The sequence below is a fragment of the Haliotis cracherodii genome, unplaced genomic scaffold, assembly GCF_022045235.1.
Source record: "Haliotis cracherodii isolate W230 unplaced genomic scaffold, xgHalCrac1.p SCAF_9, whole genome shotgun sequence".
Lineage (NCBI taxonomy): Eukaryota > Metazoa > Mollusca > Gastropoda > Lepetellida > Haliotidae > Haliotis > Haliotis cracherodii.
The window spans coordinates 36,940,294-37,012,382 of record NW_027266343.1 but is presented as its reverse complement, the minus strand read 5'-3'; positions in this window follow the sequence as shown (position 1 = coordinate 37,012,382).

Genomic DNA, 72,089 nt, shown 5'->3' with positions numbered 1-72,089 from the left:
GGTCTATGCTCAATTATTTGAGATATGATCGTCTTAGCGCTACGGTTGTCTTTGGCCTATGCTCAAGTATTTGAGATATGATCGTCTTAGCGATACGTTACTCTTTTGTTTAATCTTAAGTATTTGAGTTACGATCGTCTTAGCGCTACGGTTGTCTTTGGCCTATGCTCAAGTATTTGCGTTACGATCGTCTTAGCGCTAAGATTGTCTTTGGTCTATGCTCAAGTATTTGAGTTACGACCGTCTTAGAGCTACGATTGTCTTTGGTCTATGCTCAAGTATGAGAGTTACGATCGTCTTAGCGCTACGATTGTCTTTGGGCTATGCTCAAGTATTTGAGTTACGATCGTCTTAGCGCTACGATTGTCTTTGGCCTATGCTCAAGTATTTGAGTTACGATTGTCTTAGCGCTACGATTGTCTTTGGTCTATGCTCAAGTACTTGAGTTACGACCGTCTTAGAGCTACGATTGTCTTTGGTCTATGGTCAAGTATGAGAGTTACGACCGTCTTAGAGCTACGATTGTCTTTGGTCTATGCTCAAGTACTTGAGTTACGACCGTCTTAGAGCTACGATTGTCTTTGGTCTATGCTCAAGTATGGACGCCACGATTGTCTTTGGCCTATGCACAAGTATGGGCGTTACGATCGTCTTAGCGCTACGATTGTCTTTGGCCTATGCTCAAGTATGAGAGTTACAATCGTCTTAGCGCTACGATTGTCTTTGGTCTATGCTCAAGTATGAGAGTTACAATCGTCTTAGCGCTACGATTGTCTTTGGTCTATCCTCAAGTATGGACGCCACGATTGTCTTTGGCCTATGCACAAGTATGGGCGTTACGATCGTCTTAGCTTTGCTTTGCTTTGTGGAACAGGGCCAGGGCCATATGTCGTATATGAAAGAATTCAAGACAATTTGAATCATTCCCATGACCAGCGGCTCCTGGCACGTTTAAGGGACCCAACTCTGCCATTTAAACCATTAGGCCACCCGTTCCAACATGCTATCAGCTTTGAGAAAATCATAGATACTTGATAGCTGCCTCTATCTGACTTGCCTGCACATAGCCAGTAAAATTAAACGACTGATCTCAATCATAAAATTGCCTTTATCACAGTGGATGATGTGGTTACAGTAACCTTCCGGGGCCTCACTTCCCACCCCGTGTCACATATCTCACCCGCTCACTGACAACACGTCTTTTCGGCCTAGGTGTAGTCTCTGGGAGCCGCTCACTTACAATACGTCTTTCCGGCCTAGGTGTAGTCTCTGGGAGCCGCTCACTGACAACACGTCTTTCCGGCCTAGGTGTAGTCTCTGGGAGCCGCTCACTTACAACACGTCTTTCCGGCCTAGGTGTAGTCTCTGGGAGCCGCTCACTTACAACACGTCTTTCCGGCCTAGGTGTAGTCTCTGGGAGCTCGATGCGACAGTAGCGGGTGGTTAAAAAGGCAAGATTTATCACCAGTCAGCTGAATTTTCGTTTGCAAACACACCTGGGACATCCGGAAACTACAGGTTCCAGTGCACTACCTTTGTAGCAGGAAACTGATAAAATAGGGATTGGTAGGCTACAGATTTGGCGGAATATCCCGCTAAGACATAACTGTTCATACTATTGCTGACGGCACGACGCCGTGATATTGCTAGTCCTTTGATGAGTGCGGGCCGTGGTATATACTTAATTACCATTATTGCTAAATATGGGCCACCGTGATAAAGACGTGGTAATACTGACAGGAGGTCACCGTGATAAAGATGTGATATTATTAACTACAGGTCACTCGTGATAAAGATGTGATATCATTAACGACAGGTCACCGTGATAAACATGTGATATTACTGATTACATGTCTCCGTGATAAAGATGTGATATTATTAACGACGTGTCACTCGTGATAAAGATGTGATATCATTAACGACAGGTCACCGTGATAAACATGTGATATTACTGATTACATGTCTCCGTGATAAAGATGTGATATTATTAACGACGGGTCACTCGTGATAAAGATGTGATATCATCAACGACAGGTCACCGTGATAAAGACGTGGTATTACTGATGACATGTCTCCGTGATAAAGATGTGATATTATTAACGACGGGTCACTCGTGAAAAAAAGATGTGATATCATCAACGACAGGTCACCGTGATAAAGACGTGGTATTACTGACTACAGGCATCCACGATAAAGATGTGATATTCTGACTACAGATCGCCGTGATAAAGACGTGGTATTACTGATTACAGGTCACCGTGATAAAAATGTGATATTATTAACGACAGGTCACCGTGATAAAGATGTGATATTACTTATTACAGGCATCCGTGATGAAGATGTGATATTACTGACTACAGGCATCCGTGATGATGATGTGATATTACTGATTACAGGTATCCGTGATAAAGATGTGATATTATTAGCGACAGGTCACCGTGATAGAGATGTGATATTATCAACAACAGGTCACCGTGATAGAGATGTGATATTATCAACGACAGGTCACCGTGATAGAGATGTGGTATTATCAACGACAGGTCACCGTGATAGAGATGTGATATTATCAACGACAGGTCACCGTGATAGAGATGTGATATTATCAACGACAGGTCATCGTGATAAAGATGTGATATTATTAACGACGGGTCAATCGTGATAAAGATGTGATTTTCTGACTACAGGTCACCGTGATAAAGATGTGATATTCTGACTACAGGCATCCGTGATAAAGATGTGATATTACAAACTACAGGTCTCCGTGATAAAGATGTGATATTACTGACTACAGGCATCCGTGATGAAGATGTGATATTCTGACTACAGGCATCCGTGATGAAGATGTGATATTCTGACTACAGGTCTCCGTGATAAAGATGTGATATTCTGACTACAGGCATCCGTGATAAAGATGTGATATTACAAACTACAGGTCACCGTGATAAAGATGTGATATTACTAACTACAGGTCACCGTGATAAAGATGTGATATTACTGACTACAGGTCACCGTGATAAAGATGTGATATTCTGACTACAGGTCACCGTGATAAAGATGTGATATTACTGACTACAGGTCACCGTGGTAAAGATGTAATATTCTGACTACAGGTCACCGTGGTAAAGATGTAATATTCTGACTACAGGTCACCGTGATAAAGATGTGATATTATGACTACAGGCATCCGTGATAAAGATGTGATATTCTGACTACAGGTCACCGTGATAAAGATGTGATATTACTAATTACAGTCATCCGTGATAAAGATGTGACATAACTTACTATAGGGTTCCGTGATATATTTCTATTATTGCTGAATCGCATACAACTCTATTCACTCACTGCACAATCAACGATAGGATCAGTTATTCTTTGACCTATTATTAATGATAACACTTCCTCAATAATCATGTTTCATCTGTGAATGATAACGATGGATATACATCAATTGAAGCTGTGCCACCAAAGACACATTACTAAAACTGACACAACGATTAACAGCTCAGCAAAATAAGGACCAAATAATGATATTAAAAACGCTTTATTAACAAGCCGATATTTAAACTATTCTCCTCTTCCTCCTCCTCCTCCTCCTACTACTACTACCACTACTCCTACTCCTACTCCTACTCCTACTCCTACTCCTACTCCTACTCCTACTACTACTACTACTACTATTACCCCTACTACTACCACCACTACTACTATCACAATTACTACTACTATCACTACTACTACTACCACAACCACTACTACTACTATCACTACTGCTAGTACTACAACTACTAACACTACTACTACTACCACCACTACTACTACTACCACCACTACTACTACTATCCCTACTACTACTACTACTACTACTACTACTAGTACTATCACTACTACTACTACTACTATCACCTGCTGCTAGTACTACATCTACTATCACTACTACTATTACTACTACTACTACTACTACTACTACTACTACTACTACTACTAGTACTATCACTACTACTACTACTACTACTATCACCTGCTGCTAGTACTACATCTACTATCACTACTACTACTATCACTACTAGTACTATCACTACTACTACTATCACCACTACTACTACTACTATTATTACTACTGCTAGTACTACTACTACTATCACTACTACTACTACTACTAATAATAATAACTTGTTTTACGGTCGCGGATATGTCAGGTTTTTTTTATTCCTGTCGAGTCTGTATCTGTTTACTGCTTTCAACAGTTAAAACACATTTATTTTCACCATACTTTTGAAATGATTTTTAGTAATCACAGATTCTTCTAAAATCATGTTATTTATGTTTCGACCTTCGAAATTGTTTCCTTGTTTGTTGTTTAGCGATGCACTCAGCAATATTCCAGATACGACAAACATACATGTAGGTTGCAAGGCGCCATTTCTAACCAGGACGAGGGCGACCACCGAAAACCACGTGTTATGCCTCTCATTAACAAACAAACAAACAAACAAACAAACAAACAAACAAAGATCCATGCCAATGCCAATGCTGTCGCCGTCGCCGTCGTCATTGCAACAGACAGAGTGGTGACAATTACAAACTATGACATTAAATAGCAAACGGCGCATCAAACAAACTGTCTTGTAGAAAACAAATATACACCCACGTTCGATGGTGGCTAAACTAAAACAAAAAAGATGCATTAATATTTATTCGATGGTAATGTATTAGATACTGGTTTCATAGTTATGTTTTGGACCTTACGTTGGAAGTGTTTGATAACGTAATTTTTTGGTCACATCCAATTTTCAAGTGTATGCAAGTCAACGCCGACACAGATGCAATCTGACACCAATGAACTATGTCAGTTAGGACGACAAGCATGAGTTTGTATCCGGGTAATAAATACATTATTGTCAACCTGTTTTGTAAGCTATCATATCTCGTATATCATCCGCTAATCTTCCGTCTCGAAAGAGTGAGTGAGTGAGTTGGGTTTAACGCCGCTTTTAACAGTAGTCCAGTTATATCACGGCGTGTCAGCTTAATGTGGGAGGAAAGCCCGAAGTAATGCAGGTCTCAGACGTTTACCACTTCGGTGAAACCCACGAGCACGGGTATGGTGCAGACAAACCTAGAAACATAATCGGGGCGAACCGGGATTCGAACCCACAAGCATAATTTCTGGCGTGTCCAGAAAGGCAAGGGACGCAACTCTGCACAGCGAATCGCGGATATGAAAGGATGCATGCCTCAGCCGCGTAAGGATGCGCTGGTTCGAATCCTACAGTCTTCCCGGTTATGATTATTGTTATGTCAGCACATACCCGTTCACTTGGTCAGCGCCTGAGAACAGCATCATTTAAGCTGACACACAGTCATGCATCATCGAAAAGGTTAACACGGGGTGTCCCGAACGACAGATTCCGTCAAAATTCTCGTCTATCTCTAGTTACAATGGGATAAACATTTGAAATGGAAAACTTTCTAAAGCTTGTAGGAAGTACTGCCATACAATATATCCTTTTGTTCAGTTTTCACAGTTTGAATCAAGAACGTAATCAAAAGTCACAATATGTTTTCAAACGTAGTTTGGAGTGAGTGAGTGAGTTTGGGTTTACGCCGCTTTTAGCAATATTCCAGTAATATCACGGCGGGGGACACCGGAAATGGGCTTCACACGTTGTACCCATGCGTAGTTTGGAATGGAAGTTCCCAGTTTGAAACTTGTGCCGTGAAGCTCGAGAAAACTTTTTCTGATTGGCTAATGTCGACGTCCCGTTAGTCATTTCATTGCTCGGTCAAAGTTGGCGAAGGGTCACTCTGACCTGTAATTGAGTACCCTTAGATTTGTGTTAAGGGCTAAGATCTGATATGAATGAGATTGAGATGGTAAACTCACCTACTTAGTTCTCCTTCTGTGGTGGTACTGTGGACGGCAGAACGATAATATCAGCTGGACTTTTCAATAAGATGTTTCTCCGAGTGAATGGGAACTCAATCAGAGGATCAGAGTGCACTCAAGAATCATTCTAAGCTCCCTGGGGAGTATACAACCCAAGTTGCCTGTTAGGTGCTAGAAGGTTAACAACCATTTTGCCATTTCACCCAACCGGGTACCCATTCTCTGCTGGCTGAACAGAGGCACTTTTCGAACAAAGTCACTTGCCCCAGGAGACGCCACATGTGTTACATGTGCTTCAGTGTGGGGCAGGACCGAAGCCCTAGAAACTCTCAGGAGCCTAGTTGTCGAAACGCGGTCACCCATCCAAGAACTCTCCGCGACCGACGTAACTTAACTTCGCCTGATTTTTTACCTGTGCACAGGTCAACGTGCCACCAACACGACACTAAAATGTTTCTTTCTAAACCGGTATTACGGGTGGTCCAGTTCTCTCAGGTGCAGCATTTCGCTGTGCAGAACTGTGTCACTTACATGTAGGCATACCAGAAACCTATGTATGATCGTGGGTTCGAATCCTAGACTCCAGATTAACGTTTCCAGGTAGGTTATCACCTTAACTGTTCTATTCAAAACGGCGTTAAACCCAATTTACTCATTCAGTGTTGTAAAATCTCTCAAAGTAGAATTTCAAGACGGAAAGGTCCAAATTACCATTGTGCTAGGAGTCGGCGTCAGAATAGGGAAAGGGTTGTTTCAAAGAAAGTTCTGTCTGATTTCGTGTCATCATAGACAGACCACGTTGCTCATGGCATGTCCTTCTTAATAGAATTGTAACATTGCTAACTGCGGCAGAGAACAACATTCACTCACATTATGTTTACTTAAATATAGCAGATCCGACAGAATCTCTTCAACAATAGTGAGTGAGTGAGTATGGTTTTACGCCGCGTTTAGTAATATTCCAGCAATATCACGGCGGGGGACACCAGAAATGGGCTTCACACATTGTACCCATGTCGGGAATCGAACCCGGGTCTTCGGCGTGACGAGCGAACGCTTTAACCACTAGGCTACCCGACCGCCCCTCTTCAACAATAACTCTCTGGACAAGACGTATGCCGAGCTCCTGCACAGATATAGGCCTACACACTGACATCTTTTTTTTCTTCTTTGCTAAAGGCTAATTTTATACTTTGATCTTAAACTATGCCCACTCTATCATGCCAATTAATGCTTCTATCTGGTCTATTTCGGGAGAATTTGTGAATTTATAACTCAATTATAGCATTAACATATTTTTATACGACAAGAAATCCCTTTAGGGAAGGGGTGCATGCGCCACTCGTCATAGAAACATGATGGAAGAGAGGTTTTAACGGGCAAAGAGTGATACTTTGACACTTTATGAATGCTTTAAAGATGTCATTGATTCGGAGTGGATCTCCATCAGTTGCCTGTGTCTTGTCGTCGGATGATGAAGTAAATGTAAAACAAGTTACCCGCACATCGCAGACAATATGAAGTATTACTTTCCTGTCATGCCCTGCGGTATCAGTGACAGGTAAGATATGAATGCATAGATACGTGTATAGCCATGCATTTATCTTCTTGCACGCTTATTTCATTCTTACTTTCTGGTTCCAGTGCCAAACTTAATGTTTACTTTTATGCTCATATGCCTGTTTACATGCTTGTTTATTTGCTCCCGTACAGCTTACTTTCCTCCGTTGTAACAAATTCCATGTTTATTTTTCTTGTCTGCTAATTTGCAAACATATGTGGTTATTCGTTTGTTGTTTAACGCCGTACCATGACGGCAGTCTGCAACTAATTTGAATCTGGACCCAACAATCCAGTGATTGACGTCATGAACATCGAGCTATTCGATGACTTTCATCAGCCCAGTCAGCGAGCTTGCCCACCCGATCCCGTTGGTCGCCTCGTTCTACAGGCATGGGTTGCTGATGACCAATTCTAACCCGGATCGTCACGGTGGACAAGCATGTGTTGGTGAAGACCAATTCTAACCGCGATCTTCACAGGGGCCTCCTCAGGTGCAGTGAGTGAGTGAGTTTGATTTTACGCCGCTTTTAGCATTATTCCCTCAATATCATGGCGGGGGACATCAGAAATGGGCTTCACACATTGTACCCATGTCGGGAATCGAACCCGGGTCTTCGGCGTGACGGGCGAACGCTTTAACCACTAGGCTACCCGACCGACCCCCTCAGGTGCAGAATTGCCTCTCTACTTTTCTGCCTCATTGACAACTTTCATGACTATTTTTCTGCTTAATTACTCACTTTCATGGTAACTATCCTGCTTATGTTTGGACAAGCATTTTTAAAATAAGATCTCATGTACGTCTGTTGTCATTAGAGCTGACAGACCAAGGATTTTGATCGGGTGGAGCCTGGGATTCGAACCCATGGCCATCAGACACTGGCTGCCGAAGGACCTTCGCACATTGTTCTGTTTTGCCTTAATCACATATCCAACTATTCAAGGGTATCAATCCAGAGAATGTACTTCTGTTTGTCCTTGACTTAAAAAGCCAGCCGAGAAGACACGAACAATGGGTTGCATCTCATCTCTCCCCATTCGTCATCTCGAATCCTCAAACGTCACACACCGCGGTCCCATTTCAACCCCTTCACCTCTCAAACATAAACGCGACGAGCTTCCATCCCCGCGTGTCTCAATCACAAACGTATAAAACATAATAATTATCTACCTCGTTGAGGTATCGTCTCTGGCAGCAAAGTAAAACACATCTACCTCGTTGAGGTATCGTCTCTGGCAGCAAAGTAAAACACATCTACCTCGTTGAGGTATCGTCTCTGGCAGCAAAGTAAAACACATCTACCTCGTTGAGGTATCGTCTCTGGCAGCAAAGTAAAACACAACTACCTCGTTGAGGTATCGTCTCTGGCAGCAAAGTAAAACACAACTACCTCGTTGAGGTATCGTCTCTGGCAGCAAAGTAAAACACATCTACCTCGTTGAGGTATCGTCTCTGGCAGCAAAGTAAAACACATCTACCTCGTTGAGGTATCGTCACTGGCAGCAAAGTAAAACACATCTACCTCGTTGAGGTATCGTCTCTGGCAGCAAAGTAAAACACATCTACCTCGTTGAGGTATCGTCTCTGGCAGCAAAGTAAAACACATCTACCTCGTTGAGGTGTCGTCTCCGCAGCAACGTAAAACACATCTACCTCGTTGAGGTATCGTCTCTGGCAGGAAAGTAAAACACATCTACCTCGTTGAGGTATCGTCTCTGGCAGGAAAGTAAAACACATCTACCTCGTTGAGGTGTCGTCTCTGGCAGCAAAGTAAAACACATCTACCTCGTTGAGGTGTTGTCTCTGGCAGCAAAGTACCACACTAATGGAGTGTTTGTTTGTTGATTAACGCCGCACGCAGCAATATTTCAGCTATATGGTGGTGGTCTGTAAGTAATGGAGTCTGGATCAGACATTCCAACGGTTGACATCAAGGGCATCGATCAACGCAATTGGGATACGATGACATCCATCAACCAAGTCAGCGAACTTGACCACCCGATTCCGTAAATCGCCTCATGGCGTGGGTTGCTGATGACCGTTTCTCACCAGGATCATTCACGGGGGACAAACATGTATTGCTGAAGATCAATTCTAACCCGGATCAATCACGGGGGACAAGCATGTCTTGCTGAAGATCAATTCTAACCAGGATCATTCACGGGAAACAAACATACATTGCTGAAGATCAATTCTAACCCGGATCATTCACGGGGGACAAGCATGTCTTGCTGAAGATCAATTCTAACCCGGATCATTCACGGGGGACAAGCATGTTTTGCTGAAGATTAATTTTAACCCGGATAATTCACGGGGAACAAACATGGGTTGCTTAAGATCAATTCTAACCCGGATCTTCACGTGTTACAAGCATGGGTTGCTGAAGACCAATTCTAAGCCGGATCTTCACGGGTTACAAGTGGACTGTCAAACGTCTGTTAAGGGCATATCGGTCACGTCGAGGAATACAGCATACTGTAAGACAGAGCAAGACGAGTAACGGTTAAACGTAAAACTGAAGGCTATGATTGTGGTTGTGGTTGTGGTTGAACTCAAAACTCGAAGAAATATAAATTCAAGAAGTGGAATGTTTTTTGTGGTTACGGAACTCGTGTGTGGGTTCTCATTGTGGTTGCCCAACCCACAGAATTGTTCATTGCTGTCTTTGTCGACCTCTAGACTTTACATTTGCCTGTTTCAAGAACCGGTTGCGTTTGCTAAACTCATTATTATTCCAAAATGTTTTAAGGTAGTCATGGGAAGAATATTTCCAAATTTGACGCATCAGTGACAAAAAAAGGATGTTTGATGAAATTACCTATTTCGAATTGTACCATGTACACCCGTGTTTTCTGGTGTACAATTGACTTGCCTTTGCATGTGTTTTGTGATGGATGCCATCCGTGGTGCAGAATACGCTCACCTTTTCGCGAACACCTGGTATCATCACTATTGGATTGTGATTCATAAGTGCTCGGGATTTACTCGGAATCGTACAATGGGCTCTGCTTTTGGTGGAAATGTCTTATGAGAATGGAAATGGTTTTGTCGCTTGTATTTTATTTCACAGACGCTGTGTCCCTTCTATCTGCCCAGGCACGTTGGCAGCGGCGGCGGCTTCTACAGTAACGCGGACTAGTTCAAAGGTGTTCGTTTGAATCACCTCGAATGAAGTCGACACACGAATGTCTGGATCAGAGACGCTACAACACACATCATGGAATTCACAAGGGATTAAAACGAGTTGGTTTTTTGTCTGAGATGTTCGCCGTACATGACGTTGCTGAGCTGCATCCACGCCGAATATGACGCCATTGCGACGTTGCATGTACACAGCGCCAAACCCTAAACTAAATGCCTTTACCTCTTGTCGTCGCCCCTCACATCTCGCCTTACCTTGCGACAATTATACACACTGCTCTCGAAATCTCACTGACGTCAGATGCTGCGTGATCTCAGCGCGACTTGGCGGGCGGGAAAGGTTACGTAACTGGCCCCATATCCCTCGTCTTGATCCAGTCTCCTTGGGTCACAGCCACGAAGAATGTAAGGCATCTCTAGGGTGAACAGAGGTGTAAGAGAGTTCATTTACCTATAATAGTACTTTAAACATTAATCGCACCATATGCCCTCCGTCGTGACTATCCTGTGTAACATGCATGTTGTGAGTGAGTGAGTGAGTGAGTGAGTGAGTGAGTGAGTGGGTGAGTGGGTGGGTTTGGGGTTTGGTTGGGTGGGTATGGTTTTACTCAAATTTTAACGAAAAATTCCAAAAAAAATATCATTGCGGGGAACACAAGAAAACTGGCTTCACGTCATTGTACCTATGCGCGGAATCGAACCCGGGCCTCAAGCGTGATGGGCGAACGCTTTAATCGCAAGGTTACCCTACCGCTCCTGCCGACGTAGACGTAGACATCTTCTCTGTGTGATCGCAGTGAGCTACACAGTGAACGAGCAGTATCATTTTACGCCTCTTATTGTTAATATTTCAGCTGCAATATCTGGAACACCATAAATGGGCTTCACACATTGTACCCATGTGGGGAATGGACGGTGTGACGGTATATGACGGTAAATTACCGCATCCTGCTCAGATTATCCAGTGATCGATATTGTGAGTAACGATCCACACCGTCGGGGAAGGATGCCACGCAATTAGTTCGGACCCCCGACCCCTCGATCCCCCGATACCCCGACCCCCTGATCCATTTGACGCCTCTTACGACCAGCATGGGGATCTACACTAACCCGGAAACCCCCAGAGTTTATCCTAAGTATTCAGAATTATGATTATTTCCAAGTAAATGTTCTTTAACACCGCAGACAGTAATATTCCAGCTATATAACATCTACCTGTAATACACTGACGGAAAAAGTAACCGAGCTTCATGCAAAGTTAAATGAAAATAAATTTATTCGGAAATCAAAATTTAATAACAAAGACACCTCTTCAGGCTGAAATCGCCATGTTAATGATCGGCACACAATTTGGATGTTTGCGTGTTTGTTGGGAGCATGGTACTCATACATGTGTTTTGTAATGTGCACGGCACACAATGATTGTTTAGCTATCGTGTGCTCATAAAAAACACTTTTGTTTAATCGTAAATGTCACGGCTTGCTGCAAATCAACGTGGAAACAGGAATGGCGCAAAGCGAAGTTGCCAGACATTTTCACGTTCATTTACAGCGGGACAACACTCTTGGCTTGCCACGTGTGACGTCACGTTAAGACAACCATATTCGGTTGGTGCACTTACGGAATCGATAGCACAACTGACACATTAATAGCTTTGACAATCCTTGATTGAGACCAATTAGTTGCAGAACAGAACACAACCGGTTAAGTTAGCACAACATCCGGCCTTAGCATCCAGCGATACGCCCACTTTTGCTTCCAAGCCACCGTCAGGCACCCCTAGTTTGGTGTACACAGGATTTGAGGATCAGTGGGACAGTATACTGATCATACCATCTTCCCGAGGCAAGAGAGTTAACTGACTTTAAAAGTCAAGTTTCCACCCATGCCGAACTAGGCAGGAATTCCTGGGCTCGATCGTAGCGCCACCAGACGATCTGATCGATAATCAAGATCTATATTGTGACAAAACGAGTCTTACATCGCGAAGTGCATCAAATCACGTGAGCACCTTGATTAAAAACATGAAAAGATTTAGAAAATATCTGTTGACAACGAGTTAGCGGTGCACATGCTTTGCAAATGCGGCAGTCGACCCAAATCTGCATGACACTTTACGAAACGGATTTCGATTTCGGTGCGCGATTTTGATTGGACTATGCATAGACTCGTAAGTCTAGCCAAAATGTAACTCCATAATACCAGCCTAGTTCGGCAAGGGTGGAAACTGGACTTTTATAGTCAGTTAACTCACTTGCCTCGGGAAGATGGGATCATACATGAGTCCAGGTTATGTCTAAACAGCTCTGGTAGTCGTGCAAGGTTCTACAGGCGTCCACGCGAACGTTTTAACGACACTTCCGTTACTCAACATTGTCAGTTTTGGAGTGGAAGAAAAATGGTAGAGGGTGCCATCACAACTCATGGTAGAACGCAATAATTGGTAATGGCAATTTGAATTGCGTACATCTCGTTCGAGATCCTGTTCTACCCTTTTTTCTGTATATATGCAGGGACGTTACGTCACGTTGCGTAGGATAAAACCCGCCCACATGTTGCACGTGTTTTTTGAAACATCATTTCTGTACTGCCATGGCCGACTGTATCTCTTGACCTCCCCCATATAACATGCATGGGATGAGATGGACCGACGCCTACGACAGGACCGGAACCAACCCGTAACGCGAGCTCAGTTGAGCCATTGTTTGTCTTTGGTTGACATTTCGAAGATCATCTCTCTGGCAGTTTTCAATCATCTGGTGTCTTCAATACACTGTGGCTGCCTCGCCCGTATCAACACAAATGGTGGTCACACCCGATATTGACATTGTTAATTGAGTTGTGACACCACCCCTCTTTTAGGGCAGGTCGATCTTTCTTCTGTTACCAGGAATGGTTTTTGTCAATGAATTTGTTATGATAAAACATTGATCAGACCAAATATTATGTTGTTATTTTCAATAACATAACATTTACACCACTATATATGAAGCACAGTTACTTTTCCCCGCTAGTTTATATGGATAAAAAATATCACTGTTGACAGTTCGAACAACGATTCACACAATCGCTTTAAGCTACCAAGCACCGGCCAAGCCACAGAGACCGACCTCCCGATATTGGCGACTCTTTACCGATTTGAAAATGACAGTTATGAAACGTTTACTACGTCCCCGGCATTGAGTGAGTGAGTGAATTAGGTTTAACGCCGCTTTTAACAGTATTCCAGTTATATCACGGCGTGCCAGCTTAATGTGGGAGGAAAGCCCGAAGTGATGCAGGTCTCAGACGTTTACCACTTCGGTGAAACCCACGAGCACGGGTATGGTGATGACAAACCTAGAAACATAATCGGGGCGAACCGGGATTGGAACTCCATGGCATTGTCTCAACTATCACCGTACATGTTGTCACATTGTGCGTTTCTTTCATTGGATACAGACTATATTTCTGAATGAAAGAAAGAAGTGTGTGTGCATACATTCCTCAAAGATAACTGCTTACTGGCCTCTCTAGTAATGTATCCACTAGGTCTTCATGGCCAAAGCCAACAACATCCCTACTTTCAGGAATTTCTAAGTTTTTTTTATTTTTATTGTTAAGCCACGGGAGACTTCCGTGTATACATACACTCAGTGTACCAATTGTGTGTTTATTGATTGTTAATCCAGGGGAGACTTCCTTATATACGTCTTGTGTACCAAATGTGTGTGTTTTTATTGTTAAGCCAGGGGAGACTTCCTTGTTTACTCCCACTGAACAATTGTGTGTTTAGTGATTGTTAAGCCAAGGGAGACTTACTTGTATACTCCCACTGAACAATTGTGTGTTTATAGATTGTTAAGCCAAGGGAGACTTCCTTGTATACTCCCACTGAACACTTGTGTGTTTATTGCCCCATGTGGCCCATGCAGGCCATGTAGGTCCGATTTGATTACAGAATACGTGTTTTGCCACAGGGACCAACAGGGGCTCTTTATGCCACTATAGAGTTGATTAGCACCCATAGCGTGTGAGAAATCTGTATACCAGGTGCGTGGTTTTGCCACAAGGACCGAGAGGGACTTTATGCCACTAAAGTGTATATTGGCCCCACTGCCTGTGAGAGTCAATTATATCATATGTGTGCTTTGCCACACGGACCGATAGGGCCCTTTATGCCACTAAAGTGTATTTTGGCCCGACTGCCTGTGAGAGTCCATTATATCACATGTGTACTATGCCACACGGACCGATAGGGGCCTTTATGCCACTAAAGTGTAATTGGCACCAACTGCCTGTGAGAGTCCTTTATATCATATGAGTGATTTGCCACACGGACCGATAGGGCCCTTTATGCCACTTAAGTGTATGTTGGCACCAACTGCCCGTGAGAGTCCTTTATATCATATGAGTGATTTGCCACACGGACCGATAGGGCCCTTTATGCCACTAAAGTGTATGTTGGCACCAACTGCCTGTGAGAGTCCTTTATATCATATGAGTGATTTGCCACACGGACCGATGGGGGCCTTTATGCCACTAAAGTGTATATTGGCACCCACTGCCAGTGAGAGTCCTTTACATCAGGTGCGTGTTTATGCCACTCGTGTTTATTGGCTGCCGTGTCCGCTGTGCGCCCAGTACGGCAGGGCGTGTTTATAGATATCGGTCTACACGATCACACTGAGCATGCTCTCTGACCTGCTCGGATTCGTTCGGAGTGAAATTACAACAATTAGCAGGCTTTTGGTCCTGTGCACAATCGACAAGATTAAGTCGAGCATCCATTACACAGACTAAGATATATAGCTTGTATACAAATGAGCACTTCTTGGCGGCTGAATATTTCCTCAACCGTGAAGGGACTGTTCCAGTGTGACAGTTGCACAAAGTCTAACATGTTGGATTGTTTCGTTCTTTGTGTAAATGTCCTTTGTTTAAAAAACTCGACTTACACCTGTGCGGAGTGAACTTTATATTATTTCAGCATTTTTGAGCGCTTCTTTTCTCGGTCATTGAAAGATATAACTCCGGTGTAATGATGACGATGCAAGGTTGATGATATCAAAAGAGGTTTGTGAACGGCTTGTGAACGGCGGAACTGTATTTCAGTACATATCACGTTTATGTTTTTGACAACTGTGTGTTTGTGTGTGTGTCTGCGTGCGTGTGTGCGAGCGTGCGTGCGTGCGTGCGTGCGTGCGTGCGTGCATGTATGTGTGTGATCATTATGGGAGTGCGTATCGGCCACAGTATTAGTAGTATTAGTAGTATTAGTAGTAGTAGTAGTAGTAGTAGTAGTAGTACACCGTCCATGGCAAACATGCAATAAGGAATTACTAAAATACTAAACCTTATCCATTTGGCAACAAAGAGGTCACGTGTGGTCACGTGCGTCACCTGGAAGCTCTTTGGCATTAATGACTGCGTACACATTCAGTACTGTACATGGCAAGATACACATTTAGTACTGTCAAGCGACACATTCAATACTGTCGAGCTACACATTCACTACAGTCAAGCCACTCACTTAGTACTGTAAAGCTACACATTCAAAACTGTCGAGCTACGCATTCAGTACTGTCAAGATACCCATTTAGTACTGTCGAGCTACACATTCAGTGCTTTCGAGCTACACATTCACTACAGTCAAGCTACACATTCAGTGCGGTCAAGCTACACATTAGTACTGTCAAGCGACAGATTTAGTACTGTCAAGCTACACATTTAGTACTGTCAAGCTACAATTTAGTACCGTCAAGTTAAAAATTCAGTACTGTCGAGCTAAACATTCAGTACTGTCAAGATACTCACTCAGTACTGTCAAGCCACAGATTAAGTACTGTCAAGCCACAGATTAAGTACTGTCAAGCTATACATTTAGTACTGTCAAGCTACACATTTTAGTACCGTCAAGCTACAAATTCAGTACTGTCGCGCTAAACATTCAGTACTTTCAAGATACTCAATCAGTACTGTCAAGCCACAGATTAAGCACTGTCAAGCCACAGATTAAGTACTGTCAAGCTACACATTTAGTACCGTCAAGATACACATTCAGTACTCTCAAACTACACATTCAGTACTGTACATGTAAATCTATCCATGGCCGCGTCATACCAAAAGACGTTAAAAGACGGTACTTGTTGTTACCCTGTCGACGCTCGGCATATAAGGAGATAGTACATTGACTGGTCGGCGCAGAGTCAGTAAACTGTGTCTGAGTTGGGTATGCATGTTAAAACTGCGGAATGGTATCTCAGTGTGCCAGCTTTCTAAAACTGGAGTTAGTCCGGACCAGTAAAAGCAGCCTATAAGATCGTGGATGCACGTAGCTGTACAAGTACAAAAGTGGCGTTAACCCCTATTTCACCTCCCCTTAAAAAAGTCACACACATACTTTTTTAACTTTCCACTGTCTATCTCATAAATCAAAAATCACTAACGGGACATAGTTGAAATCACATGTACGTCACCCGGCTTAATACCTAAGAATCCTCCCGATGTGGTATTTCAACCTAATATAGTATCATTGATAGCCCGAGGCGAACACATAATGATGGATAGGTTTTGTCACGTTTACTTGCCGGTCTCAGCATTGAACATATCCCTACCTGTGCACCACACATATCCCCTAGACATTCTAATGGATGGTTTCCATTTTTCGGGTACACGGGTAACAAACACACCTTGACATGACTATCGCTCCAGTGCAGTGGTATGAAGGAAATAAGTATCAATTCTCTACGCTGTCGAGAAGGAATCTTGCCAGTATGAAGTAAACAGGTGCTGTTTGGGCGTTTCTGTAATGAAATATGTGTGTGATATTAAGTATATCCTGCTGTTGGCGTGTTTCAGCGCTTCTTGCTAAGCTTTGTCTGTCTAGTGCGGCGTTGTGTACTGCAAGGTGCCGCAATACGTCACTGACTTTTACCGTAGCCTGCGTAAGTTCAGTTAAACAACATCCTTATTTGAAATCAAGTGTAGGAGCAATGTACATACTTCTACCGACAAAATAAACACTTTCTTATAATTTGCAAACATGATAGCAAGGTTATTAATGCAAGTAATACGTTAAAGCAATAATTGTACTTAAGAATCTAAATTATTTAACGTTTGTTCATGAGATTGTACTAAATCAAACAGCGTAAATTATATAGTATGCCATCACACTAGGACGCAACCACTGATTTGAGATAAATGGAATTTTGAAATTTTGAAATACTGGCCATGTAATTGACGACGCGGGAGCCACTTACAGGAAGACCCAGAGAGACTGAAAGTAAAATGGGGCAACCACTTGCGGAACAGGAAAACATCAATTCAACAATTATCTAAAAGTACTAAAGATATGATGTTATTTATAGACTGTATTACAGTAATTACGGTAAGATATTCATGCCCCTAGGGGAGGGTGGCTATTTGTTGAAGGGACATGCAACGTGCACAGAGCATCTTTCTGGGTTATTAGGTGCAAGAAGTGAGATTTTCTTTCAGATAAATCTACCTACGTTTACGGCATGAGAACAGATTTTATCTTTGAAGAGTTACTTTCACATATATCACGCTGGATGGGAGGAGGGAAACGCGGTCACGTGATTAAATGTTACGTTAAGCGTGCAAGGATGGCGGGCATTAATGGCGGGAGGGTCCCACGTGGTGAATGCTTTCGGTGGAATTGTTTCCTTACCGCATTTTCTTACTATAAGAACAAGTATCATAATTTACGACAGACAATCAACTGACTAACAGTTTTATTCGGAACGTCCCAATCTCTCTCCTCGCAGCTTGAAGTCGGCGACAGTAAAGATTTTTGTACCCGAAAAATGATTTTCTCCGGTACGGAAATGGAGCACGATTATTTAAAAAAAAAATCTTATTCAGACCATATTTCGTTTTTTGGGGGGGGAGCTGTTGGGAAGCCTTGTGCTTAAAACGTTCGCTCGTACGCCCGGCTTCGATTCCCCACATAGGTACAATGCGTGAAGTCCATTTCTGGTGTCCCCTTTCATGATACTCACTCGCTGGTTTTGGAAATTATGTGTCATATTTCCGTCATTGTTTGTAACTGGGAGTTTATGGGATGGAATTAGCCCCAGGGTATTATCACATCACTATCTACATGTCGCTCTCTTTTATTTATTTATTTTTTTTAAAATACACAGATTGCAATTTAAACCTTTATCTTACGCTTATCCAAATATATAGCTTGAGGTAAATGGAGATTGGATGTCTACAATGGCTGCTGTCAGTTGATGATGGATGGGTGGCGTCATTGTTTAACACTTCTTTGCTGTCTGTTTGTGTAGCGTCGAACTCCGAAGTCGTAGATCGATGTTTAGAGGTGGTCATGATTTGTCTGATCCAAATCTTCTCCTTGGCGGGCGCCATAAGTCAGTGATGAGAAATTGACGCTGGGTGACGCCGTAGCTGACTACGATGAACGTTACAGTCGCTCCCAAAATACTAGTAAACAAATAATAGAAAGCCATACGGCGTTATTGGACACGTCGGAGACAGGGGTGGCTCATTTGTATAAAACAGAGTTGTTCACTTCCTTGTGCGGACCGCCTCCGTGGTCTAGTGGTAGAGCGTCCGCCCGGAGAGCGGAAGGTCCGGGGTTCGATCCCCGGCCGCGTCATACCAAAATACGTTAAAAGAAGGTACTTGTTGTTACCCTGTCTGGCGCTCGGCATTAAGGTGCTAAAACAAGGACTGGTCGGCTCGGAGTAAGTACACTGTGTCTGAGTGGGGTATCCATATTAAACTGCGGCATGGTATCTCAGTGAGCTAGCACTATAAATCGGCATCAGTCCGGACTAGTACAAGCAGCCACACAAACACACACACGTACATGCACGTCGCTATATAAGTGCAATAATCTTGGAAGCGACGTTAAACCCAATTTCACCTCACCTCACCTCACCTCACCTCACTCTTCGTCGTTCCCGGATCCGCTGATGACATTCCAGATCCGCCCGACTATAGTACATTGTGCCATACCTGTACCCATACTCTTCGACCTGTGACACTGGGCTTTCCTCTCTTGTTAAGCTCACCCACCGTGACACGGCTCCTCGGTCTAGTTGATACAGCGTCTGCTCGGAAAGCGGGAGGTCTGTGGTATCTAACGAAAATACGTTACCGGTTGTCATTAAGGGTATAAAAACAAGGAATGGTCGGCTCAGAGTCGGTTCATGAGAAGGGTATTCATTTTAAACTGCTGCATGGTATTTCAGCGGAGTAACACTATGCCACCGGTCCCAGACTACCACAAGCAGACACACACACTCACGCGCACGCACGTCACTATGTAAGTGTAATAATCTTGAACGCGACGTTAGACCCCGTTTTATCGCCACCGCCACACATGATATTTAGGTCCACTCGTCAGATAACATCTCATCTGTGTTAGAAAAGGAATAGTTCCGGGGTACGCCTGTCGCACTTAGCTAGAATTAAGTGTTATTGAAAAACGAATGGGAACATGTGCCGCATTTTCATTGTTGAAACACGTAGGATACCAAGCCCTAGCATGAATACTTGGGCGTATGGATACTTTTTAATATCCTTTATTGTTCTCAGTCACAAAATGAAAATAAAACCCATCGCATTCGGTGAGGTGAGGTGAAATTGGGTTTAACGTCGCGTCTAACATTATTGCACTTATATAGCGACGTGCATGTACGTGTGTGTGTTTGTGTGGCTGCTTGTACTTGTCCGGACTGATGCCGATTTATAGTGCTAGCTCACTGAGATACCATGCAGCAGTTTAACATGAATATCCCACTCAGAGACAGTATACTGACTCTTGTTTTAGCCCCTTAATGCCGAGCGCCAGACAGGGTAACAACAAGTACCATCTTTTAACGTCATTTGGTATGACGCGGCCGGGGATCGAACCCCAGACCTTCCGCTCTCCGGGCGGACGCTCTACCACTAGACCACGGAGGCGGTACCCATCGCATTCGGCATGACGACAGTCTACCGTATACTTTCTGCATCCACGTTAGCTTTACATTTATCAGTACGACTTCGCATTAGATTTCTCGATTGCATGCAGAAGAATAGGGTCCAGTAGCGCTGATGTCTTACACTCCGAAATGAAGACATACCTGTCAACACGGAAAGGCTCTGAAAGCTTTTTGAATTTACAAAACAAACTGCCTTGCAAAAGAAAGTATACACCCATATTTGACGGTGGCTAAAATGTTTTCCCAATAACGTTTGGTTAAAATTTGTAATGCTTTGGACAAATCAAATTTTCAAACGTATAGCATGACTTTCTTTTGCCCCAGGGCTTATTTATAAACAATATGCACGCGTTGTCTCACGATTACAGCCAGATAATTCCCTCTCATGTTTACTGGCGAAGGTTTGGGGGGATTCAGGCTACATGTAGTTACAGGCCGCTGTGAAATAGCTGTCATATAGCTTACTGCGGCATAACACAGCATGCACTCAACCACATAAGAGGCAAAGCAGATTTGGTTTATAACAAACTTTTTCATAATGACCTATTACTTATACCATATACAGTAAACTACGGTTATAACGAACTCAAAGGGACCACTAATTTGAGTTCGTTATTACCGTAGTTCGTTATAAGTACATATACAGCATGATTACTGCAAGTAGTCGGGACCAAAAAGTAAGTTCGTTATATCCGTCAGTTCGTTATAAGCGTGTTCGTTATAACCGTAGTTTACTGTATAGAATTAACGGATGACTCTGCCTGAAAGGACGCTTTGTAACATGCACTGTCTGTCTTATCCGAAATAGCTGTGAGCTTTTTACAAACCAAATTCATTTCCTATGAATCAAAGAAATATGAAAACAAGCAATGCTCGGTATGTCTGTCCAGCCATGAATACAGCGTTGAGAATAGACATATTATAACATACGTTTGTCACTATATTACCTAGTGGGATCCCATGCGCGATATCGCTGTTGTGATGATTTATGCCGTCTCATTATGCTGATGTCAAATTCCATCATTAAATCCACTATGACTTCTCCGAGGGAGAGGTACAAGTCTGGCAGGCAAACAAGGAACCAGTATCGTTTAACCTGCGCCCAATGTCCGCCGGTTTTCTTACCTGGAGATCGGCGACTAAGTGATGCCCACACAATGATTGGCATATGCCACTTTCCCTATGCCATTCATGTCACCTGGGAATGTAAGCGGCGGTATGGGGGTCACACGAACTTGTCAACAGACATTCCTTTGCACGTCATGGCAAAGCCTATCTACATATTTTAGCAATAGTCTTGGCATTAATCAGTCATCTTGTACTTTAGAAGTCGATTAAGGTGAATTATTTCTTGTCACTTACAGATGAACTTATGTGCATTACCTTACGAACTAATCAACACAGAGTTAAGTAAATGAGAAGACGATTGTGTTAGCCGTCTTTTTTAACGGAATTTTGATGTGAAGATGACTCACCTGAACTCAACTGCGCCATTTACAAATTTCATCGCTAATGAAGATGTCACGAAAATACCTCTCGTATAAAAAACGTGAAGCCGGATCCCGGTAGTCCGGACACTCGTCATTCCGGACATGTACAGTAAGGACAAAGATGAAATTGATTAAACCGGCCGGTTTAAATTGGTGTGGAGTGAAATTGGGTTTAACGTCAGGTTCAAGATTATTGCATTTATATAGCGACGTGCGTGCGTGCTTGCGTGCTTGCGTGCGTGCGTGCGTGCGTGCGTGCGTGCGTGCGTGCGTGCGTGCGTGTACTAGTCCGGACTAATCCCAGGTAATGCCGAGCGTCAGGCAGATTTTGACGCAGCCGGGGATCTCAACCACAGCCCTTCCGACCTCCTTCCAGTACGGAGACGGTCGATTTCAATTGAACAGTAATGTCCAGATTAACCAGGTTCATAAACACAAATGCAATGTAGCCGTAACCGAGTCCAAACATACTGACCGATTTCCACGCTGTAGACAGTTTAGGTGTTGCCAGTGTGTTTATTAGACTATATAATAAACAAACTGATGCATAGGTAATCAGCTGTCAGAATTACAATACCGGTGTGAGATAGGCAAGCGAACCCTCCGATGACACCGAGAGCCGTGTAACATGATCAGTTTGACACCTTTGTCTGGACAAATGTCATGTTCGGAGCTCACGTCGAAGGCGGGAAGTTGAGCGTGGAGTGACAGTCGAGTGTGACAGGCGCCCAAATCACACGTAATGTGTCATCACTGCAATATTTTGCGTGTTTCGTAACAGAAAAATATAATTACGTTTTACACATTTTGTACAGGGATATACTTCTTGTATTTTTTTATCTTTATGTTTCAATATATACGACCCTGGATAAGATCAGTGCTGTAAATCAGTGCTCTCACGATTTCTTTTCAGAGTGGTCGGGAGTTTAGATTTTAGCATTCATATAATTCTCTGAAAAGAAATTGCTGCTACTTCCATGTATAAAGTGGGCGTCACTTGAGCGTATAATTATATTGTAAAATAAATTCGAGTTTTGGGTGCCATTAAGTTTTTCTTTCAAGACGAAAAGGGCTATTTTGCTCTGATCCTAGGATGCTTGACAACGCCCCGATGGAAGAGATAGCGTGACGCCACGCCCTTATGGTAGAGAAGCTTGAGACAACGCTTTGATGGTAGGAATAGCCTAACACAACGACCTGATGGAAGGAATAGATTAACACGACGTTCTGGTGACAGTGAGAGCTTAACACTAGGTTCTGATGGTATGGGCAACTCAACACTAGGTTCTGATGGTAGGGGCAGCTTGACACGACGGTCTGATGGTCGGAATAGCTTAATACAACGTTCTGATGACAGTGAGAGCTTAACACTAAGTTATGATGGTATGGGCAACATAACACTAGGTTCTGATGGTAGGGGCAGCTTGACACGACGGTTTGATGGTCGGAATAGCTTAATACAACGTCCTGATGACAGTGAGAGCTTAACACTAAGTTATGATGGTATGGGCAACTTAACACTAGGTTCTGATGGTAGGGGCAGCTTAACACGACGGTCTGATGGTAGGGGCAGCTTGACACGACGTTCTGGTGGTAGGAAGAGATAAACACGACGTTCTGGTGACAGTGAGAGCTTAACACTAGGTTCTGATGGTAGGGGCAGCTTAACACTAGGTTCTGATGGTAGGGGCAGCTTAACACTAGTTTCTGATGGTAGGGGCAGCTTAACACTAGGTTCTGATGGTAGGGGCAGCTTAACACTAGGTTCTGATGGTAGGGGCAGCTTAACACTAGGTTCTGATGGTAGGGGCAGCTTAACACTAGGTTTTGATGGTAGGGGCAGCTTAACACGACGGTCTGATGGTAGGGGCAGCTTGACACGACGTTCTGGTGGTAGGAAGAGATAAACACGACGTTCTGGTGACAGTGAGAGCTTAACACTAGGTTCTGATGGTACGGACAGCTTGACACGACGGTCTGATGGTCGGAATAGCTTAACACGACGTTCTGGTGGTAGGAAGAGATTAACACGACGTTCTGGTGGTCGGAAGAGATCAACACGACGTTCTGATGGTAGGAAGAGATTAACACGACGTTCTGGTGACAGTGAGAGCTTAACACTAGGTTCTGATGGTAGGGGCAGCTTGACATAACGTTCTGGGGGTAGGAATAGATTAACACGACGTTCTGATGGTAGGAATAGATTGACACCACGTTCTGGTGACAGTGAGAGCTTAACACTAGGTTCTGATGGTAGGGACAGCTTGACACTAGGTTCTGATGGTAGGGGCAGCTTAACACGACGGTCTGATGGTAAGGGCAGCTTAACACTAGGTTCTGATGGTAGGGGCAGCTTAACACTAGTTTCTGATGGTAGGGGCAGCTTAACACGACGGTCTGATGGTAGGGGCAGCTTAACACTAGGTTCTGATGGTAGGGGCAGCTTAACACTAGGTTCTGATGGTAGGGGCAGCTTAACACTAGGTTCTGATGGTAGGGGCAGCTTAACACTAGTTTCTGATGGTAGGGGCAGCTTAACACTAGGTTCTGATGGTAGGGGCAGCTTAACACTAGGTTCTGATGGTAGGGGCAGCTTAACACTAGGTTCTGATGGTAGGGGCAGCTTAACACTAGGTTCTGATGGTATGGGCAGCTTAACACTAGGTTCTGATGGTAGGGGCAGCTTAACACTAGGTTCTGATGGTATGGGCAGCTTAACACTAGGTTCTGATGGTAGGGGCAGCTTAACACTAGTTTCTGATGGTAGGGGCAGCTTAACACTAGGTTCTGATGGTAGGGGCAGCTTAACACTAGGTTCTGATGGTAGGGGCAGCTTAACACTAGGTTCTGATGGTAGGGGCAGCTTAACACTAGGTTCTGATGGTAGGGGCAGCTTGACACTAGTTTCTGATGGTAGGGGCAGCTTAACACGACGTTCTAGTGGCAGTGAGGAGATGCCCAGATAATAGGGAGAGCTTGACACGATGCCCTTATAGTAGAGAGGTTTTACACGACGCTCTTATGGTAGGGAGAGCATAAAACGACGCTTCGATGATAGGGAGAGAATAAAACGACGCTCCGATGGTAGGTAGAACTTGTCACCACGTTGTGATAAGGAGAGCATAACACGACGCTCTGGTGGTAGGGGGAGCATAAAACGACGTTCCGATGGTAGGGAGAGCTTGATACGACGCCCTGATGGTAGGGAGAGCTTGGTACGACGGTATGATGACAGGGAGAGCTTGATACGACGCTATGATGGCAGGGAGAACCTGATGCGACGCTATGAGGGCAGGGAGAGCTTGGTACGACGGTATGATGGCAGGGAGAGCTTGATACGACGCTATGATGACAGGGAGAGCTTGATACGACGCAATGATGAAAGGGAGAGCTTGACACAATTACCTGAGTGTGAGTCAACCTACCTCGGGGTTTTGATACCTCCAAGTATAAAGACATCTAACATCAAAATATAACCACCTACCTCTCTCCACTGATACCCTCACAGTACAGATACCTATTACTTCCAAATATAACCACCTACCTCTCTCCACTGATACCATCACAGTATAGATACCCATTACTTCCAAATATAACCACCTACCTCTCTCTACTGATACCCTCACAGTACAGATACCCGTTACTTCCAAATATAACCACCTACCTCTCTCCACTGATACCCTCGCAGTACAGATACCTATTACTTCCAAATATAACCACCTACCTCTCTCCACTGATACCTCACAGTATAGATACCCATTACTTCCAAATATAACCACCTACCTCTCTCCACTGATACCCTCGCAGTACAGATACCTATTACTTCCAAATATAACCACCTACCTCTCTCCATTGATACCCTCACAGTACAGATACTCATTACTTCCAAATATAACCACCTACCTCTCTCCACTGATACCATCACAGTACAGATACTCGTTACTTCCAAATATAACCACCTACCTCTCTCCACTGATACCCTCACAGTACAGATACTCGTTACTTCCAAATATAACCACCTACCTCTCTCCACTGATACCCTCACAGTACAGATACCAATTACTTCCAAATATAACCACCTACCTCTCTCCACTGATACCCTCACAGTACAGATACCTATTACTTCCAAATATAACCACCTACCTCTCTCCATTGATACCCCCACAGTACAGATACCCATTACTTCCAAATATAACCACCTACCTCTCTCCACTGATACCCTCACAGTACAGATACTCGTTACTTCCAAATATAACCACCTACCTCTCTCCACTGATACCCTCACAGTACAGATACTCGTTACTTCCAAATATAACCACCTACCTCTCTCCACTGATACCCCCACAGTATAGATACTCGTTACTTCCAAATATAACCACCTACCTCTCTCCACTGATACCTCACAGTATAGATACTCGTTACTTCCAAATATAACCACCTACCTCTCTCTACTGATACCCTCACAGTACAGATACCTGTTACTTCCAAATATAACCACCTACCTCTCTCCACTGATACCCTCACAGTACAGATACCCGTTACTTCCAAATATAACCACCTACCTCTCTCCACTGATACCCCCACAGTATAGATACCCATTACTTCCAAATATAACCACCTACCTCTCTCCACTGATACCCTCACAGTACAGATACCCATTACTTCCAAATATAACCACCTACCTCTGACCATTGATACCTCACAGTATAGATGCACGTAACTCAAGTGTAACCACCTACCACTTATTCATGGGCCTTTCTCCAAGCGCTTGCACCTCCCTCTCGGTCACTGATGTCCCCATCCTCCTTGCGCCTCCCCGTGTAGCCTCCCCACCCTGAGGTCACCGACGCCCCGCCCATCCTCGCCCGACTGTTCACGGGGTGGCTCTGAAGCTGTCCTGGTCTCATGAGTGACGTTCTCGCTAAGTCCCCTCTCCAGGACAAAGTAAGCCATCCGCTCAGTGTTAAATGGGCATCCATTTCCCAGCGGCCGGGAGGGCGGTTCACACCACTGTGCGAGATTCCACGGAACTGCGATATTTGAAGCATGGTCGCTCATCGTTTGATCCCGATGGTTAAAAAACGCCGGTATTATTTGTGCAAATTCGTTCTGAATGAATATTATGGTTAACAAAGCCATGCTAGAGTACACTTGGCGACACAAGCAGAGCTGGTCACTGTTAACGGGCGGCTCGCGGTTTTGAAACTACCATGCGTTCACTACGAGGGAGTTTACTGACTCTGACGCCAGACTTGTTGTTTAACATGTCATTTTATGATTTTAACATTATAGTAGTTGAGTTAAAGTTTCCCAAAGACATTTGCCCTGGGCAGTGGTTTTGTCCAATGGTCATTTTTAAGCCAAAATGTGCATAGGCCTCAGCAAAGTTCTGTTTGTTTCTTTCTTGAAACTAACTTATGTACCCCTGTTAAGCAACCTATGCTTGTCGAAGGAGGTGACTAACTGGATCGGGATGACAGACTAGCTGACTTGGTTGATGCATGACGTACTATACTAATTGCGTAGATCGATACTCATGATGTCAGTCACTGGATTGTCTGGTCCATGCTTTCGATGCGACCCGTGAAGATCCGGGGTAGAATAGGTCTTCAGCAACCCATGCTTGCCGAAACAGGTGACTATGCTTGTCGTGAGAGGCGACTAACGGGAATGGGTGGTCAGGCTCGCTGACTTGGTTGATGCATGCCATCGTATCCCAATTGCGTGGATCGATGCTCATGTCAATCACTGGATTGTCTGGTCCAGACTCGATTATTTACAGACCACCGTCATTTAGCTGGAATACTTCTGAGTGCGGCGTTAAACAGCAAACAAACAAACGTTCAGTCCGTGCAATACGAAAAGCGTATATTGGTATATACTAGAACATCAATGTGTTATATTTTACCTGTCTGGGAAATAACTCCCACGTACTTGTACCTGAATCCCGTCGCCATAAAATTGACGTTTCCAATGAACTGTAGGAATATCGTGGTTCTTCGCGCAATACACAAGCGCCCGCCCCCAAATTGAGCTGTATCCCCGTGGTACCCCATCGGCCTAGTTTGAATTGATGTAAGGTCTTTGGGAAGGAGATAAAGTATTGTTTAGCGCACGTGTTAAACGTACCATATTACACAGCTAACTGTGATTCATTTTCGGCAAAATTTTCGACTCGTGTACCTACCGGTTAATAAATACATCGCACCTTCATTAATACGCACAGTTTGAAAGAACAAAATTAAAAAAAGTATCAAACAACAATTTTTTCGGTGTGAATGTTTCAGAAGAAATTACAGTTATATTGTTAGTCCGAATTGAATAATAATAACGATTATAATATTAATACTGTTAGTCCCAGTGGAATCCAGATTGGAAATACTAATGTCCGGATTGCGGAGATTCCGGATTAACAGGGTCCGTATTAACGAATAAATATCTGGATCACAAAAACATGTTACTGGTAGTATTCCTTTAATTATATATAGACGCTCTAATTAGACTGCAGGGCTAGGGAAGTATACACTAAAAAATTGATTTGATAAAAGAAATTACAAACGTTATTAACACGTTAGAAAGCTGATGTCCTCTGCATCTCGAGGGCTCGTGAGATATTCATTGATACGATGCATGTAATATCGAATCAGATACCCGTATCAAATATATCGCCATTTAATAAGTATAACCATTTCTTGTTTGTTTCATTTGTAGCCACCATCAAACAGGGTTGTATACTTTCTATTGTCCTACAATTTAGTAAAGTCCGATTGTCGGGGAATCCGGATTAACAGGGTCCGTCCAAACGGGTTTTCAATGTATATTGGATGTAACACATTGTCATGCACATCTTCACATTCGGATTCGTCACGTTTTGTGTAATACTGCATGGTTGGCTTGCGAGACTTGGCTATAACAGACTCTGTGAACTTTACTGTGTCCTGGATCTACACGCATTGGCGTGAGGGGCTTAAAGCCACGATGTTTATGGCACTGGAGTCTACTTTCATTCCACAAAGGGTGTTTTGAAGAAATGTTTTTATATGGCATATTTAACCCCGATGTGAAATTATACCCTACAGTTATTTAAATTTCATCAAACCCCAGACTAATAAATTTTACCACGGACTGCGATTTGCTTAAACTGAATATACGCGTATATGCTTCGATTTGAACTTCTGATGGCAAAGTAACACGGAGTTATTATATCTGTCGAGTCAGGTATGATATATTGAAGAAGGGGAGGTAGAAGAAATGTCTTCATGAATAAAGGCCATATGACCCAGAGTTCGTTTACATACATATACACGTAGTGTGCACATGCACTAAAGCATAATAAAGTCATATCTTTACATTCATAATTTCATGGGTAGATTTCTTTTCAAATAGATGGACATATTTTTGATAATAGATTCTTTAGTGTTAGATATAACATTGATATATTAATAAAAGGATTGATCTACATGATAATGTTTGGGATCAATTGCCTTGCTATTTTGTGTGTAAAATTGCCAAATTAACATTTTAATTTCTGAAAAGGTTAAATTGTGTACGTTATAAGTGATGGACCTATAGTTCTATTAACCGTTTGTTTTAAAAAAAATATCAGTTAATGAGGTAGGCAGCGAAATTTACATAAAGTTGAAAGATGTTGGGAGCTTCTCAACATAAAACGTCAACACCAGAGAAGAATCAATTTAGATCATCTGCCAAGCCAGTTTCAATTGGGCATAAAAGGCGAAATAGCGATGAAAAGTTTGTGAATGGATCACTAAGAATCAGTCATGACGTCAGGATGTTTGGGGAAACAAACATGTGCATGTGCTGCTGTACCGATAGCATCCTTCATTCACAATTTGTATATAAGCTATCTTTTACTGTAATACTATGCATTAGTTATAAGCAAGTACGGGGCGGTCGGGTAGCCTAGTGGTTAAAGCGTTCGCTCGTCACGCCGAAGACTCGGGTTCGATTCCTAACATTGGTACAATGTGTGAAGCCCATTACTGGTGTCAACTGCCGTGATATTGCTGAAATATTGCTGAAAGCGGCGTACAACCATACTCACTCACTCACTCATCACTATAGTAAATACAAAATTATCGTTTCTATTCAGAATCTTGAATTCCACTAAAACTCCTGAACATGAACAATCAATAGAAACCCTTACCTGATGCCTCAATATTTCCTGGTCCAGTGCCATGGTGTATAACGCTTAGCTTGGGACCTTCAGTATCCGTGTCCATACTTAATGATGGTGGGCCATTGACATTTGATAATGATACGTTGGAATGCAAGCTGAATGATACACTTGAATAGGCAGTGCAAATTTCTCAATGCAAATTGTGTGAGTGGCGGTTGTTCTGGTAGGGCAGGACATGCTTACCCTTTTTTAGAACACCAGGTTTCATCACTGATTTAGGGGCGAACGGGTAGCCTAGTGGTTAAAGCGTTCGCTCGTCACGCCGAAGACCCGGGTTCGATTCCCGACAATGGGTACAATGTGTGAAGCCGTGATATTGCTGGAATGTTGCTAAAAGCGGCGTAAAACTATACTCACAAATCACTGATTTTCAGTGATCCATTCATATGTTTCAAGGCTCTTTTGTCTTTCACGCCCAGTGGAATTTGTCTTGGCGGATATTCGAGACAGGTAATTCTCTGGCGTTGACGGTTCATATTTACATGCGCATGCGCACACATGTGTATATGTACACGTTTTCGCCCTGATTAAGGAAATGTTCCTTGTGCACGTGCGTGTACATTTGCGTGTGCATGTGCGAATACGCTTGAGTGAGCATGAAATAAAGTGTCTCCAATTTTGGCATACGTATATATTTGTGCGTCATGGGGTCTGTGTCGTGAAGAAACGGGGTAGAGTAGGTCTTCAGCAACCCATGCTTGCCGTAAAAGGCGACTATGCTTGTCCTAAAAGGCGACTAACGTGATCGGGTGGTCAGGCTCGCTGACTTGGTTGATGCATGTCATCGTATCCCAATTGTGTAGACCGATGCTTATGATGTCAATCACTGGATTGTCTGGTCAAGACTCGATTATTTACAGACCGCCGTCATGTAGCTGGAACATTGCTGAGTGCGGCGTTAAACAACAAACAAACAAAACAAACATGGAGTCTGTGCGTGGTTGTACGCTTATATTTATACATACGTAATTGTATGTGTATTTGCTTGTGTAAAGTTCATGAACGGAAATAATTTGAAAGAAGCGCAAGTCAGCATGTTGTGACGTTTGGGCAATTTCGTGCGTGTGCATATGCGTATTGGTATATGCATTATGCATGCACAAGAGTTAGTATTAGGACAAATGTGCATGTAGCATATGCGGATATTTGTGTAACGTGTATTTCTACGGACACTTAACATTGCAACACAAATTAAAATAACTTAAGTTATTGTTCCAGCTTGTCCCTACAAACAAGCCTAACATATAGGCGCACTGAGCCAGAGAGCTGCCATCAGTTGACTGCACAAGATACAGATGCAGTTGGTGCATGGTAACAACTAACTTGGGAAAAGCCGTGACTTCTGGATTTAGAAGCCTTGTATTAGATATTCCTGTCACTTTCCGGTATATGCCTCAACGAACTTTATACCAGGAAGGATGGTTCGGGCCTATTAGGGCGTTTGCTAATAGTTAAATGTCACAAACAATAAAAAGTGATATTTTCTGTAACTTACCTCTCTGTACCAACCTTGCTTGACAAATGGAAGGAGAAACATCGTCTGACAAAATACATTGGGGTATCCTCCAAATATACGTTGATAATGGCCAATAGTTATCCATCATTCGGAACGGTCATGCGCTGTGAGGCAGTTGCGAAGAGTGGATGTGTCATGGCGGCCGCGCGTATCATGTAAGATATCAAAACAACCACGGTTTGGAATTACTTGTGTTTAGCGACATTAGCAGGCGTCAGCGGCCGTGACTACCCCGCTCCATCACGTCACTTCGGGGACGGCCTGCGATGACATATCTGACGCATTGTACAGATTCCCAGCGTAGCGGTCTCGTGTCTCACAACATTATAATCATACATACCAGAAAGACCAACACTCAGCGACACGTGGTGAGTATAAAAGGACTGTAAAGCATCAGTTAGATCTGTCAGCTGCTGTATCTAAAGATCAAAGGGCGTGTATAAGGGGTCTTTGGAACGATAACAGTGACAAATACGGAAACCTTTTTCAACTTTAAATATTCTACTCAAAAGAAATAAAATTAATTAAAGAACACCTGATAATTTCTTATACATTTGTTAATATATCATGCCACGACAGATTTACCATAGTAAAATTAAATAATCGTGTGTCCGTTTACGTAGTATATGTAATGCATTGCATTAAAATGTCGAAGTGCCTCGCTTATGCCCCATGATAAAATTTCAAATCGACAATATCAGATCTATGAATTAACTCTGACCAACATTGTTAAGCAAAGATGTTATTTTTAGTATGTGACCCGCCATTTGTCAGCTACATCTCCTAACACACCAGCCTGGAACAAGGTCTGGTGTGTGTTGAAGAAACCAACCTACTAATGCTCTCGAAGACGTTTTGTATTTTTAGTCTAAAACTTGAAATGTAAAGGAGAAAGATGATAATCGTCAGTGAACGGTTCTCGTGTGCCAGAAAATGACCTTATCACAAGGTCAGCGCCTGGTGTTGTCGGAATAGCACAATATACAATGGATATGGCTTCTGATGATGGAACAGATTTGTCGCTTTCATTCATTCATTCATTCATTCATTCATTCATTCATTCATTCATTCATTCATTCATTCATTCATTCATTCATTTATTTATTTATTTATTTATTTATTTATTTATTTATTTATTTATTTATTTATTTATAAATTTGTTTGTTTGTCCTTTTAATTCGTGGAAAGGTTGATGTGCAACGCGTGTTAACATAGCATGCCAAGTTAGTATCTGCTATTATCACCGTGGTACAATTTACCAAGTCAAAGATATATCGTTATTTGCTTGTCCGGTTTTGATAAATGCTAATCAAGCAAATAGCTTGCTTCAGAATTGAAACAGCTGAACTCATCGTTGATATTTGAAGTCATTAACATGTATGGCATCGTAAATAATGCTGTTTGTTAATGTTAATCATAGTCACATGTTGTCCAATCTTCGAAGGCTCTGCGATTAGTAATGGAGAGTTGCGCCCCTTTGACATGCCAGAATTTTATAATTGTATGTTCGAATCCGAGATTCTCCATGACCATGATTCATGGTTTGCCACATACTCCTGCTCGTGACTATCATAGTTAGAATAATATAAATAATTCCATTAACAAATTCCATTATTTAATGACTTCGAACGAAATAAAACATACTTGTAACAATATAACATATTGCGAATTCTTTTGCCTTAAAGAGTGGTGGGGTAGCTTAGTAGTTAAAGCGTTCGCCCATCACACCAAGGACCCACGTTCGACTACTAATAAGAGTACAATATTTGAAGCCCATTTCATGTGCCCCCGACGTGATATTGCAGAAATATTGCTAAACAGTGTAAAAGCGACCTCAAACCATACTCGTTCACTCACTCGTTGCCTTTAAAATAACTATTATACCAATCTAGTGTTGCTCATAAAACTGGTAATATCAATTTTTTTGCATGTGAAAATGCTATTAGTTTGCTTTGATTAATTCCAAATTTATACAATATCTATGAAAGAAAATCTCAAACAAAACAGCGCGTGTGTCACAACGGAAAGCAACAATTTACGGATATATTCTCTACGTCCCTAGTACCCCATGCTTTTGTTAAGAGTGAGTGAGTGAGTGAGTATGGTTTTACGCCGCGTTTAGCAATATTCCAGCAATATCACGAGGGGGGACACCAGAAATGGGCTTCACACATTATACCCATGTCGAGAATCGAACCCAGGTCTTCGGTGTGACGAGCGAAAGCTTTAACCACTAGGCTACCCGACCGCCCCCCTTGTCTTAAGAGACGACTAGGGTGAATGTAGATTGGTGTCAATTTGGCCTGGCTGATTGTGTGTTATCATAGACATGCTCATGTAGGGGCCGCTGAGAAAAAATATCACTCAACTTTTGATAGGGATAATCAGATATGCCATTCTATATAAATATACACTTGATATATTGTGAGAATCCGTTTTGTGTATCGTGGAAAGATAATAAATACAACTATCCAAAGTGGAGTAGTACTCTAGTCATAGTGCTGACTGCGCGTAACACACTGAGTATTTTTCGCATTAGTCTACGTATTCTAGGTATTGTGGACATCCCTTATTAACACCCAGAACACGAAACTGTCGACACAGTTACCTTATTTGAATACATGAAGGCAGAAGCAACTGTAAACACATACATTATTGTGATAACGAACGAGAAATGATAAATTATGTTTGCTTGACAAGTTGATGAAGTCTCCATCTGTGAACACAACGAACGTCTTGTCTTGGCGGCCCAGGTTAGCTTCATGACATTTGGATCTGCGCTAGGACCCAAAGGAAAGTCAAGCCCAAATTACCTTTCGTTTTTATCTGAACGAAGAAGAGTGAAAATTTATATCACCATAACTTGTATAAAAAGATACGATTTAAACGCGGTCAAATTGTCATTAAAATATATCTATAGCCTTTTTGATCTATTTTCATCAGAATTAGTGAGTGAGTGAGTTGGGGTTAACGCCGCTTTTAACAGTATTCCAGTTATATCGCGGTCATCAGAATAAAACATTTAGTACATTTTCAATCATGAAAAAAGAGAGTTGAGATTTGACTTAATTCCCAAACACAATCAGATCAATTAGAGAATAAATAGATAAGACGATTACTTTTGATTTAGGCAGAAAGCAATTTACATAATTTAACTTGTTAATCCATCGTTGATATTTAGATTGTTAAACGTTTAAGAACCAGGCTACCCTCCCGCCCCAAGGGTTAATGTGTCTGTAGAAACTAGGTACTATACACTACCATCGTCTCCAATATAATGTAGTTATATATTGTTAAACGTTGTAAACACAAATAACACGCCATCCTTTGACCCTCGGTACACTATGGTAAAAATGGCGTGTAACAAGTACGGACATTGATGACTAAGGGAGTACTAACATTCAGCGAAATGACCTGGCTAGAAGTATGTCATCCTACATCGGTGCTGGTTTGTCTGGTCCAGATTCGACCCCAGTACAGGCCTCCGTGGTCGGTCTGTAGTAGTGCTGTACTACGTAAGTCCCATGCATTCTCACCGCCGGGTGTTAAAATGGCCATGTATCAAGGGGACACTACTACAAGATAACAGGCAACTGTGAACTGAGCTCATGGTTAGCTTCAAAGTCGACATTAGTCAGCTTAATTATTTTCTTGTTTTCTTGCAGCTTGTTGAGTGTACCTGGTTGCTCGTCGCACCGCTTCGTGGCACCCGCTTTGCCCATCACGTGACGTCAGAACCCTCCCCGAGTCTGGCATCGACCGGTCAAGCCTACTCCGGCTTGTACAGAGCCCGAGTGGCTGCCATTGACGACAAGGTGCAGTTGGCTCTCCGGTATCATTAACCTGCTCTGGCACATACTGTGAGTCAGAGCACGATGGTCCTGTGTCGACTAACATGTAGGGGACAGCCGCGGTCCGGAATAACAATCACCCAACCCCCGAGAAGACTACCTCACGACTGGTTAACAGGTGGCGCTGCGACAGGGAAGGGAACGCTTTCTATCATTAGCCTCAGCAACACCGCAGCCTCGTTAATTCGGACTTCTTTTCAGTAATGGGTATTATTATTATTAACTGAAAAAGTATTAAATTAAAAGAATCTTTATTGTGACTAGGCCTTAGTTTGTTACTATGAATGGTCTTTTTTGCACACTGGGGTTCCGCAAGGTTGTGCTATGTCACCAGTTCTGTTTATATTAGAATTGTATATATTAAATAAGAAATGATTGTATATGCAATGTAGACATATGTTTTACGGTTAATTTTGCTGCTGATGCCGCTGTAACTCTTTGTGTGTGTATGTGTGTGTGTGTGTGTGTGTGTGGTGCGGTGTGTATGTGTGTGGTGTGTGCGTTTGAGAGGTGTGCGGTGGTGTGTGTAGCGTGTGGTGTGTGTGGTCTATGTAGTGCGTGGTGTTTGTATGTGGTGTGTGTGTTCGGTGTGTGTGTGATTGTGGTGTGTGTATGTGATGTGTGTGTGGTATGTGTGTGTGCCTGTAACTAATCAATCCAGTGATTGATATTATCAACAACACTCCAAACCGTCGGGGAACGTTGACACGTTATCAACCAAATCCGAAGGGGAAGGGGACATTTATGGCCGTAAGAGGCGACTAACGGGATCGGGTGGTCAGCCTCGCTGACTTTGTTGATGCATGTCATCGTATCCTAATTGAGTAGATTGATGCTCATGATGTTAATCACTTTCAACAATTATGATGACGTCACGCTATTGTTGGTTCAGTTCATTCTGATCGAGGAATTCACTGGCCACTCTGAACCCTGGCATGTTAAGCAAATAAAACTGATGCAACCATAGGTCGTTATGCGAAAGTTTAGAGAAACTATATATCAAACCTAACATGGTTTAAGTCGAAGAAAAAAATGATTCCGGAAGTAGAATGATTCAACTTTTTTACTCATTGCAGACTGTCTGATCCAGACTCAATTATTTACAGACCGCCGTCATGTAGCTGGAATATTGCCGAGAGTTAAACTAATGTTAATGAGTATAATTATCTGGGCACAAACTCGAAAATGAAATTCACGTACTGAACGTATCTACAACCTTGACGCCTTCGCCGGCGATTAAGACTAGATGTTTTAACATTAACAGAACTACTAATAGTTTGCGACCCGCCAAGATCCGGGGTAGAATAGGTCTTCAGCAACCCATGCTTGCCATAAAAGGCGACTATGCTTGTCGTAAAAGGCGACTAACGGGATCGGGTGGTCAGGCTCGCTGACTTGGTTGATGCATGTCATCGATCCCAATTGCGTGGATCGATGCTCATGATGTCAATCACTGGAATGTCTGGTCCAGACTCGATTATTTACAGACCGCCGTCATATAGCTGGAATATTGCTGAGTGCGGCGTTAAACAACAAACTAACCAACCAACTAATATTTTGCCCTTGTTTAAACTTCCACTGCTGGTATGGGAACATGTCTGTTCAAATATACTGAGGGGCAAAAGAAACTATACCTCTCAGTTTATTTTATGATATGTTTTATGTCAATTGAAAATAGTTTAAGTTAGCGATATTATATCTAAAAAAAAATGTTTACTGATCTTAGTCAGCACTCAAAGAATACTTCTACATGGTCTTATTTAAAAAAAATGAAATTTGATTAAAAACTGTTAAAAATTACAAAAAATATCTACACAACAATGGTATTAAAAACAATATACTCTATTGTGTAGATCAGATGATCTCTCTTCCGACCGAAATGATGGGCTCGACTCCCAACATTTCAATAAGAATATGAAAAAAATATAAGTGCAAAATTATAGCACTCCTTGTATGTAGACGTTTGGAAGGTGTCCGCTCTACCGGGGTCACACTGTATATAATGTTTTCTCTGTCACTCTGTTTATTAGAAGGAACACTGTCGCGTTGTCGCATTGTCGCCAAAAAGTGTCAACATTAACCAAAGCGCGACAACGAGACAATGTCCCTTCTGGGATTCCATAGTCAATACTGCCGTCACCAGCCTCAAGTCTTCATGGCACCTTGGTTTGAAGCTGGTAATGGAACATTAACTTTGATTATTTAGTTGCAGGATGAGCAACTCGTCCAATTATATCCAGTAGTATGTATTTTAGTAACACAGAGAGTTAGCGCGATGTCGATACTTGGCACTATTGTGTCACCTAGCATTGAAGGGCTGGTTCATTCATACGTCCATAGTGTTTCGCGTGTAGTTTGGGTGTATTTTCAGACAAGGCATGCGTATTTAGGGATGGTATCATTCCATGCAGAACGCTTCGAGCGTTTCCGAGATATCGCAGTCTCAGTCAGAACAAAGCTTGGTGTCAGCAGAAAATAGCTCTGTTTTTAAATTTATTTAATTTCCTCTGTCATAATTGAAAAGAAAATGATTTATTAAGGCGGGAGGAATTTGTAGATCAGTATCGTGAAGCTTAATATAAAGTAGAAACAGATCACCCAGCGGTTACATACGCCACACTCTGTTGTGCAGGGTTGCGCCCCTTAGACACACAATGATCAACTTATCATGGGTTCGAACCCCCGCTTCCATATCCGTGCTCGTGTCAGCAAAGTGGTTAGAAATCGTCCCCAACAACCTATGCTGATCGTAGGAGGCGATCTAGCTGTAGGCTATCAAGGTCTCCGGGACAGCATAAGACATCTAGCTGTAGCATACCAAGATCTCCAGGGCAGCATAAGACGATCTAGCTGTAGTATACCAAGATCTCCACGGCAGCATAAGACGATCTAGCTGTAGTATACCAAGATCTCCAGGGCGGCATAAGATAATCTAGCAGTTATATACCAAGATCTCTACGGCAGCATAAGACATCTAGCTGTAGCATACCAAGATCTCCAGGGCAGCATAATCCCACATAACTCTAGAATACCAAAATCTCTAGCATAGCATTAGACGATCTAGCTGTAGTATACCAAGATCGCCAGGGCGGCATAAGACGATCTATCTGTAACATACCAAGATCTCCATGGCAGCATTTGACGATCTTGCTGTAGTATACCAAGATCTCCAGGGCGGCATAAGACGTTCTAGCTGTAGAATACCATGATCTCCAGGCTAGCATAATGCAATCTAGCTGTAGTATACCAAGATCTCCACGGCAGCATAAGACAATCTAGCTGTGGTATACCAAGATCTCCAGGCTAGCATAATGCAATCTAGCTGTAGTATACCAAGATCTCCAGGGCGGCATAAGGCAATCTAGCTGTAGTATACCAAAATCTCGAGGACAGCATTAGACGATCTAGCTGTAGTATACCAAGATCTCCAGGGCGGCATAAGACGATCTATCTGTAACATACCAAGATCTCCATGGCAGCATTTGACGATCTAGCTGTAGTATACCAAGACCTCCTGGGCAGCATAAGGTAATCTAGCTGTTATTTATTTTACAGTAGCATACCAATATCTCCATGGCAGCATCAGATAATCCAGCTGTGGTATACCAAGATCTCCGGGATAGCATCAGACGATCTAGCTGTAGTATACCAAGATCTCCAGGGCGGCATAAGATAATCTAGCTGTAGTATACCAAGATCTCCAGGGCAGCATAAGACAATCTAGCTGTAGTATACCAAGATCTCCAGTGCAGCATTAGACAATCTAGCTGTAGTATACCAAGATCTCCAGGGCAGCATTAGACAATCTAGCTGTAGCATACCAAGATCTCCATGGCAGCATAAGACAATCCAGCTGGGGTACACCAAGATCTCCGGGATAGCATAAGACAATCTAGCTGTAGTATACCAAGATCTCCAGGGCGGCATAAGACGATCTAGCTGTAGTATACCAAGATCTCCAGACTAGCTTAATGCGATCTAGCTGTAGTATGCCAAGATCTCCAGGGCAGCATAAGACAATCTAGCTGTAGTATACCAAGATCTCGAGGACAGCATTAGACGATCTAGCTGTAATATACCAAGATCTCCGGGATAGCATAAGACGATCTAGCTGTAGTATACCAAGATCTCCGGGATAGCATAAGACGATCTAGCTGTAGTATACCAAGATCTCCGGCACAGCATTAGATGATCTAGCTGTAGTATACCAAGATCTCCATGGCAGCATTAGACAATCTAGCTGTAGTATACCAAGATCTCCAGGGCAGCATTAGACAATCTAGCTGCAGTATACCAAAATCTCGATGGCAGCATAAGACAATCCAGCTGGGGTACACCAATATCTCCGAGATAGCATAAGACAATCTAGCTGTAGTATACCAAGATCTCCAGGGCGGCATAAGACAATCTAGCAGTAGTATACGAAGATCTCCAGACTAGCATAATGCGATCTAGCTGTAGTATACCAAGATCTCCAGACTAGCATAAGACAATCTAGCTGTAGTATACCAAGATCTCCAGGGCGGCATAAGACAATCTAGCTGTAGTATACCAAGATCTCGAGGACAGCATTAGACGATCTAGCTGTAATATACCAAGATCTCCGGGATAGCATAAGACGATCTAGCTGTAGCATACCAAGATCTCCAGACTAGCATAATGCGATCTAGTTGTAGTATACCAAGACCTCCCGGGCAGCATAAGACAATCTAGCAGTTGTATACCAAGATCTCCAGACTAGCATAAGACAATCTAGCTGTAGTATACCAAGATCTCCGGCACAGCATTAGACGATCTAGCTGTAGTATACCAAGATCTCCAGGGCGGCATAAGACAATCTAGCTGTAGTATACCAAGATCTCCTGGGCAGCATTTGACGCTCTAGCTGTAGTATTCCAAGATCTCCAGTGCAGCATTAGACGATCTAGCTGTAGTATACCAATATCTCCATGGCAGCATAAGACAATCAAGCTGTAGTATACCAACATGATTCCTATCACCCTAAACTGCCCAGCAGAAGAAAGCATACACCCATGTGTAATGGTGGCGAAAACTGAAACAAATGCGACGTGATAAGGGTATTATAGATGTGTTCTGGACCTTAAGTTTGCAGTATTTTGGCGACTGTATTCAGCCAAGTAACGTTTCAATAACGTTCGTATATTTTTGTCTAATCCAATTTTCAAGTGTGTATCTTTCTTTTTCATAATCAGCACAGCAACACGAGTCGTAGCAATATCCCCATCGACCCAGAAGCCAGTGCAGGGTGGGACTCGCTGTAACTCTACACCTACCCTGCAGGGAGCTTGTGAAGGAGTACCGCATCACCCACACATAGCAGGATGCCTGTTCCATCGCACAGGCAGTGTTGCGGAGAATGATGCATTAATATTCCACTCAGACGCTCAAGAAACACGATACAGGATGAAAGCGGACATGAGAATGTGTACACTGCCTTTGACTAAAGAACATGTTTAAAAGGATTACATTCTCTGCTTGTAATCAGTTTCCATTGAGGCAATATTTTAAACGCCTGATACTAATACCTCTCACCGTGTCTGCCCAACGTGGGAACGGGGACGAGGATGGTGTCAACTGAAGACGCTGCTGTTGCCGTCAGCTAGTTTTGTTGCAAACAGTCACGTGGGCTTTCTTCAAACTGTCTTGCACAAATGTCTCTATCGCCTGTGAAACACTGAGATGGTTTATGGCTTCGGGTTTTATAGCTGTGAAAAAACCCCAAACGACTTTGTCTTTGACCTTGAAAAAAATTCAGAATAAAGAAGGGCACATACCGCAGAAATGGGCCGAAGCTGCTGTGGACAATATTTTGAAGTGCAAATTAGCCGTATTAAGTGTGGCTTGAATTTCCTAATTTTTCTCCCTACCACACTGCGACAGTGACAGTTATGTCCTCTTGGAGTGGCTGTTTCAGTGGCAGTGGCTATCATTGTAAGTGAGCCTGTGGCAAAGAATGTAGGAACTTGTGTATGTCCTGGGTGAGTTCTGAAAGAGAAGACTCTCAACCATAAAGTCAACGTGGTACTGAGATACATGTAGCCGATAAATTGTTGAGATAATCAACGTGCTATTGGGAGTGTCAATGTTGTACTTAGAGAGTCAACGTGGTACTGAGAGAGTCAATTTGGCACTGGGAGTGTCAATGGGCTACTGGGAGAGTCAACGTGGTACCGAGAGAGTCAGTGTGTTACTGAGAGAGTCAATGTGTTACTGAGAGTGTCAAGGTGGTACCGAGAGAGTCAATGGGCTACTGAGAGAGTCACCGAGGTACTGTGAGAGTCAATATGATACTTAGAGAGTCAATGGGCTACTGAGAGAGTCAGCAAGAAACTATGAGAGTCAATGTGGTTCTGAAAGAGTCATCGTGGTACCGAGAGAGTCAGTGTGTTACTGAGAGAGTCAATGTGTTACTGAGAGAGTCAAGGTGGTACCGAGAGAGTCAATGGGCTACTGAGAGAGTCACCGAGGTACTGGGAGAGTCAATATGATACTGAGAGAGTCAGCAAGGACCTCTGAGAGTCAATGTGGTTCTGAAAGAGTCATCGTGGTGCCGAGAGAGTGAGTGTGTTACTGAGAGTGTCATTGTGTTACTCGGAGAGTCTAGGTGGTACCGAGAGAGCAATGTGGTACTGGGAGAGTCATCGTGGTACTAAGATAGTCCACGTGGTACTAAGAGAGTCAATATGATACTGGGAAAGTCACTGTGGTACTGAGAGAGTCAATGTGTTACTGAGAGAGTCAACGTGGTACTGAGAGAGTCAATGGGATACTGGGAAAGTCAATGTGGTACTGAGAGAGTCAACGTGGTACTGAGAGAGTCAATGGGGTACTGTGAAAGTCAATGTGGTACTGAGAGAGTCAACGTGGGCCTGAGAGAGTCAATATGATACTGGGAAAGTCAATGGGGTACTGAGCGAGTCAACGTGGGCCTGAGAGAGTCAATGGGGTACTGATAGTGTCATCGTGGTACTTGGAGAGTCAACTTGGTACTGGGAGATTCAACGAGGTACTGGGAGAGACAACGAGGTACCGAGAGAGTCAACGTGGTACTGAGAGAGCCAACGTGATGTCTATCTGTGTAGCGCGGGTATAATGATACTTAGTGATACATCCACATGTATGTGCTATGTGAGGGGTATGCTGTTTTCGACCATTAGTAGACGAGGTGCATTTAATTCCATTATCAGATATAATTCCCATCTACATACCAGAATGAACACACCTAATATCGCCTCAAAGTAAAATTCCACATGTAGAAAGGATTTAATTAAAACATATACATTTAACAGGAAGAGTAGATCCTGTGTCAGCGGGTTGGTATTGTGGCGACAAGTCTTCACCTTCCTCTACATAGAAGGGAGTGTTTACATACTGCACAAATCATAACTCTTGGAAATAAAAAAAACAAAATAGGTGGGTTAGGATTAAGATACGGTGGTTGCGCGGAATGTAGCTACTGAACACGGGGTATAGAACACTGTGTTTCATTCCTAGAAGCGCGTGTGTGTTTGGTGCTATTTGTCACAGACTAGCTCGACATTCCACGAGTAAATGGAGTACGACTTCCAACATGCTCTGACCTCCTCACACATAACATCCAGTCGACCAGAGCCTCACCCTTGCCTCTTCGCGGAGGCATACACGGTGTACCTGCATTCAACGATGCTTTTAATTTAGGCCAAATCACGCCTTCAATCGCTTTAAACGTCCGCGAATGAATTAAGCGCGGGGAACAACCGCGTTTTCATAGAACCAGTGAATGGGCAGTTTTTGTGGACATAAAGGATTTCGTGCTTCCATTGCAAAGAGAGAAAACTCGTTGTAGCACATTCTGTCAAATCTAAACACGAGCAAGTTGTACCAAATTGGAGTAATTGGTCGGTATATTTGTTCAACTCGGGTGTCGAGTGGAGATCGGACAGCTTGGACAACACTGTGACAGACAGACAACGGACAGACATCTAACAGATATCTGAAGTTCATTGACAGATGGTGTCTCCTTCGGGAATTCCAGATATAAGCCCTGGCCAGTATCCACAGTATTGTGAACCACACCAAGCTGTCTTCTGAACCCCCTTGTATATGTAGTGTAAATTGTCGACTCATACTACCTATGGCTTCACGCGAGGTGCCTGAAAAAAAACAGTTCTTTATTTAATCCATCGATTAAAACAATAATACTTTGATGGCATTATTAAAGACATGACCTGATAGGTGTACATTGTGTGTGTACTGTGTTTTTTATTCAAATATATTTCATTATCGAGCGAACTGTTGAAACAGGCACCACCTAATTAAAACTGTTATGACAGGTTTAAAGATCGAATTCAATATTTGTTTGTGTAATCGTTCATTGTCACTTTTTAACTTCACGTGTTTTGATATAATATTAATAGGATTCTCCGTCTGGACAGCAACAAAGTAATTGCAAGTAATTGGGAAGACGGATGTTAGTGCAGCTATGTGTCCGTTCAGCGATATTAAAAAGAAACTACTTGTTCCCACGACTTATAAATCATTTATAATAATCAAATTAAATACATGAACAAACAAAAAGGAATATTATACAATACTAAACTTTGTCGGAGACCCGGGAGGGATTTATTAATGATTTCAATCTGAAAAAAAACCTTTTCAGTTTTGAGTCATTTTCATGAAGCTACTGTTTTGGCATTGTTTTTTACTTTTACCCAACATAGGTTTAAGGGGATTTGTGTTTGGTACATTCCATCTCAGATGGAGACGCGCGTGAGCACCTCATTGATCTTCAATGGACTATTCTCACACTCCTTTCAACACATTTTCAACCATTTCATCCTGTTTTTAAACTCAATATTCATCCTATCTTGCATAAATATCCAGATTAGTATATGTATTACAGCGTTGCAAGATAATTCAATATTAACACATACATTAAGATCCCTATATCTTATTTTTAACCACTGAACTCAAAGTATTCTTCCGACCAGTATGGAATTAAAAAAATAATTCCCGAAAATACTGGAAAAAATAATTTTGCCTCAGGATTAGACAAAATAATGTTTACGGGACATAAATTCTGTACACCGTTCATCAGCAACATCTTGCCCGTTCTCATCGTACGTGGAATTCTCCGTCAACAGAAACAACTGACTCGTTCTTATCGTACGTGGTATTCTACGTCAACAACAACTGACTCATTCTTATCGTACGTGGTATTCTACGTCAACAACAACTGACTCGTTCTTATCGTACGTGGTATTCTACATCAACAACAACTGACTCGTTCTCATCGTACGTGGTATTCTACGTCAACAACAACTGACTCGTTCTTATCGTACGTGGTATTCTACATCAACAACAACTGACTCGTTCTCATCGTACGTGGTATTCTACGTCAACAACAACTGACTCGTTCTCATCGTACGTGGTATTCTACCTCAACAACAACTGACTTGTTCTCATCGTACGTGGTATTCTACGTCAACAACATCTGACTCGTTCTTATCGTACGTGGTATTCTACATCAACAACAACTGACTCGTTCTCATCGTACGTGGTATTCTACGTCAACAACAACTGACTCGTTCTTATCGTACGTGGTATTCTACCTCAACAACAACTGACTTGTTCTCATCGTACGTGGTATTCTACGTCAACAACAACTGACTCGTTTTTATCGTACGTGGTATTCTACGTCAACAACAACTGGCTCGTTCTTATCGTACGTGGTATTCTACGTCAACAACAATATCATTTTCCAATCTGAATTATTCCCTTCGTGGTGTACACATCAAACTGCCCATTTCCCTCAACAGTTCCTTCCTCTCACAGAGCGGTGAGGTAGCGTTCCGAAGTCCGGGTTCGATTCCCCACGTGGGTACAATATGTGAAATCCATTTCTGGTGTCCCCAGTCGAGATACTGCTTGAATTGATATCGTCAAAAGCGGCGTAAAACCATACTCACTCATACCTTCTCCTTACTCAGATCTGTTCATTATATGCATTTTCACAGTGGAGAGCCAACTGACCTCCACCCACGCGTTCTGTTCCTCCCCAACCTCATCCTTCCCCCACCCTGCAGCTGCTCCGTGTCGTGGCCGCACCCCCCTCCGTGACGACACTCTACTCCAACCTCTAGCCGCCGCGCTGTATACACCAGCAAGTCCTTTGTTAAGACTACGCTAGGATTTTTGACAGTGACAAATTGAAAACCACAACCTTTACCCTATGATAAATAGTTGTGGGGTTTGTTAAGCGCTGGCAAATAAACCGGCCTTTTTTCAAGGTTTCAACAACGATGTCACTTTAGCTGTCACCATTGTCCATGGAGGATGAAAGAGCAAAAGACAAACCCCAGCTCGGAAACAGATTTTACTGTGACCTTCTCACAATATTGGTCATGCGATTAAGTGCTTGGGCCGCTTGATACATCTTGGTGGCAGTGATAACCTCAATGGTTCGTCACATCTATGAAGGTACATTGGACACCACATTGGCACCCGGTGTAACCCTGATGGATGGACTCTATAGGACCAAGGGTATGGGGCCGTTTCTGGCAGCGTCTGTGGTCAAGCCTATTGCTACAGCCAGTCGTTTTCACAGGCTCTGTGATCCATCGCAACCTGATAGGGCCTATTTGGAAACACCCGAGAACATTGATTTTACATTAACCTTTATAAAAGACGTATCTAACATTTAATCACTGTTTCGTTCTGCTTTGAAATAGTTTTCTTTGATCCCCAGCTTCACTTGTAGAGACAGGACGAGGGCATTCTGTTGGACTGCCGTGTGGTAAGCTCTGGTTCTATTGGTACAAAATCACTGAAGTAAGGTAACTACTACTACCTACCACTACCACTACCACTACTACCAATAAATTAGTATATAATAAAAACAACAACAACAACAACAACAACAACAACAACAATAATAATAATAATAATAATTGTTCCACCGTGGCACCCGTCATAAACACATGCAAAGGCAAGTCAATTGTTCGTCTAAACAAACACGGGGAACAAATCAAAATAGGGAATCGTATCGGAAATCATTAAAATGTTCATTATTAACGAGAAACCTGTACGTAATAACGGGGTTTCAGCTATCACTTGTCTGGTCAAGACTCGATTGTTTACAGGTAGCCGTCGTATGGTAGGATTACTTCTTTGTGGCGTTGGGGGCACGGGTGGCCCAGTCGTCTAAGGCGCCGCGATTCGCTGTGCAGAGTTGCGTCCCTTGGGCACGCCAGAAACCTATGATTCGAATCCCGGTTCGCCCCGATTATGTTTCTAGGTTTGTCAGCACCATACCCGTGCTCGTGGGTTTCACCGAAGTGCTAAACGTCTGAGACCTGCATCACTTCGGGCTTTCCTCCCACATTAAGCTGACACGCCGTGGTGTAACTGGAATACTGTTAAAAGCGGGGTTAACGCCACTTTGTGGCGTTAGGCAGCAAACACTTACTTTCTATTCAAATGTTGAGCGTGTCAGGTGCTACCTGTAAAGTAGGACATGGTTACTCTGTTCTCGAACACCTGGTGTCATCACTGATTTTCATAAATCCATTCGTGTGTCTAATGTTCACCACTATTTCGCCTTTCACGCCCAATGGAATCTGTTTCGGCAGATCAATCTTTATTTCAAGAACTGAAAAGGCCATAGGCCTATAGTACATATATACATACAGTAGCAATGGGTGCAGTAGGAATTACATTTATCGTAACTAAATATCACATCTATAATGCAGAGGATCTGATGTTCATTGCATGATATATATACATTGCAAGGTATTTTGTGACTGTTTCATTTTGAGATGACATGAGGATATAAAATTTGTCTATTCTAGGATTCAGATAAAGATATGTATGTATGTATTCTTTTCTGATCTGATATTTGCATACAATGGACAGACTAGCAAAAAATGGTATTTATCTTCTATCTCTTGGCAAGTACAATTTTTACACAATCTGTCTTCCCTTGATATCGCTAAATGACTACCTTTTTCTATTAGAAGGTCATGAAAACTACATCTGAAACGGGATAGTGCTGTTCAAAATTTCTTAACATTTATATCCCAAAGATATTTTTCAGTAAGAATGAATGATTTAAAACAGGTGTAATGCTCTAACGTATTGTGTAAACACAGTGAAGAGTACATATCTTTTAGCCTTTGTCTTAAATCATTTACGAAACGATCTGGTACTGTTACATGTTGCTCTCTCCAAATGTAATCATACCCGCAAGACTGGAGTATCTTTTTGAGTTTTGGCAGATAAGCTGGCTTTGACAATTTATATTTTCACTTATATATAGAATCTTCTGCAAAAGCTGTATTCGTCAAAGAGACAGTGTCAGATATTAAAGCAATCTTCAGATTAAAATAATGTTCATAATGTATATATATTTACAAATGTGATGATACATTAAAAAACCAATAACAGTAAATTCACTAACAAAGTCTCACGGGAACCAAGGTCGAACTCTATGTAATTTTGTCTGATGGCTGTTTACGAGTTTGCAGTTGTATGGTCATTCACATGCTTATCTGTGGTTGCCAGGCGTGGTGATTTCCTACCATCAGTTATGTGGCAATTATACGTGATGAAGAAATAAGATTCGGAGCTCTCGCAAACATATCTATATTGCAACATTGGTGGTGCTGTGAAATACGTTGTTGTATACGTTCCGTTTGCCTCATGATCACATGATAAGCCTATAATTGTCATTAGTTTCTTGAGGGTCCTAATGGGTATTACTGACAAGCGTAAACCGACTGAAAACGCTATCCCGAAAGTTCGATCGGTATTTACTGTTAAATATTGATGTTAAACCGCGGTGAAATACTGATTAATGTAAAATAGGAATTTAAATGATCTTGGTCCCAGACCTAGGAGCTTAATGCTTTACATTGTGGTTTATGGCTTTGAGAAGATGGTTTAAACTTTTTGGTGAAACAATGATTGAAAGTTTTCTTCCACCAACTACCGATACCGGCTATATGTCCAAGTCCTACTGCCACCGACCGCCTCCGTGGTCTAGTGGATCCCGTCGTCTGCCGACGGTCGGTCGGTGGTTAGATCCCCAGCCGCGTCATACTAAAAGACGCTAATAATGGTGATTGTTGTTGCTCTGCCTGGCGCTCGGCATTAAGTCAATAAAACAAGGACTCGTCGGCTCGGAGGTGTGTGATGTGTCTGAATGAGGTATTTATGTGAAATTGCGGCATGGTATCTCTATCACTATATGGCCGGCACTAGTCCGGACTAGCACAGTGACCATACACACAGACACATGTATGCACGTTGCTACATAAGTGAATAATCTTGAATACGACGTTAAACCCTGTGTCTCTCACCTCACCATTACTACCTCCTGATTAATGAGCTGTATCTCCTGGCTGTGTATGTTTGGACATAAAAACTATCCAATATCACACAAAACATAAGGCAGTGGTGTGGCCAAGCGGGTAAGTGGTGGTTCGTCACACCGAAGATCCGACAATTGGTATATTATTCGAAACCAATTCTGGGTGTGCTCCTTCATGAGATAGCTGGACTCGAACTAAATTTGATGTGAAACAGCTGACCCGCTTTGATATATCTGATATACGTATTATACACATACCATCAGTGACACATGTATACACATCAGACGTATCCCCAATAACAAGAACATGCACACATTCGACGTATCATTTCATTTTCTACTATATATTTGCTGTCGACAATATAAGCGTTGAAACAGTTTCAGGCTTTGAGAGCAGAGATGCTACAGTTACATCTATGACGTAAGGAAGATAATGTAAGAATGTAAACCTCACAGCATGAGACGTATCACACAGCTTTGCACTCCAATAACAACATTTGTCAAACTACTGTCTCCATTCCTCTTATTCCCCCTTCTTCTTCTCCTTCTTCCTCTCGTCCTCCTTCTTCTCCTTCTTCCTCTTATCCTTCTTGTCCCCCTTTTTCGTCTTCCTCTTCTGCTTCTTCTTCCTCTTCTCATTCATCTTCTACTCCACCTTCTTCCGCTCCTCCTCCTTCTTCTCCTTCTTCCACTTCGCCTTCTTCTTCCCCTTCTTCCTCTTATCCTTCTTGTTCTTCTTTTTCGTATTTATTTTCTCCTTCTTCTTCTCATTCATCTTCTACTCCTCCTTCTTCCCCTTCGCCTTCTTCTTCTCCTTCTTCCTCTTATCCTTCTTGTCCTTTTTCGTCTTCATCTTCTCCTTCTTCTTCCTATTCTAATTCATCTTCTACTCCTCCTTCTTCCTCTTCTCTTCCTTCTTCTCATTCATCTTCTACTCCCTCTCCTTCTTCCTCTTCTCTTCCTTCCTCATCTCCTTCTTCTTCTTCTCTCGCTTTCCTTCTCTCTCTCCCCTATCTCTCTCTCCTTCTGTCTAGCGTTCATCTCTCTCCTCGACTACCACCCCGCCTTTCATTCTCGGGGCGGTCGGGTATCCTAGTGGTCAAAGCACCCACTCGTCACGCCGAAATCCCGGTTTTCGATTCTTTACATGTGTACAAGCCATGTCTAGTGTCCCTCGCAGTGAAATTGTTGGAATATTGCCAAAAGTGGCGTAATACCACCATACTCACTCACTCTTTCATTCTCAACCTCTACCTGTATTCCTGCCCAATATATCTCTTCTTCTCTCAGTGGCTTTCTTGTCTCTCTCCGCTCTTCTTCTCCATCTTCCTCTGACTGTCTCTCAGAGAAGAAACATTCAATCATCTAGTCTCAACAATCCAACTTTCCAGTTGCCGCGTTGCGTCACTTAATGAATAGGTTTCTCGACATGTTAATTGTTTCTCACGACTACTCCAAGTTGCAGGTAAACTGTCCGTCAACAATACCCGAGTGCAAGCGGAACTACAGTATGAGGTTAGGTCACAGTCGTGGCAAATATTTCGACGGCTTAAAACGAAATGAAATTTCGCAAAATTAGCACATCTCCTAATCCTGTGCTAACTAATCCTGTACAGTGATATAGAAACTGATTATTTAGAAGGGGCCGTTAATGTTGACTTTTGGCAGTCGTTGTAACTGCGCCCGTCGTCTTGAATGAGGTACCCAATGGAGTGCAACCACATTCGTAGAAAAAACAAATAGCAAGTTTATTTTAGCGTCTTTGAAGTTGCGCTTGTGTCATAGCTAGTGACTCCGTCAATGTCCTGTGGTAATTGGCTGGACCAAGTGGATGTAGTTCTTTACAGTCACGTGTCTGTATTCAAGTCGGAACAACGGGGGTTCTTTAAAACCTAAGAGCTGCGGTTGTTTACTTACATTGGTATATACATACATATTTGCTAATGTAGGTCACTGGAACATTTAAATTGAGTTTGTTCACTGACAAGCCGGCTGACAGATCGGAGAGGCTTTTGAGAGCTATACATCTACGACGTATTATTGATCTATTACCTACATAATACATATCTGCTTGCTTCCTGGTGGTCCCCGTGTCGGAGGGAGAGGCGTGGGGGACGCGCACCTGTGTACAAGATCTACTTGAATGTCCGGCTTTCTCATATCTCAGTCCTACTCGGGGCTGTCGGGATCCAACTTACGCTTGTTGAGAGCTGGGGGTGGTGGTTTGCTCATGGGTAATGGATGGTGGTGGGGGAGGAGGGGAGGGGGGTACTCTGGGGTTTAGGTGATGTGCATGTGTGGGGTAGATGGTGTACTGTGAATTGTGGATGGTGCACTGTGGGTGGGGTGATGTGGATGTGGTCTTATGATTGGTGCACTGTGGGTGAAGGCTCGTGGACTGTCGGTTGTATATGGTGTGCTGCGTTGCGGTCGCATGAATGTGGATGGTGTGCGGTGAACTGTGGACGGTTTGTGGTGAACAGTGGATGTGAACTGTGAAAGGTGAACTGTGGAGGCTGTGGATGGTGAGTGGTGAACGGTGGGTGAAGAACTGTGGATGGTGAGTGGTGAACTGTGGAAGGTGAACTGTGGAAGGTGAACTGTGGAAGGTGAGTGGTGAACTGTGGTGAGTAAACTGTGGAAGGTGAGTGATGAACGGTGGAAGGAAAAATGTGGAAGGTGAACTGTGGATGGTGAGTGGTAAACGGTGGGTTGTGTACTGTGGAAGGTGAGTGGTGAACTGTGGGTGGTGAACTGTGGATGGTGAGTGGTGAATGGTGGGTGGTGAACTGTGGGTGATGAACTGTGGAAGGTGAACTGTGGATGGTGAGTGGTGAATGGTGGGTGGTGAACTGTGGAAGGTCAGTGGTGAACTGTGGAGAGTAAAATGTGGAAGGTAAACTGTGAAGGTGAACTGTGGATGTTGAGTGGTGAATGGTGGGTGGTGAACTGTGGAAGGTGAGTGGTGAACTGTGGAAGGTGAACTGTGGATGGTGAGTGGTGAACTGTGGGTGGTGAACTGTGGAGGGTGAACCGTGGATGTTGAGTGGTGAACTGTCGGTGGTGAGCTGTGAAAGGTGAGTGGTGAACTGTGGAGAGTAAACTGTGGAAGGTGAACTGTGGAGGGTGAACTGTGGAAGGTGAACTGTGGATGGTGAGTGGAGAACTGTGGACAGTAAACTGTGGATGGTGAACAGTGGAAGGTGAGTGGTGAACTGTGGAGAGTAAACTGTGGAAGGTGAACTGTGGATGGTGAACAGTGGAAGGTGAGTGGTGAACTGTGGAGAGTAAACTGTGGAAGGTAAACTGTGGAAGGTGATCTGTGGAAGGTGAACAGTGGAAGGTGAGTGGTGAACTGTGGAGAGTAAACTGTGGAAGGTAAACTGTGGAAGGTGAACTGTGGAAGGTGAACAGTGGAAGGTGAGTGGTGAACTGTGGAGAGTAAACTGTGGAGAGTAAACTGTGGAAGGTGAACTGTGGAGGGTGAACTGTGGATGGTGAGTGGTGAACGGTGGGTGGTGAGTTGTGAAAGGTGAGTGGTGAACTGTGGAGAGTCAACTGTGGAAGGTAAACTGTGGAGGGTGAACTTTGGATGGTGAGTGGTGAACGGTGGGTAGTGAGCTGTGAAAGGTGAGTGGTGAACTGTGGAGAGTAAACTGTGGAGGGTGAACTGTGGATGGTGAGTGGAGAACGGTGGGTGGTGAACTGTGAAAGGTGAACTGTGGAGGGCGAGTGGTGTACTGTGAATTGTGCTCTGTGGGAAGTACACTGAAGTAGGTTGTAGGGGTATTGTGTGTCGGGTATTGTGTGTCGGGTACTGTGTGGGGGATACTGTGGGTGGAGTACTGTGGGTGGAGTACTGTGGGTTGTGCTCTGTGGGTAGTACACTGTAGTTGGTTGGTGGGGTATTGTGTGTGTGTGTGTGTGTGTGTGTGTGTGTGTGTGTGTGTGTGTGTGTGTGTGTGTGCGTGCGTGCGTGTATGTGTAGGGGTGTACTGTGAATTGTGCTCTGTGGGAAGTACACTGAAGTAGGTTGTAGGGGTATTGTGTGTCGGGTATTGTGTGTCGGGTACTGTGTGGGGGATACTGTGGGTGGAGTACTGTGGGTGGAGTACTGTGGGTTGTGCTCTGTGGGTAGTACACTGTAGTTGGTTGGTGGGGTATTGTGTGTGTGTGTGTGTGTGTGTGTGTGTGTGTGTGTGTGTGTGTGTGTGTGTGTGCGTGCGTGCGTGTATGTGTAGGGGTGTACTGTGGGTGGCGTACTGTGTGTGGAGTACTGTGGATTGTGCTCTGTGGGTTGTACACTGTAGTTGGTGGGTGGGGTACTGTGTGTGGAGTACTGTGGGAGGTGGGTGGAGTACTGTGGATTGTGCTCTGTGGGTTGTACACTGTAGTTGGTGGGTGGGGTACTGTGTGTGGAGTACTGTGGGAGGTGGGTGGAGTACTGTGTGTGGAGTACTGTGGGAGGTGGGTGGAGTACTGTGGATTGTGCGCTGTGGGTAGTTTACTGTAGTTGGGTGGTGAGGTATTGTCTATGGGATACTGAGTGTGGGGTACTGTGGGTGGTGGGTGGAGTACTGTCGGTTGTGCTCTTGTGTGCGGTGTACTGTGGCAATATCGGGTCTATATAGTATGGCATGCGCGGCATGGTTTCTGCAAACAGATTTATCTGAAGTGTGTGTTATCACATTGTCACCGAAAGCCAAACTAGCATTCACAGAAACAGGATAGATTTACCATTCATTAATCTTTGCCTTATATGACATTAATATGTACTCTATCATCTCGCATTTGCAGCATATATACCAATGAGACTTTGTTAGTAGGTCCTTCCAGCATGACAGATTAATGTTAGATCAGATTACCAAGGACAAGGAAAGCGCAGGGTATCGGAGCATATCAGACAAACAGATATTTGCATATGTCGGTGTGTCTTCAGAGACGGCCTTGGGATGTCCAGCGTCGAAGTGTCCAGTTCTCTTTGTAGTCGCCCCGATGGGAGGCCACTGGGATGGTCAGCCTAACGCTAGGGCCGGACAATCACACAGGTAATGGTCGAGAACGACACACATCAATCAATATCATTTTGTATTCACCTGTCCGACAAATTCGTTCCCCATGAGGTAGAATGTGCCATTGAGTCAGTTTGAGTGGACTGGTCTTATTATTGTTTATACTTTCAATATTAAGAATAAAGGTACAATATGCGCGGGTCAAGTAAGGTCAATTCCGATCTACTGCTACAGAGTGCGTGCTTAAGTTAGAGAGTGAGTGAGTGATTTGGTGTCACGGATAATATGTGCATGAAATATCACCACACACACACACACACACACACACACACACACACACACACACACACACACACACACACACACACACAAACACACACACACACACAAACACACACACACACACACACATCGTCCTAAGAAGCCGTGTTCCGAGGACACAAAATCCTCCTTCTCCCAGGAAACCGGGTTCCGAGGACACTATGTCCTCATTGTTCTAGGGAACCGCGTCCCGGGGAGACTACGTTTTCATGTCCTAGGAAACCTTGTTCTGGGGACACTAGGTCTTCATCGTCCTAAGAAACCGTGATCCGAGGCCACTAGGCCCTCTTTGTCCTAGGAAACCTTGTTCCGAGGATCCTAGGTTCTCATTGTCCTAGGAAACCTTGTTCCGGGGACACTGGATCCTCATCGTCCTAGGAAACCGTGATCCGAGGGCACTAGATCCTCTTTGTCCCAGGAAACCTTGTTTCGAGGACACTAGGTCTTCATTGTCCTATGAAACCTTGTTTCGAGGACACTAGGTCTTCATTGTCCTAGGAAACCGTGTTCCGGGGACACTAGGTCTTCATTGTCCTAGGAAACCGTGTTCCGGAGACACAAGGTCTTCATTGTGCAAGGAAACCGTATCCCGGGGACACTAGGTCCTCATCGTCCTACGAAACCGTGTTCCGAGGATCCTAGGTCCTCGTTGTCCTAGGAAACCTTGTTCCGGGGACACTGGATCCTCATTGTCCTAGGAAACCGTGATCCGAGGACGACACTAGGTCCTCTTTGTCCCAGGAAACCTTGTTTCGAGGACACTAGGTCTTCATTGTCCTAGGAAACCGTGTTCCGGGGACTCAAGGTCTTCATTATCCTAGGAAACCGTATCCCGGGGACACTAGGTCCTCGTCGTCTTAACAGTCCGTGTTCCGAGGATCCTAGGTCTTCATCGTCCTAGGAAACCGTGTTCCGGAAATACTAGATCCTCATCGTCCTAGGAAAACGTGTTCCGGGTACACAAGGTCTTCATTGTCTTAGGAAACCGTGATCCGCGGACGCTAGGTCCTCATCGTCCTGTTTAACCATGTTGCGCGGACACTACATACTCGTCGTCCTGGGAAACCTTGTGCCGAGGACATTTAGTTCATAGGACTGTGACATATTTAACACGGGCCTTCCTCCCGTTACAAATTCAAAGTGAATTGTTTAAAAAATGTGAAAAATTGAAGCTATGTCTCCTACATTGTTCTATCAATGGAGTTTCCATTGCCTTGTGTTGTATTGACGTTTTCGTTTATCGGATGAAACGATCGGGTCAAATTGCACCGAAGTGACTCACAAAAGTCGTGAATGTCATATGTTGGAAAAAGCCGATAAGGAATTTACTAAGTGAAGCGTGTCGCCACGGCCACGTGGTTCGTCCTGTTCCCTGACATCGCCAGCGTCTCAAATTGACAATGTTACTGTCAGTGATAATTGTCGAATCTCGTGTCATCGCCTTTATGTCGCTGGAGATTGCAACGTGTTTATGAGAGCAATTAAAAGGGGGTACCTACTTTCCATAGTACTGTATACCTCTTTGATACCACCTTTCCCTTCAGATGTTGTGACATATTTATACGCGGGGCTCATGTAATGTCATGTTGGTATGAAGGGAGGGGGGGGGGGGGGGGGGTAGGGGGGAGCGAAGTAGATATAAACACCAACATCTGAAAGGAATACCACAACGATGGTTGATGATGCAAGGTCATCCATATTGGTTGTGTGTGACATCTATGGATGACTGGACCATTAGCATGAATTTGTTCTTATAATAAAACACAGAACAACGTGACTCGTTTACATATATCAATGCAAGATGACGTTAACTGGCGTTACAGATGCCGAACCTTCTCCTCTGCGTTTATCCCCAGATTCCACCGGAATAGGCGCCGCGTTCAAATTTATTATCGTGTAGTTCAATCTATGTAGGATTGGACCTGTGAAGCGTTTCCGTTGATGTCTTACAGTTAAAAACTTGACCGTGCTCGTGTTCTTGATGTCATTGACACAGTTGATGTTTGAATCTATTCCGATCAAAATCAAAGACAAACGTATTAAATCCAAGTCCATAATTTGTGGGGGATTGAGCTTCTTTCATGTGAAAGAAGTGTATGTTTTAGGTAATGCCATGGTCAATATACAGGAACGTGTTCTGTCCTTCAATAACGACGAACATAAAATGCTAGGTAAATATACCCGGGTAATATTGGCTATATATACAAGCCACCTACATAGAATGATTTATGGCAACCTACAGAGGAATAACCCTTCCCAGATAGACCAGGGTAGACCAGACGCGAGGAGTACTTTCCGGTTTCAATTATTTGCTACTTACATTCAGGAAAAATGCGTCACAAATAAATGTATCTGGTGTTGATGATTCAGGGGTTTTATAACTTCATTCTTATTTTTATTTTTCACAAAGGTTGCACGGCGAGATATTTTGTGATTAGAACCCCATAAAATAGGAAAAGTATTCAAATAACTTCAAAACAAAGCTTTGGTGTTAGGGACCTAAGGTATTTCTATTTTGAAGCGCCGGGGCTCAATGGGGCCTTTGTGTATTTCTACAACTCGGGTGGCAATGCGGCATGTATAGCACATCACCTAGTGGGAGGGGGGCAAGGAATGTGATATATTTCATTATATCATCCACTTGGACGGGTACAGCAGCAGGGGGCATTGTAGCAACACGTGGGGTCCCCACTTTGACACCAATCTGATTCATCACATGTACACTTGTCATAGGTTTTACAGATGTTGAAACAATAAAAAGGCCATATTGTCCTCTACGGGTCAAGAACCAAACCTCTCACGTGACTGGCTATTGGGGTGGAGTCTGTGACAGCTATATACACCATACAGCTATGTACTACACATCCAATGTGTCAATCACCCGGTATTGATTTCACATGCATTTGGAGCATGAGACTGTTAACATTGGTCCTCAATATCATGTATATGTTCCGTGAGTGAGGTTGAACGCCGCTTTTGGCAATATACCAGCGATACCGACGTCAGGCGTCATAAAACTATATCAATGTTAAAAGCGAACGCGTGTCTTCGGTGTGACGAGCCAACGCTTTAACTACCAGGCTACTCAATTTCATGGATATTTTGTTAGCTTCCGGTCATCATTGTGGCTGTCCACCACCCTTGCCGTGTTCATAATTGTTTCAGGGCTTGTTACCAGGTGTTATTCTACATCAAGATGATACTTACAATTGATAAAAAGTTCAATTCTGTAAACTTACATTAAACGTCTTATACTTACGTATACGTAACTTACGCAAGCATATCGTGCAATTTAATAAATTTAATAATTACTTGCGGTGGGATCCGTGAAGATCCGGGGTGGAATAGGTCTTCAGTAACCCATGCTTGCAGTAACAGGTGACTATGCTTGTCGTAAGAGGCAACTAATGGGATCGGGTTGTCAGGCTCGCTGACTTGGTTGATGCATGTCATCGTATCCCAATTGCGTGGATCGATGATCATGATGTCAGTCATTGGATTGTCTGGTCCAGACTCGATTATTTATAGACCGCCGCCAAATAGCTGGAATATGGCTGAGTGCGGCGTTAAACAACAAACAAACAAACAAACTTACGATGCATAACGGGCAACTTAGTTTTTATACCAGAGATATATTGTATAATTACGAGTGATGCATATCGTGCAATCATGTCTGCTGAGTATCTGTATAACTGAATATTCCGTTAGCCTACACCTGCATTTGACCTCGTCTTTTTATGCATAGTAAAAGCACATATGGTGCGACTTCGTAATATAGTATATTAACCAATGCTACGTATAGCGCATACCCGTTCACTTACGTATGTACATGTTGTATGCCTTCTTATACTCATATAAACATACAGAACAACTCAAAAGTATCGCATCGAAGCGGGGAAGTATCAATGCACTACATCTCGTCATTCTGGTGTCGCCCGCCGTGTTATTAATGGAATATTGCTAAAAGCTGCGTAAAACATGTTCACTCACTCACACATGAAGAAAAATGCATGTTATTCCTTCCCATGAGGAACCGTCTTCTAAGGTAATATACGGGGTCGGTTGGCTAGCGGGATTGGTTGACGCAAGACATTGTATCCCAATTGCATAGATCGCTGGATTGTCTGGTCCAGATTAGGTTATTTACAGACCGCCGTCATACAGCTTGAATATTGTGCGAACGGACGAACGAACGAACGAACGAACTAAAGAATGAACGAACGAACGAACGAACGAACGAACGAACGAAAGAAAGAAAGATAGAAAGAAAGAACGAACGAACAAAAGAACGAACAAAAAATAGGAGGCTTTCTAAATGGGTAGTCGACACTCATCTCTTGTCACAACAACACAGCACTTGATTTGTTCCGTGCTACTTTTCCCCCTTTTGTCTTTATAAGTTTTTTGTCCCACAGAACATCTGCAAGTGATACAACCTGGCAGGCTCAAGTACACTCTCCGTTTACACCTGGTTTAACTCGTGTCACACAGTATCCCCATCAAGCTTTGTCACTTGTAGTTGATTGTGTTTCTTATCAAGGCCATACTATATTATCTTGGGGTTTACTAATGGCCGTGTGGGGCATCCTGATGGGCAGTGAGAAAACAAAATAAAAAACCCATTTCAGAATATTTTTCAGTCCTTGGCAACCTTATCTGATACGTTGTCTTGTGTGTTGTGTTTGTTAACTTTGTATGCATTGTAAACATTAAGTTGTGCATTCGAATGAAAAATTACTGATTTTAAGATTTTTTAAAGCTTTAAGCTATTGGAGTCAGCGGAATTGGTATACTTAAACGAGCCTCGCCTAATGCAGTTATGATCTATGGACGTTGAGTGAAACCTCCTTACTCGAAGTCCTGTGGATTCATCGAGTTATCCTTTGTTCGCGATTATAGACCTAGGTAATATGCTATGATAGATATACCATAAATAAATACCATGGTACTAGATAATATGCCATAGACAAAATGCCATGATAGATAATATTCCATGGATAAAATGCCATGATAGATAATGCCATAGATAATATACGATAGATAATATGAAATAGGTAATATACCATAGATAATATGCCATGATAGATAATATGCCATAGATAATAAACCGTAGATAAAATGCCATTATAGATAATATACCATGGTACTAGATAATATGCCATAGACAATATGCCATGATAGATAATATGCCATCGATAAAATGCCATGATAGATAATATGCCACTATATATCATGTCTTAGATAATATACGATAGATAATATGCCATAGATAATATACCATGATAGATAATATGCCATAATAGATAATATACCATGTTACTATATAATATGCCATAGGCCATATGCCATGATAGATAATATGCCATGATAGATAAAATTCCATGATAGATAATATGTCACTAGGGATAATGTCATAGATAATTTACGATAGATAATATGCTATAGATAATATACCATAGATAAATTGCCATGATAGATAATATGCCATGATAGATAATGTCATAGAAAATACACGATAGATAATACGCTATAATAGATAATATACCCTAGATAATATACCATAGATAATGTTCAATAGGTAAAATACCATAGATATATATCACATATAATATACCATAGATAATATACCAAAGATATATACCATAGACAATATACCTTGGTATCAATAAGGGTTCTGTCGGGACCATAAAGTAAGATGTGCGTAATATTGTATTATTCATAGTCACAGTAGGAAAACAGAAAACACCGGCTGCTACCATTGAAATGCTAGTTCATATTACTTTATGGAACACTATATCCGCTGTAAGATCTTTATTGTTTTCAGACTAAGCAACAACAACTGGGTATATAGAGTCTTTCATTGTTGGTACATAGGCATAACGCGGTCAGCCTTCGGGATAACGATTCATCACTGTCATCGTGTTTGTTGTACCCCCTATATTAGTGCAGTACTTTATAACACCCGTAGTCCTAGATATATGCCAAGTTTGAATTCACGGTCTGTGATATACTCCTACTACATCTCACAGGACGTCGTATTCTTGTGTTTATCTTCTCTGTTCTTATACTAGGGCACAGCATTAAAGGGGGCCATTCCTCACATTCGGTTATCATATTGACAAGGGGTGAATGAAATGGGTCACCAAGGCCAAAATATTCTACACGGCTGAAAATGGTATACATAAATTTACAAACTGTACATGCATAAGTAATGTCGTGGGCTTATATGATGTTGGGAATGAACAGAAGCGCCCATGTGTTCACATCTTGAACTTCCTGTCGAAAGTGTGCATATTGACAGCTGGGTGGGTGAATATTGTTTTACGCCGTCTGCTTTCGTCTTAAGGCATATTCGGGGCGGTCGGGTAGCCTAGTGGTTAAAGCGTTCGCTCGTCACGCCGAAGACCCGGGTTCGATTCCCGACATGGGTACAATGTGTGAAGCCCATTTCTGGTGTCCTCGGCCATGATATTGCTGGAATATTGCTAAAAGCGGCGTAAAACCATACTCACTCACTCACTCACTTAAGGCATATTCAGTGGCGGACAGCACGAACAGCGGTCCATGCCCTCGGGATACGACGATACAATAAGCCAAGTGACACTCTGGTTCCCATTAAAGCTTAACGTCCCCCCCCCCTCTCTCTCTATCTCTCTGTCTGTCTGTCTGTCTGTCTGTCTGCCTGTCTCTCTCTCTCTCTCTGTGTGTGTGTCTCTGTCTCTCTGTCGAGTCACCCTGGCCAAGTGACTTCAAATGTGCCTCTATTCACCCATCAACGGATGGGTACTGTAGCCAACTTGTGTTGTATACTCCCAAGGGAGTTGAGAATGATAACTGGAATGCATACGGATCCACTTTTCGGGACCAAAATATGAGCAGATACTTGTATCTGGATAAGTGCGGTATATCAATGTAAGTCTTACATATAAAATAAATAATACAATTAACAAGTTCGTGGGGTCAGTACTAACGGGACAATTACGAACAGACCGCATGCGAATCCACATACGCACACGCAAACACGCACACAATACGCATCCTTACATGGAACTAACGGCATAGACAACGTCGACGCAGCGAAAGTAGAGAACATTGATATTTAAGTGCTTGGATTGACCGTGTCTGGTAAGGCTAGCAAATCGGTACATGGGAATGGTTGAATGTGTTTACGTTTGAGCGTGCATGTTGACAAAAGAGCTCTTTCAGTAATATGTGCTTTGTGACTTTCTCTACAGAGTCTGTCCCAACCAGGTGTTGCATTATGTTCGGACAAAACTGGGGCAAGTGATAGCTTACCCATAACTGAATTATATATTGGCCATGAAACGTCGGGGCTGATAGATTGATATTGACACTGAATGAGGGATCAGCTGTGAAGTGGTTCGAGTTGACCACCGCCACCTTTCCCAGGCTCACAAGTCATTGAGCAATTCCCCCAAGCACATGTGAGAGACCACTTCACTGAAATATGATGTGTTATCTGTAAGACACTGTGTTGTGGCTATATTGGAACTTAGGGTTCTAAACAAAGGTAAAAAACTAAAAAGGCATTATTTTGCTATATATAACTTGTCGTAAATGTGACCGCCTACGCGGTCGAGCGTCTGCCTGGAGAGTGGCATCTTTTGTTTCCCTCAGTGTACTGTCTCTGAGTGGGGTATCCATGCAAAACTGTGGTATGGTATCTCAGTAAGCTAGCACTTAAAACTGGCATTAGTCAGGGCGAATACATGGACGCACGCACGCACGCACGCACGCACGCACGCACGCACAGTATAATGGGGCCGGGCCGTCGTTGCATTACACCCTTAATGCAGAGCGCCAGGCAGCGTAACAACAAGTACCATATTTCAACGTCTTTTTCTATGAAGCCTGGATCGAAACATCGAACTTCCGCTCTACGGACAGACGCTCTATCCACTAGACCACAAAGCAATCCCGACCTTGTGAATCTCGATATGGCCTTGAGACGCTTTGGGACGCTTTGGGACGCTTTGGGACGCAGGAATTACGGTGCATCCATCGTCACATGCTTATTACCATGTTCATCATACACTGCCCGACGCCGTCATTTAAACAATGCGATGTCTACAAAATGGATAAAAGACCATTTGCAGTTGTTCATATCAAGTCATTCATTCGATCATAAAAATATTTATCTGTTTCATGACGACTGCAGTAAGTGCCTTAAATGCATTTCCTCACTTAAATACTTCCCAAATATATATTATATGCATTGAGAAAATGGATTGTAAATTTTTATTTGTACTTGATAGCTTCAGGAATCACTCGCGAAAGCCTCTGATGTGCATGTCCGTTCTGAAATCTTGGGAGGAGAGGGTCATTAAACCACTGTACACAATCCATAAGGAAACGGCTCGGCAATAAAGACGCCATATCGCCCATTCAGGGGGATTATACAATGCATTCTCATTATTCAAGCACTTTCTTCGTGAGTCGCGGCTGACGTAAGGCGATAACTGTGAAATGACAAGCAGTTGTGATAGGAGATGAGTTGTACGTCTTCCTGCATTGCCACTGCACACGACCTGGAGGGAGCCCTAGGTCTTCCTAGATCTCAGTCACCATGCAGAGGTATTCCTACTCATGCATGCAGCTTCAGAAGGAACTCTATGCATGAAGATTCCAGGTCAGAATAGGACCTCGGTGCCAAATGTTTGGGAGTGCCAAACCATTCCTCCTCTGAATCCCGAATACCATCTAACGTCTTATTGCCCCCCTCCCCCCCCCCCCTATCAATCCCGAATGCTACTTAACTCAAATTGCAAAAACATTGCGAAAAGAGTGAAATTTGAAATTACCGAATAATAATGTTCTGCGCTCACCATTGTTTGTCTTAAGTGTCGAATTTTCGCACATAGATACATACGTACAGACAGGCACTCATCCAGACACACATGCCGATATACCTACCTTGGTTATGACGTCAACATTTGTCTAAGAAGATCTGGGCGCTATAACGCACAGATAGACAGACACACACACACATACGTACACAGACACAAACACACACACACGCACATACATACAGACAGACAGAACGACATACACACAGACGCACATGGATACAGACGACCACACATACACAAACATATATATTTTGAAGTGCTCCCTGCGGCATGCCCCTCTACACTTGTGCAAATTTGCACTGTATGTATATGTTGTCACGGGAACGTTCATGCAGAGGCCAGAGGATCATCTAATTAATACATATATGTTGATTTGCCAACACCACACACACTGGCAACAGTTCTGTATTCTGAAGTTGACACTATTCAGTAGACATCAATACCAACTTTCATGCGCACATACCGACATGGGCGGAGAGTGTTTTCCTTGGGTTTCAAGGAGTCAAAAAGTTGTGTAGAGATTAAATCAAACACTGTTGGTTAATGCGAAGATGTTTTGTATGGTAACTCGACTTTGATTGCAAAGTCGTGACGAGTCTGATGAATATGTGTTCTTCACACCATTTATATACTTTATTTACCAACCTTAGTTAATTTTATGTGAAAGCATTGTAAATATACTCATGTACATTTATGAATAGTTAAAAATATGCTGAATTACTTACGTGAGTAAATGTTGTGCATGTGAACGGGATATTATAACCTGCCAGTTTGTTGATGAACAGCTGCTGATAGTTCTATTGCGCAGTGAGCATCACTTGCCACGTACAATCCTTTAACCAAGTACACTCATGACACCCTTCTTACCTCGTCCACCCAGTGTACACCCCTCTAACCAAGTACACTCATGACACCCTTCTTACCTCGTCCACCCTGTGTACACCCCTTTAACCAAGTACACTCATGACACCCTTCTTACCTCGTCCACCCTGACTGTGTACACCCCTTTAACCAAGTACACTCATGACACCTTTTTTACCTCGTCCACCCTGTGTACACCCCTTTAACCAAGTACACTCATGACACCCTTCTTACCTCGTCCACCCTGTGTACACCCCTTTAACCAAGTACACTCATGACACCTTTTTTACCTCGTTCACCCTGTGTACAACCCTTTAACCAAGTACACTCATGACACCCTTCTTACCTCGTCCACCCTGTGTACACCCCTCTAACCAAGTACATTCATGACACCCTACTTACCTCGTCCACCCTGTGTACACCCCTTTAACCAAGTACACTCATGACACCCTTCTTACCTCGTCCACCCTGTGTACACCCCTGGAACCAAGTACACTCATGACACCCTTCTTACCTCGTCCACCCTGTATACACCCCTGGAACCGCCCCTCCCACCTTGCATACACCCCTGGAACCGCTCCAACCCTGTGTACACCCCTCTAACCGCTCCCACCCTGTGTACACCCCTCTAACCGCTCCCGGCCTGTATGCACCCCTCTAACCGCTCCCACCCTGCATACACCCCTCTAACCGCTCCCACCCTGTGTACACCCCTCTAACCGCTCCCACCCTGCATACACCCCTCTAACCGCTCCCACCCTGTGTACACCCCTCTAACCGCTCCCACCCTGCATACACCCCTCTAACCGCTCCCACCCTGTGTACACCCCTCTAACCGCTCCCACCCAGTGTACACCCCTCTAACCGCTCCCACCCTGTGTACACCCCTCTAACCGCTCCCACCCTGTGTACACCCCTCTAACCGCTCCCACCCTGCATACACCCCTCTAACCGCTCCCACCCTGTGTACACCCCTCTAACCGCTCCCACCCTGTGTACACCCCTCTAACCGCTCCCACCCAGTGTACACCCCTCTAACCGCTCCCACCCTGTGTACACCCCTCTAACCGCTCCCACCCTGTGTACACCCCTCTAACCGCTCCCACCCAGTGTACACCCCTCTAACCGCTCCCACGCTGTGTACACCCCTCTAACCGCTCCCACCCTGTGTACACCCCTCTAACCGCTCCAACCCTGTGTACACCCCTCTAACCGCTCCCACCCTGCATACACCCCTCTAACCGCTCCCGCCCTGTAAACACCCTCTAACCGCTCCCACCCTGTGTACACCCCTCTAACCGCTCCCACCCTGCATACACCCCTCTAACCGCTGCCACCCTGTAAACACCCCTCTAACCGCTCCCACCCTGTGTACACCCCTCTAACCGCTCCCACCCTGTATGCACCCCTCTAACCGCTCCCACCCTGTGTACACCCCTCTAACCGCTCCCACCCTGCATACACCCCTCTAACCGCTCCCACCCTGTGTACACCCCTCTAACCGCTCCCACCCTGTGTACACCCCTCTAACCGCTCCCACCCTGCATACACCCCTCTAACCGCTCCCACCCTGTAAACACCCTCTAACCGCTCCCACCCTGCATACACCCCTCTAACCGCTCCCACCCTGCATACACCCCTCTAACCGCTGCCACCCTGTGTACACCCCTCTAACCGCTCCCACCCTGTAAACACCCCTCTAACCGCTCCCACCCTGTGTACACCCTCTAACCGCTCCCACCCTGTATACACCCCTCTAACCACGTCCACCTTTCAAACTCCCCTCTTACCACGTCCACGTTATATACACCCCTCTAACCACGCCCACCCCGTATACACCCCTCTAACCACTCCCACCCTGCGTGCACCCTTCTATCCGCTCCCACCCTGTATACACCCCTGCAACCGCCCCTCCCACCCTGCATACACTCCTGGAACCGCCCTCACCCTGCATACACCCCTGGAAACGCCGCTTCCATCCTGCATACACCCCTGGACCCCCCCCCCCCCCCCCCCCTACATACACCCCTCTAACCACGCCCACCCCGTTTACACCCCTCTAACCGCTCCAACCCTGTATACTCCCCTGTAACCGCTCCAACCCCGCATACATCCCTTTAACCATGTCCACCTTGCGTACACCCCTCTAACCACGCCCACCCCGTTTACACCCCTCAAACCGCTCCCACCCTGCATACACCCCTGTAACCGCTCCCGCCCTGCATACATCCCTTTAACCATGTCCACCTTGCGTACATCCCTAAAACCACGCCCACGTTACATACACCCCTCTAACCACGCCCATCCCGTATACACCCCTCTAACAACGTCCACCCTGCATACAACCACGTCCACCCTGTATTCACCCGTCTAACCACGCCCACCCTGCATGCAACCTTCCTACCGATCGCACTGACAAACACGAGACCTTGACTGCTGACGTGACGGGATTCTACCTTTTCGATAACATCAGGTGTATTTATGCAGAATTTTTCAATATGAATATTGAGAACTATTAAGATCCAATTTCACGAGAAGATTGCAGTGCCGGGGCTGCCGTTGACATCAATACATCCTATACAAAGTTGTAGATTGATATATCACTATGGGCAAATACTTCAAGTTTAACTATCTTGACTCTCGTACCTATCGCCCGTGGTGTTATCATTTACTTTCCACGTCTCCCAACCTGAAAAAAAAGCTACTTCAAATATTTCCAATCCCCTCTTAAACATTCAGAACGACAACCGCTGTATCATCGGGTGTTTTATGGCGATCGGGACAGAAAACGTGCACTTAGCATGCCTCGCTGCACAATCCTTGAAGGTAAGACGGTGCTGGAGTAACTCGACCACATGAAGCAAATAACAGGCTTCATAAACGTGTACTTGCAAGTCTGTTTAATGATGACAGGCGGGCTCTTCTTGCACAATTATTGCTTCTCGACGGCGCCACACATTTCTGGCATATTGTGCAAATCATGAAACCAGAATTAAGATTGTTTGAATTTATTAGATATTTATCATAGATGTTTGTTATTTGCATGATAATTGCGGACTAACAGTACACCTATTGGGCTTTATACACGTGTTGGATTAAGCTTTAGTTGTAAAGCATCAGTGTTCCCGCAGCTCTCACCGGGTAACCAGCCCCAGAAGACATGTGAGCTACAGCGATGAATGAAATTCCTAAAACCGCTGGCAATCCTAATTTTCCTCGAAACATTAATATGAAACATTCCTGTGCTCCTTCAGAAATGGCATTGTTAAAAGTTTACATAAAATATTTATGCCTTGTTTAATGGATCTAGACACACCAATGTAACTGCACACTTTAATCCCCAAATAAAGTAAACATTGATTACTTGAGTGTAAACGGTTAGGCTGTCTTTGTTCAGCACGTTTGCTCATAATTCAGGCGTGTAAGTCTCTGTAACCCCCAGAGAATGACTGCATGAGTGAGTGGTGCGGGTGAATTAGCTGTCCTTGAGTAGGGGGTGTGAGTGAGTGAGTGAGTGAGTGAGTCGGATTATGTATTAATTAATTGTTTACACTTTTTTCGAAGCATCGCATTAACGTTATATGAAAGGGCGTACCTGGACATATGATGGGCAAACAATTTCGATAATCTCCTATTATCCAGTGCTATACAGCTCCACGCTATTATTGTTAAAATTTTATGTATTACCTATCATAATAGAATGGACATATAATACACTGTGACTAGTTAATCGAAGATGGAGACCAACAATGTCTTTTCAACTTCCTTGTTTGGGCGGTACATGGTACAATGGGTGAAGCCCATTCTGGTGTCCCCCCCCCCCCCCGGAATACTGCTTCAAGCGGCGTAAAACCATACTCACTCACTCTTCGTTGTTATCTGGTGACAGTAATTAACGATCACCCCTTGTAAAGATCATAATGTGTGCCTCAATATTGGACAAGTTATCGCTAAAAATACCCTAAAAGATGTTTGGAATTGTTCAGTGACATCACAACATTAACCTGTTTCGTTAAATGCAAGGTATGTCTGAGACAAGTACAGCTAATCCCCCGTCAGAAAGAATGATAAGAAAACCACTCTGCCTCACCGAAAACTTACATTTGCATGCGCATGTAGAGTATTACAACGAAAAAGTCGAATGCATTGTGTCGCTCTAAGGTAGTGTATTATCACCATGAATTAATTACACGTTGTACAATAAGCGAAAGAGTAACATAAATTAGCATCTGTCAAGTGCGCCGTCACGCTGTAGTCTGTCAGGCAAAGGCAAGGGCAACGCTACAGGTAAGTGTTATACAGGTAAACTTAGGTGTAACTCACGAGAGTCGAGGAAAGCCCAGGTGCGCTCGTGAATATACGCTGCAGCTGGCCCGACCCCCCTCCCAACACCCCCCCCCCCCCCCCCCCCCGCCTCCCCTCCCCGTTTACTCCAACCTGTGCTATACGATACAGTATGAATAGGCGTCACTCTTACCTTCGCTCTTATAATAAAGGTCAGGTTTTTACCTTGAATGAAACAAGATAGTTTTGTGAAAAGACGTACATATGTGTTGGTAATTTCTGAGAAGCACGGCGCGTACAACATTGCTTTCAATGTCCCTGTAAGCAAACGGAGAAGTGACTGTTCGCATCGCTAGGTCACTTTAAATCAAATTTTAAAAAATGACATGTTTCCATCTGGCCGATTGAGCATGTGTCCAGCCGATTGCCCCCGAGTTGGCGGTTATTGTGCTTGGAGTTCCAGGACCGCCATGACGGACCTCCTCGGAGAGCAGGATCTTCACATCACGGTATAATGTTTAACAGACACTTTTTCCATGAGGAGTACTGGAGTATCATTCTTACATTCAGAACAGCTTTCCATCATACTGCTAAACCGATTTGTATGTGTCCAAATTATTAACTTGTTCTGTGTCTATTTTAACAAGAGTATTATCGTTCTCTATTGTATCATTGTTACATTCAGAACATATTTCCATCATGCTAAACCGTTCTGTAGGTGTCCAAATTATTAACTTGTTCTGTGTCTATTTTAACAATAGCATTATCGTTCTCTATTGTATCATTGTGACATTCAGAACATATTTCCATCATGCTAAACCGTTCTGTAGGTGTCCAAATTATTAACTTGTTCTGTGTCTATTTTAACAATAGCATTATCGTTCTCTATGGCATAATTCTTACATTCATAACAGCTTCTTCATCATGCTTAACCGATTTGTAGGTGTCCAAATTATTAACTTGTTCTGTGTCTATTTTAACAAGAGTATTATCGTTCTCTATTGTATCATTGTTACATTCATAACAGCTTTCCATCATGCTAAACCGTTCTGTAGGTGTCCAAATTATTAACTTGTTCTGTGTCTATTTTAACAATAGCATTATCGTTCTCTATTGTATCATTGTTACATTCAGAACATATTTCCATCATGCTAAATCGTTCTGTAGGTGTCCAAATTATTAACTTGTTCTGTGTCTATTTTAACAATAGCATTATCGTTCTCTATTGTATCATTGTTACATTCATAACAGCTTTCCATCATGCTAAACCGTTCTGTAGGTGTCCAAATTATTAACTTGTTCTGTGTCTATTTTAACAATAGCATTATCGTTCTCTATTGTATCATTGTTACATTCATAACAGCTTTCCATCATGCTAAACCGTTCTGTAGGTGTCCAAATTATTAACTTGTTCTGTGTCTATTTTAACAATAGCATTATCGTTCTCTATTGTATCATTGTTACATTCATAACAGCTTTCCATCATGCTAAACCGTTCTGTAGGTGTCCAAATTATTAACTTGTTCTGTGTCTATTTTAACAATAGCATTATCGTTCTCTATTGTATCATTGTTACATTCATAACAGCTTTCCATCATGCTAAACCGTTCTGTAGGTGTCCAAATTATTAACTTGTTCTGTGTCTATTTTAACAATAGCATTATCGTTCTCTATTGTATCATTGTTACATTCATAACAGCTTTCCATCATGCTAAACCGTTCTGTAGGTGTCCAAATTATTAACTTGTTCTGTGTCTATTTTAACAATAGCATTATCGTTCTCTATTGTATCATTGTTACATTCATAACAGCTTTCCATCATGCTAAACCGTTCTGTAGGTGTCCAAATTATTAACTTGTTCTGTGTCTATTTTAACAATAGCATTATCGTTCTCTATTGTATCATTGTTACATTCATAACAGCTTTCCATCATGCTAAACCGTTCTGTAGGCGTCCAAATTATGAACTTGTTCTGTGTCTATTTTCACAATTGTATTATCGTTCTCTATTGTATCATTGTTACATTCATAACAGCTTTCCATCATGCTTAACCGTTCTGTAGGTGTCCAAATTATTAACTTGTTCTGTGTCTATTTTAACAATAGCATTATCGTTCTCTATTGTATCATTGTTACATTCATAACAGCTTTCCATCATGCTAAACCGTTCTGTAGGCGTCCAAATTATGAACTTGTTCTGTGTCTATTTTCACAATTGTATTATCGTTCTCTATTGTATCAGTGTTACATTCAGAACATAGTTCCATCATACAGCTGAACCGATCTGTAGGTGTCCAAATTATTAACTTGTTCAGTTTCACTGTTTTAATAATAGTATTAGCTTACTCTATATCCAAATAATCCCTATGTTGCCAGTTCTGTTGTCACAGTACAGATACGATCTTTTTGGCTGTTATGTTTGTCACAGTGCTTTGTAATTGTTTTGTTCGTCAGAATACTTCTGTACCTATGTCTATGGAATGGGCCTTGTAAGTGCGACAACGTTTGCCCAATCCATTTGGCCTTTTAATATCACTAAAATATGTTTAAGGCAATACTTCTTAATTGTTGTGTTTGTCACAATGTTTTAATGTTTTGTTTGCCATAATGATTCTATCTTGTCGTTTGCACAACATTACTTGTGTCTTTTCATCGAATACTTACTTCTCTTGTATTTCATTGTTATCCCCGTGTGAGTGAGTGAGTATGGTTTTACGCCGCTTTGAGCAATATTCCAGCAATATCACGGCGGGGGACACCAGAAATGGGCTTCACACATTGTACCCATGTTGGGAATCGAACCCGGGTCTTCGGCGTGACGAGCGAACGCTTTAACCACTAGGCTACCCGACCGCCCCTATCCCCGTGTGGACTACGGCTCATACCCCCCCCCCCCACACCCCCCCCCCCCCATGCTAAATCGTTCTGTAGGTGTCCAAATTATTAACTTGTTCTGTGTCTATTTTAACAATAGCATTATCGTTCTCTATTGTATCATTGTTACATTCATAACAGCTTTCCATCATGCTAAACCGTTCTGTAGGTGTCCAAATTATTAACTTGTTCTGTGTCTATTTTAACAATAGCATTATCGTTCTCTATTGTATCATTGTTACATTCATAACAGCTTTCCATCATGCTAAACCGTTCTGTAGGTGTCCAAATTATTAACTTGTTCTGTGTCTATTTTAACAATAGCATTATCGTTCTCTATTGTATCATTGTTACATTCATAACAGCTTTCCATCATGCTAAACCGTTCTGTAGGTGTCCAAATTATTAACTTGTTCTGTGTCTATTTTAACAATAGCATTATCGTTCTCTATTGTATCATTGTTACATTCATAACAGCTTTCCATCATGCTAAACCGTTCTGTAGGTGTCCAAATTATTAACTTGTTCTGTGTCTATTTTAACAATAGCATTATCGTTCTCTATTGTATCATTGTTACATTCATAACAGCTTTCCATCATGCTAAACCGTTCTGTAGGTGTCCAAATTATTAACTTGTTCTGTGTCTATTTTAACAATAGCATTATCGTTCTCTATTGTATCATTGTTACATTCATAACAGCTTTCCATCATGCTAAACCGTTCTGTAGGTGTCCAAATTATTAACTTGTTCTGTGTCTATTTTAACAATAGCATTATCGTTCTCTATTGTATCATTGTTACATTCATAACAGCTTTCCATCATGCTAAACCGTTCTGTAGGCGTCCAAATTATGAACTTGTTCTGTGTCTATTTTCACAATTGTATTATCG